At 44.3% G+C, this 72089-nt stretch overlaps 1 protein-coding gene across 1 annotated transcript; it reads left to right on the plus strand.

Annotated features, from left to right (window-relative positions):
- The first annotated feature begins 22611 nt into the window (after positions 1 to 22611).
- On the plus strand, positions 22612 to 23253 carry LOC138368561 (cytochrome c1-like). Its single transcript, XM_069331085.1, has one exon. It carries the CDS (start codon positions 22612 to 22614, stop codon positions 23251 to 23253), a length of 642 nt encoding a protein of 213 aa, XP_069187186.1.
- The last annotated feature ends 48836 nt before the right edge of the window (positions 23254 to 72089 follow it).

Consider the following 72089-nt stretch of genomic DNA (forward strand, 5'->3'; position numbering starts at 1 on the left):
TGTTAGAGACGTTAGGCAGATCATTGATGTATATAAGAAATAGAAGATGTCCCAAGATGCTGCCTTGTGGCACTCCGACGGTTATTGGTAGAATGGGAGAGATTATATTATTGATGGCTACACATTGGTGTCTATCACTAAGATAGGATTGGATAGTGTCCAGTGCATGGCCTCGGGTTCCATAATGATGGAGTTTACATAAGAGGTAATCGTGATTAACAGTATCAAAGGCCTTTCTCAGGTCAATGAAGAGTCCAATCGGAAACTCATTTTTGTCAAGGGCTGAGTAAATTATATCAAGGAGACTAATAATTGCATCGTTGGTACTCGTTTGAGAGCGGAAGCCAAACTGACAGGGGCTAAGAATGTCGAATTTTACGAGATAGGAGTAGAGCTGTTTGTAGATAATTTTTTCAAATATTTTTGATAGTATGGGTAGGTTCGATATTGGTCTATAGTTGTTTATGTCAGCCGGATTACCTCCTTTATGAACTGGCGTTACTCTTGCTTTTTTAAGGATATCAGGGAAGGTGTGACACTCAAGGGATTTGTTGAACAGCAGAGCTATAGGTGGCGCAAGGGCATGGGAGACGCTCTTGTATACAATGGATGGGATTTCACTGATGTTCCAAGTTTTGGTTTTTAGTGAGTGTATGATGGACACAACATCTGTCGGGCTGACTGGTGAAAGGAGAAGAGATTTTGGATAGCTGCCTAAGAGATATGTGTCTGAGTCCGTGGGATTTTACTTGCAAGGTTAGCACCAATCGATGAAAAGAAGCTATTAAATTCATTCGCCATTTCTAAGTCAGATGACGATGTAAGGCCATCCTTAGAGAGTGTTATCTGGTTGTGGGAGTGTTGTTTAGTTCCCAGGATATTAGAGATGGTATTCCATGTACTTTTCATGTTGCCTTTTGCTTCTTTGAATCTAGTATCATAATATGAAAGTTTTGCTTTTCTTATGATACTGGTAAGCACTGATGAGTACCTTTTAACTACTTCCTTTGAAACTAGGCCACTCCTAAATTTCTTTTCATATTCATGTTTTTTGTTGATTGATTTAATTATGCCACTTGTGAGCCACGGGTTATTTTTTTCTTTTATCAGTTACTTGTTTGGTAAGGAGGGGACAGTGAGTGTTGTAGAGGCTTAGAGTTTTGGAGAGAAAGAGGTTAGTTGATGAGTTTATATCCTGTGAATTATTAAATTCAGATTCCCAGTTAATATTGTGAAGTGCATTAGAGAGATTGCCTAAAGCTGATTTACTATGTAGCCTGAATGAAAGTTTCTTGGTTTCTGGTGGTGATGTGTCCAAGTTTGCTATGAGGAAGGTAGGATAGTGGTCAGTTGTTCTGTCATAAATTACCCCAGATGTAAGGGGAGCTGTTATATTAGTCCATTGGTGATCCAGGGTAGTGGCAGATGTCTGAGTGACTCGGGTGGGCTTGGTGATTGTGGGGATTAGCATACAGGAGTGCATGCTGTTACGGAAATAGTCAACTTGAGGGTTGTTTTGAAGACCCAGGTCAATATTGAAATCACCTCCCAGAATGATGTGATTTTTGTTGAGATTGTTATTTATGATAAGATTCCCTACATTGTCTGAGAATAAAGCTATGTTGGTATTAGGAAATCTATGGATGGCACCGATAGTCAGGGAGGATTTAAGTGATTTACTGGAGAACTTGGCAAAGGTATTTTCACAATAGTCATCTCTATCACTAATAACACTATTGCAAATGAAGGTATCTTTGTAATATATTGCTGTACCGCCACCTTTTTTATTAGGCCTGCAGTTATGAATGGCTTTATAACCAACTAAATTGTAGAATTGGGTATAGACATTACTTAGCCAAGTTTCTGTTAAAATGATGAATGATAATTTAGTATCTAGTGCTGTAAGTAGTGCATTTATATCATCAAAATGTTTACCAAGTGACCTAACATTTTGGTTGTAAACTGATAAGCAGGTGCTATTTAGAAGTTTGTTTTTTGCAAGATTTGCTGTGTAATACCTGCAATAGTGATGATCAATGTGCTGATTTGTGTGGATATGGGACAGAAGATTTCGATCAGGATCAATATCAGTAAGCATATAGATAAAATAATGTCACGATACAATTAGATAAGCAATTACAGGAACAGATAAATACTAAATCTGCTGTAAAATAGAAAGTAATTATAGCAAAACACAACAATATAATAATATAACAATACAATAAGAGCTTACAAAGTATTAAGTCTGCTAAAATTAGAGAATAATTATGGCAAAACACAACAAAAAATGCAAGTAAACAAAAGAATTGAAACAATTAGAGGTAGAATAAAGGTCACTAGATAGCCATGGAGGATACACAAGTTTGGTGGAGAGAACAAAAAATCAGTAGAGACTGTCAAGATGAATATATAAAAATTTGACAAATGATAATTGTAAAGTAAAATAATCTTAAAGATAATAAATTTTATTTAGCTTAGTTTTTAACCTATAATTAGTATGAACTTAATTAAGAGAACAAAATGAGATCAATAATTGATTTCAATAAATGACATAAATCAATACAATTAAATTTAAAATTTAAGTGGAATAGTTCCAATTTGAATGGAGTAGGGTAAGATTAGATTTAAGAGTAAAATTTTACAATGAAACTCAGGTAGATGCTTGCATAAGTGCATGGAGACTTGACGGATTATTTAGGAAATTATATGAATGAGAGAACATTAGGTAAATGGTAAGGCAGAGACAGCACCTTGGACAAAGTTAGATTAAGTTAGGTTAGGCTCAGGCACTGAAGGAGTTATTTTAAGTACTGGCATTGGTCGGGTTCAGGTTTTCAGATATACTACAATCTCTAAAGAGGGCCAGTAGTTGTTGGTCACACTTTATTTCATATCTTTTTCCTGCACTTTCCTTCTTCGCAATAATCGTTCCGTTCCTAGTGTAGCACTGCTTGATAAGACCAGGGTTTTGTTTGCGAATTTGACACAGCCTGAAGAGGAGGGATCCACGCTGCTTTGTAAGACACTCATTTACATAGAGGTTGGAACCTCTTGTAGCCAGTGTTGGTACCTCTAGTAGCCAGTGTTGGAACCTCTAGTAGCCAGTGTTGGAACCTCCACAAGCCAGTGTTGGAACCTATATTAGCCAGTGCTGGAACCTCTAGTAGCCAGTGTTGGAACCTTTAGTAGCCAGTGTTTGAACCACAAGTAGCCAGTGTTGGAACCTCTAGTAGCAGTGTTGGAACCTCTAGTAGCCAGCGTTGGAACCTCTAGACGCCAGTGTTGGAACCCCTAGTAGCTAGTGTTGGATCCTCCAGAAGCCAGTGTTGGAACCTCTAGTAGCAGTGTTGGAACCTCTGGTAGCCAGTGTTGGAACCTCTAGTAGCCAGTGTTGGAACCTCCAGAAGCTAGTATTGGAACCTCTAGTAGCCAGTGTTGGAACCTCTAGAAACCAATGTTGGAACCTCCACAAGCCAGTGTTGGAACCTATAGTAGCCAGTGTTGGAACCTCCAGAAGCCAGTGTTGGAACCTCTAGTAGAAGTTTTGGAACCTCTAGTAGCCAGTGTTGGAACCTCTAGTAGCTAGTGTTGGTACCTCTAGTAGCCAGTGTTGGAACCTCTAGTAGCCAGTGTTGGAACCCCTAGTAGGCAGTGTTGGAACCTTTGGTAGCCAGTGTTGGAACCTCCACAAGCCAGTGTTGGAACCTATAGTAGCCAGTGCTGGAACCTCCAGAAGCCTGTGTTGGAACCTCTAGTAGCCAGTGTTGGAACCTCCAGACGCCAGTGTTGGAACCTCTAGTAGAAGTTTTGGATCCTCTAGTAGCCAGTGTTGGTACCTCTAGTAGCAAGCGTTGGAACCTCTAGTAGCAGTGTTGGAACCTCTAGTAGCCAGTGTTGGAACCTCTAGTATCCAGTGTTGGAACGTCTGGTAGCCAGTGTTGGAACCTCTGGTAGCCAGTGTTGGAACCTCTAGTATCCAGTGTTGGAACCTCTAGTTGCAGTGTTGAAACCTCTAGTAGCAGTGTTGGAACCTCTAGTAGCCAGGGTTGGAACCTCTAGTAGTAGTGTTGTAACCTCTAGTAGCCAGTGTTGGAACCTCTAGTAGCAGTGTTGGAACCTCTAGTAGCAGTGTTGGAACCTCTAGTAGCCAGTGTTGGAACCTCTAGTAGCAGTGTTGGAACCTCTAGTAGCAGTGTTGGAACTTCTAGTAGGCAGTGTTGGAACTTCTAGACGCCAGTGTTGGAACCTCTAGTAGACAGTGTTGGAACCTCCAGAAACCAGTGTTGGAACCTCTAGTAGCAGTGTTGGAACCTCTAGTAGCCAGTGCTGGAACCTCTAGTAGCCAGTGTTGGAACCTCTAGTAGCCAGTGTTGGAACCACTAGTAGCCAGTGTTGGAACCTCTAGTAGCAGTGTTGGAACCTCTAGTAGCCAGTGTTGGAACCTCTAAACGCCAGTGTTTTAACCTCTAGTAGCTAGTGTTGGAACCTCCAGAAGCCAGTGTTGGAACCTCTAGTAGCAGTGTTGGAACCTCTGGTAGCCAGTGTTGGAACCTCTAGTAGCCAGTGTTGGAACCTCCAGAAGCTAGTATTGGAACCTCTAGTAGCCAATGTTGGAACCTCTAGAAACCACTGTTGGAACCTCCAGTAGCCAATGTTGGAACCTCCACAAGCCAGTGTTGGAACCTATAGTAGCCAGTGCTGGAACCTTCAGAAGCCTGTGTTGGAACCTCTTGTAGCCAGTGTTGGAACCTCCAGAAGCCTGTGTTGGAACCTCTAGTAGAAGTTTTGGAACCTCTAGTAGCCAGTGTTGGAACCTCTAGTAGCCAGTGTTGGTACCTCTAGTAGCCAGTGTTGGAACCTCTAGTAGCCAGTGTTGGAACCTCTAGTAGCCAGTGTAGGAACCTATGGTAGCCAGTGTTGGAACCTCCACAAGCCAGTGTTGGAACCTATAGTAGCCAGTGCTGGAACCTCCAGAAGCCTGTGTTGGAACCTCTAGTAGCCAGTGTTGGAACCTCCAGACGCCAGTGTTGGAACCTCTTGTAGAAGTTTTGGAACCTCTAGTAGCAAGTGTTGGAACCTCTAGTAGCCAGTGTTGGTACCTCTAGTAGCCAGTGTTGGAACCTCTAGTAGCCAGTGTTGGAACCTTTAGTAGCCAGTGTTGGAACCTCTAGTAGCCAGTGTTGGAACCTCTAGTAGCCAGTTCAGGAACCTCTTTTCGCCTAAATGGGAGCTTCTGAACAGTCCTGGAAGCTTTCGGAAGCTTTTGGAAGCCTCAGTAAGCTTCTGGAAGCTTTTGGAAACTTTGGGAAGCTTTTGGAAGCTTCTGGAAGCTTCAGGAAGCTTCTGGAAGCTTCAGGAAGCTTCTGGAAGCTTCTTGAAGCTCCAGGAACCCTCTGGAATGGAACGTCTGGAAGCTTTTGAAAGCTCCTGGAAGCTCCTGGAAGCTTCTGGAAGCAACTGAAAGCTCCTGGAAGCTTCTGGAAGCTCCTGGAAGCCTCGGCCTAAAACTGGTTCACCATTCTTGCATCCTCTGCAAACTTCACTATTCCAGGATAACGTGGTGGGCGCTTGGAACGCGGATATTCCCGCCTGAATCAAGAGCGGCGTTGAGCGTGGCGGCGCGCGGGCCATATTTCAGGCCCTGACTGCCCGCCCTCACCCCAGGAGACCCGCCCATAAATTGTTAAAGGGGCTTGTTTAGGGAATGTTATTGAGACTCTACGGCGGTGTTCCAGTAGTTGAGGATTACTGGAAGGTTCTGTGGAAGAAACACACATTGGATCCTTCTGGAAGCCCAAGAACTGGAAGGTTCTGTAAGTCCATGAACTGGAAGGTTCTGTTTCAGAAACACACATTAGATGGTACTGGACAGCCATGGACTGGAAGGTACTGGAAGCCCATGAACTGGAAGGTTCTGTTGCAGAAATACACATTAGATGGTTCTGGACAGCTATGAACTGGAAGGTACTGGACAGCCATGAACTGGAAGGTACTGGAAGCCCATGAACTGGAAGGTTTTGTTGCAGAAACACACATTAGATGATTCTGAACAGCCATGAAATGGAAGCCCATGAACTGGAAGGTTCTGGAAGGCCATGAACAGATTATGGAAAGATCTAGAAGGCTATAGACACATACTGGAGTACAGCAAGCACAACTAGATGAATACAACTAGGTGACTACAGAGGAGGGGGGAGGGGGGTTGGGTCCCGCGGCTGAGTGGACAGCGCTCAGGAGTCGGAGTCCTAGGGGACCCGGGTTCGATTCCCAGCCGAGGCGGAAACGGAAACGAAGCGGAGATTGTAGTAACGTGTTGTAGGAGATTGTTGTAACGTGTTGTAGGAGATTGTTGTAACGTGTTGTAGGAGATTGTTGTAACGTGTTGTAGGAGATTGTTGTAACGTGATGTTGGAGATTGTAGTAACGTGTTGTAGGAGATTGTTGTAACGTGATGTAGGAGATTGTTGTAACGTGATGTAGGAGATTGTTATAACGTGATGTAGGAGATTGTTGTAACGTGATGTAGGAGATTGTTGTAACGTGATGTAGGAGATTGTTGTAACGTGATGTAGGAGATTGTTGTAACGTGATGTAGGAGATTGTTATAACGTGATGTAGGAGATTGTTGTAACGTGATGTAGGAGATTGTTGTAACGTGATGTAGGAGATTGTTGTAACGTGATGTAGGAGATTGTTGTAACGTGATGTAGGATATTGTAGTAACGTGTTGTAGGAGATTATTGTAACGTGTTGTAGGAGATTGTAGTAACGTGTTGTAGGAGATTGTAGTAACGTGTTGTAGGACCATTGTAGGATGTAGGATATATTTCCCTTCCCTAAAGGCATGTTTTGCAAATTGATGTTTGTTTACAAACATCAATTGATGTTTGTTTACAAACATCAAGTGACACAGGTCTGTAGTTAAGTGCCTCTTCTCTATCTCCTTTCTTGTAGAGTGGCTCCACATTTGCCTTCTTACAGCAGTTTGGCAACTCCCCCTGTGTGTGTAAGGGACTTGTTAAAGATCAGTGCCAGAGTCTCGCTGAGGGCCTTCGCTGCTGCTGCTAACATCTATGGGGATACGCTGATCGGTCCAAATGACTCGTTAAAGATCAGTGCCAGAAGCTTGCTGAGGGCCTACCCTGCTTCTTCTAATATCTATGGGGTTACGCTGTCCAGTCCAAGTGACTCGTTAAAGGTCAGTGCCAGAGGCTTGCTGAGGGCCTACGCTGCTTCTTCTAATATCTATGGGGATACGATGTCCAGCCCAAGTGACTCGTTAAAGATCAGCGCCAGAGGCTTGCTGAGGGCCTGCGCTGCTTCTTCTAACATCTATGGGGATACGCTCTCTGGTCCTATGGTTTTAGTTTCGTCTAGTGATGCTAGTTGTTAACTCTTCTGTTACCTCAATATTTAATCGACTTCTATTTATGGTGAGTTCTAGCTCCAGGGCTCAGGTTCCGTTGTGGATATTATATACAGCTAGAATTGAGCTCCTCACATATATCGTTTTCGTTTTCTGTGTATTAGCCTTCCCCCTTTTTCGTTCCAACCATTTGGGGGTGGACAAAACAGCGACGGTCTCGCTTCATGCAGGTCGGCGTCCAATCCCCGACCGTCCAAGTATTCAGTAAGTGCCTTACTGCACCTTACTGACCAATCCCCGACCGTCCAAGTGTTCAGTAAGTGCCTTACTGCACCTTGCTGACCAATCCCCGACCGTCCAAGTGTTCAGTAAGTGCCTTACTGCACCTTACTGACCAATCCCCGACCGTCCAAGTGTTCAGTAAGTGCCTTACTGCACCTTACTGACCAATCCCCGACCGGCCAAGTGGTCAGTAAGAGCCTTACTGCACCTTACTGACCAATCCCCGACCGGCGAAGTGGTCAGTAAGAGCCTTACTGCACCTTACTGACCAGTAAGGTGCAGTAGGATAAAGAGCCCAACACGGTATTTATTCACATAAAACCCTAACTCCCTAACCTAAGAAAAGAACATAAAAAGTCATAAAATAAAAGTCGTACAAAAGAAATATACATATTCACCAGCTCAGATTATACAGAAAAGTATTCATTAAAATCGTGAAGCTCACAGCACTCTACCGCCACTAAATATTTTAGTGGAAATTTTCAGTAAAAGGTAAATATAAAATGATTTATTTCGGGTATTCAGTGCATTGATGGTCCGTTATCACTGGTCCGATATCACTGGTCCATCACTAGTCCATCACTGGCCCATCATCACTGGTCCAGCACTGGTCAATCACTGGTCCATCACTGATCCATCACTAGTCAATCACTGGTCCATCACTGGTCCATCACTAGTCAATCACTGATCCATCACTGGACCATCACTATTTAATCATTGGTCCATCAATGGTCCATCACTGGTGGTCGATCACTGGTCTGTTATCACTGGTCCATCACTGGTCCATCACTAGTCATTCACTGGTCCATCACTAGTCTATCATCACTGGTACGGTTTCACTAGTCCATCACTGGTCCATCACTAGTCAATCACTGGTCTATCATTGGTCCATCACTGGTCCATCACTGGTCCATCATTGGTCCGTTATAACACGTGCATCACCGGTCCATCACTGGTACATCATTGGTCATCACTGGTCCAACACTAGTCCGTCATCACTGGTCCGTTATCTATGGTCCATCCCTGGTCCATCACTGATCCATCACTAGTTCATCATTGGTCCGTTATAACTGGTCCATCACTGGCCCATCACTGGTACATCATCACTGGTCCATCACTGATTCGTCATCACTGGTCCATCACTGGCACATCATCACTGGTCAATCAATGGTTCGTTATCACTGGTCCATCACTGGTACATCATCCCTGGTCCATCACTGGTTCGTCATCACTGGTCCAACACTAGTACATCATCACTGGTCCATCACTGGTACATCATCACTGGTCCATCACTGGTCCATCACTGATACATCACTGGTTCATCACTGGTCCGTCACTGGTCCATTACTAGTCCATCACTGGTTCGTCATCACATCACTTGTCCGTCACTGGTTCATCACTGGTCTGTCACTGGTCCATCACTGGTCCATTGCTGGTCCATCACTGGTCCGTCACTGGTCCATCATTGGACCAGCACTGGTCCTTTTCTGCTCCATAACTGGTCCATTGCTGGTCCATCACTGGTCCATCACTGGTCCGTCACTGGTTCATCATTGGTCCATCACTGGTCCCTTACTGGTCTATCACTGGTCCATCATTGTTCCATCACTGGTCCATTGCTGGTCCATCACTGGTCCATTGCTGGTCCATCACTGGTCCATTGCTGGTCCATCACTGATCCGTCACTGGTCCATCATTGGTCCATCACTGGTCCATCATTGTTCCATCACTGGTCCATCACTGGTCCATCATTGGTCCACCACTGGTCCATTGCTGGTCCATCACTGGTCCATCACTGGTCCATCACTGGTCCATCACTGGTCCGTCACTGGTCCGTCACTGGTCCATCACTGGTCCGTCATCACTGGTCCATCACTGGTCCGTCACTGGTCCATCATCAATGATCCGTCACTGGTCCGTCACTAGTCCATCACTGGTCCATCACTAGTCCATCACTGGTCCATCATCACTGGTCCGTCACTGGACCATTACTGGTCCGTCACCACTGGTCCATTGCTGGTCCATCACGGGTCCATCACTGGTCCGTCACTGGTACATCATTGGTCCAGCATTGGTCCATTGCTGGTCCATCACTGGTCCATTGCTGGTCCATCACTGGTCCTTCACTGGTCCTTCACTGGTCCATCATTGGTTCATCACTGGTTCATTTCTGGTTCATCACTGGTCCATCACTGGTCCGTCACTGGTCCAGCATTGGTTCATCACAGGTCCATTGCTGGTCCATCACTGGTCCATCAATGGTCCGTCACTGGTCCATCACTGATCCGTCACTGGTCCATCATTGCTCCATCACTGGTCCATCACTGATCCGTCACTGGTCCATCATTGCTCCATCACTGGTCCTTTGCTGGTCCATCACTGATCCATCACTGGTTCATTGGTGGTGATGGTGCCCAATTACTGGGAAGGTGTCAGGATAAGGATTAGGGATAGGCCGGGGGGGGGGGAAGGAATGGTGCTCAACCACTGGGAAGGGGTCAGGATAAGGATTAGGGAGAGGACGGGGGAAGGAATGGTGCCCAACCACTGGGAAGGGGTCAGGATAAGGATTAGGGAGAGGACGGGGGAAGGAATGGTGCCCGACCACTGGGAAGGGGTCAGGATAAGAACTAGGGATGGGACGGAGGGAAAGGAATGGTGCCCAACCTCTTGTGGACGTTCGGGGATTGAACACCGACCTGCAAGAAGCCAGACTCTCGCTTTTCCGTCTACCCCAAGTGGCTGGGTAGAGAGAGACAGAGACAGAGACAGACAGAGGTCGACAGAATTAAAGATAGATAGAAATTAAAATTCAAAATATGTTTTTTTTCCTGTCACTCAGCTGCCAGCTGGAATTCCAGACCATGACGTGGTGAGACTTGCTTTCCAAGGTCTCCGGGAAGGTCTGGAATGGTATAGTTTACCATTTATATAGTTCTCAGTTCTCCGTTCTCTTTAATTTAGAGGACGGAGGCTTCACTAATAGGGTAGACTGGCGCGAAGGAGAATCAATATATCTAATGTGTCTCAACCTTGGCCCGAGAGACAACGGATATCCTGATTACCAGTGCCTCGTTGGAGGGAAGGGGGGGGGGGGGGGAGGAATTAACCCTCTTAGTAATGGTAGATATGAGGCGTGTGCGTATGTGTACGTCCTCTAATTACTAAACGCAAAGCTTCTATTAGGACACTATCTAACTCTGGCCCCAGACATCACTCGGTACTCCTACTCAAATCTCTGAATATGTTAGATATTAAGTTACTGCACATCCTCTCATGTGTATTTTATATATAAAAACTCTGAACTGTAATGTCAATCCTGACCTTAAAAGCTTCCTAGAAGGTTGTAACAGAACCCATGAGCACCACACCAGAAACAAATATCCATTTGATATTCCAAGAGTACGACTTAATCAAACTAGAAATGCTCTACAAATCAAGGGACTCAGAATGTGGAGTGACCTTCCCAATTATGGAAAAGACTGTACCTCTTCCAACTAGTTTAAGATAAAAACTAAGTACCGCCTAATTAACTCCCTGTAACCTATTTTACCCCTAAAATGTCAACCCATGTCTGCTATTTTAAACAATGCTGTTTGTTGACCAAATTGTATATTTGCAATTTTTTTCCCATGTTCCCCCTTTTTTATTTTTTTATTTTCTCAACACAATTTATACTTTAATCTCAGTTAGTATTAAGTTTCAGTCTTAGTGTTTTTCCTGCCCGAAACGCTTTGCGTAATAGTGGCTTTAGGCATTGTATGTACTAGCTCTATCTATAAATCCATCAATGTTTGTATCACCCCTTGTATGTATGTACTTTACCTGAAAAACTTTTGATTTAATTTGATCTGATTTGATCTGATTTGTGTGTATTCACGTAGATGTTCTTGCGGGGGTTGAGCTCTGCTCTTTAGGTCCGCCTCTCAACTGTCAATCAATCAACTGTAACTAACTTCTAATTCCCCCCCCCTCCCCCCCACACCCAGGAAGCAGCCCATAACAGCTGTCTAACTCCAAGGTACCTATTTACTGCTAGGTAACAGGTGCATCACGGTGAAAGAAACTTTGCCCATTTGTTTTTGCCTGGGCCGGGAATTGAACCCGAGCCACAGAATTACGAGTCCTGTGCACACTCCGCTCAGCTACTACACACCCTATGTGTCTAGTACCAGGAAGCTGCCCGTGACAGCTGACTAACTCCCAGGTACCTATTTACCACTAGGTAACAGGTGCAACAGGGTGAAAGAAACTTTGCCCATTGTTTCTCGCTAGCTCCGGGAATCGAACCTGGGACCACAATCACGCGCCCAGCATGCTGTTCACTCAGCCACCGGCCTCCTTGTGTGTGTACTCACATAATTATGCTTGCGGGGGTTGAGCTTTGGCTCTTTGGTCCCACCTCTCAACTTTCAATCAACTGGTGTACAGATTCCTAAGCCTACTGGGCTCAGCAGGCTCAGGAATCTACATATCATATCATATCTACATTTGAAACTGTGCATGGACTCCACCACATCACTTCCTAGTGCATTCCATTTATTAACTACTCTGACACTGAAAAAATTCTTTCTAACGTCTCCGTGGCTCATCTGGGTACTAAGTTTCCACCTGTGTCCCCTTGTTCGTGTCCCACCCGTGCTGAAGAGTATGCCTTTGTCCACCCTGTTAATTCCCCTGAGAATTTTGTAGGTGGTTATCATGTCTCCCCTTACTCTTCTGTTTTCCAGGGATGTGAGGTTTAGCTCCGTTAGCCTTTCCTCGTAGCTCATTAATCTCAGTTCCGGGACGAGCTTGGTGGCATACCGCTGAATCTTCTCTAACTTTGTCTTGTGTTTAACTAGGTATGGACTCCAGGCTGGAGCTGCATACTCCAGGATTGGTCTTACATAAGTGGTATACGGGGTCCTGAACGATTCCTTACACAAGTTTCAAAGGCAGTTCTTATGTTGGCCAGTCTAACATAAGCTGCTGATGAAATTCTTTTGATGTGGGCCTCTGGGCTCTGGGTTCGGTGTGATATCAACCCCCAGATCTGTCTCTCTATTTGATTCTTGCAGGATTTTACCTCCCAGATGATACCTTGTGTTCAGCCTTCTGCTTCGTTCGCCTAATTTCATTACCTTACACTTTCCTGAGTTGAACTTTAGCAGCCATTTTCTAGACAATTCCACCAGTTTGTCGAGGTCGTCCTGTAGTTTCTGTCTATCTTCATTAATTGGCTGCCAGCCAATTAATGCACAACTATATTCTACCCACTTCAAGACTCCGCTCCAATATAGAAACATCAAGAAATATGGGCCAATAGGCCCTCTGCAATTACTTACATTCTTACCTTCAATACCCATTGTTTCGTGTTCTGGCTTGTGTTGAAAGTTTGTTTTCACCTCATCCAAAACTGTTGTAACATATCACCTCACCCAAATGCAGGTATAAAAATCGAGAATGTTTAAGCTCTATTCAGTTATAAGTTGTGTGTGTGTGTAAACTAAAGTATTTGAAAATGTAATAAGTTTTACGAAACACGCTCAAGTGTCGCGTCAGACTAGAAATAAAAAGGAATTTTGGAGAATTGATTTTTCATTTACCATCAAAAGTGAAAAGAAACATAAGAAAAATCGAGAAAATTCGTGTTAGAATTATTAATCTAACTTTTTCGGTCATATTTAATATATATATATATATATATATATATATATATATATATATATATATATATATATATATATATATATATATATATATATATATATATATATATATATATATATATATATATATATATATATATATATGTCGTACCTAGTAGCCAGAACGCACTTCTCAGCCTACTATGCAAGGCCCAATTTGCCTAATAAGCCGTGTTTTCATGAATTAATTGTTTTTCGACATCCTAACCTACCTAACCTAACCTAACCTAACTTTTTCGGCTACCTAACCTAACCTAACCTATAAAGATATGTTAGGTTAGGTTAGGTAGGGTTGGTTAGGTTCGGTCCTATATCTACGTTAATTTTAACTCCAATAAAAAAATTTGACCTCATACATAATAAAATGGGTAGTTTTATCATTTCATAAGAAAAAAATTAGAGAAAATATATTAATTCAGGAAAACTTGGCTTTTTAGGCAAATCGGGCCTTGCATAGTTGGCTGAGAAGTACGTTCTGGCTATTAGGTACGACATATATATATATATATATATATATATATATATATATATATATATATATATATATATATATATATATATATATATATATATATATATATATATATATATATATATATATATATATAACTGAAAACTCACACCCCAGAGGTGACTCGAACCCATACTCCCAGGAGCCACGCAACTGGTATGTACAAGACGCCTTAATCCACTTGACCATCACGACCGGACATAATGAGGTGATAGCCGAGGCTATTTGAACCACCCCACCGCCGGCACTCGGATAGTAATCTTGGGCATAGCATTTTACCAAATCACCTCATTCTTTGGGGCACACGTGAGGAACACAAATGCGAACAAGCCTGAATGGTCCCCAGGACAATATGCAACTGAAAACTCACACCCCAGAAGTGACTCGAACCCATACTCCCAGGAGCCACGCAACTGGTATGTACAAGACGCCTTAATCCACTTGACCATCACGACCGGACATAATGAGGTGATAGCCGAGGCTATTTGAACCACCCCACCGCCGGCACTCGGATAGTAATCTTGGGCATAGCATTTTACCAAATCACCTCATTCTTTGGGGCACACGTGAGGAACACAAATGCGAACAAGCCTGAATGGTCCCCAGGACAATATGCAACTGAAAACTCACACCCCAGAAGTGACTCGAACCCATACTCCCAGGAGCCACGCAACTGGTATGTACAAGACGCCTTAATCCACTTGACCATCACGACCGGACATAATGAGGTGATAGCCGAGGCTATTTGAAGAATAGAATGAGGTGATTTGGTAAAATGCTATAAAAGAGTAACTCAGGTATTGGTGAACAACGGATATAGCAACGCGGAAATAAACGCTGCTATAAGAAGACACTTGGACCGTTGGTATAATTCAGAACCTAGAACAGAAACCACAACACCCCCAATAAAATTATATTACAAATCAACCATGCACAGTGAACATATAAAAGAGGAAAGAATAATGAAAGAAATAATCCGTAAAGGAGTAAAAAGCACTACTCCTAACCAAAACATAAACCTGATAATATTCTACAAAACCAAGAAGACTTCCGAACTCCTTATCAAAAACAGCCCGAAGCCGACGGAGAACCCTCTACAGCAGTCAAGCGTTGTATACATGTACACTTGCCCCCACGAAGGATGTAACCTTCAATGTAAGTACATAGGTATGACGTCGACCAAGCTGACGAGGCGTTTGACATGCCATCTTCAATCTGGTGCCCCTAGGAATCACATGAGACAAGCCCATGACATTACTCTAACAAGAGAAATGTTGAACAAGAATACTTGCATAATAGACAAAACCCAAGATTCAAGAAGATTACAAATTCTTGAGGCAATTCACATAAGAATAGAGCGACCTACCATGAACACCCAAATCACGGAACTATTTACTCTACCCACCATGAGAGTAAGGACAAGACAAGAACATATCGATGCCAACACAGAAGACAATGTCCAACATAACAGGCCAATTACACTGGATTAATCTTTGTGTTTAGATAGGAGATGCCTCGTATGGGCCAATAAGCCTTCTGCAGCCCGTATGTTTATCCCTTATGTATCCCCCCATGTTTTTCACCTTCATTGTATTATCACCTGACCTAATGCGGGTATAAAATCAACTAGTATTGTAAGATCTGTTCACTTGAGAATGAACCATGGAGGTTCGAAACGTCGTGCAAATTATACAAATAAGTGTAATACACTCTATAGTAAATCACTTCTTTTCTTCACCTTAAAAGTACGAAAATGAGTTTTGGAGAACTCCTATTCCAATTAAGCCCTGATGCTAAGAAAATAGTTAGAGGGATAGAAGCCCTAAACCAGAAAATAATAAATACAGAATATGCGGTCATATTCAATGAAACATGTTTGAAAGAAAACCTGCTGCCAGTATACACCAATATATATATATATATATATATATATATATATATATATATATATATATATATATATATATATATATATATAATACACATGAGAGGATGTGCAGTGACTTAATATCTAACATATTCAGAGATCTGAGTAAGGGTAGTACCGAGTGATGTCTGGGGCCAGAGTTGGATATTGTCCTAATAGCAGCTTTGTGTTGCGTAATTAGAGGACGTAAATGTTTTTGGGTAGTAGAACCCCAAGCACAAATACCATAGTTGAGATAAGGATAGATGAGGGAGTAATAGAGCGTCACCAGGGCAGGGCGAAGAACATAATATCTGATCCTAGAAAGAATGCCAACAGTTTTTGAAACTTTTTTTGATATAATTAGAATGTGTCCCTGGAAATTCAGCTTCTGGTCAACGAGAACGCCAAGGAATTTGCCATCTACTTTGTTACAAATTTGGGTATTGTTAATCCTGAGATTTATTTGATTTGAGCATTTATTGCCAAACAAAATATAGAAAATTTTGTCAATGTTGAGGGTGAGTTTGTTGGCAGTTAGCGAGAGATGGACTTTATTTAGCTCAGTATTCACTGTGACATTTAGAGCTAGGGGATCAGGACTGGAGTAAATGAAGGTTTTGTCGCCAGCAAATGGAATTGGTTTGAGGTGTTGGGAGGCATTTGGAAGGTCATTAATGTAGATGAGAAAGAGGAGAGGGCCAAGTATGCTGCCCTGAGGAACACCAATGTTGATGGGTAGGGTGGGAGAAATTGAATTATTCACAGAAACATACTGGCGCCTGTCAGTAAGGTAAGATTTGAGGTATTGCAGGGAGTAACCTCTGACTCCATAATGATGTAATTTAAGAATAAGATTTTGGTGGTTGACAATGTCAAAAGCCTTACGCAGGTCCACAAATAACCCAACATGGAACTCATTTTTATCAAGAGCTGCATGTTTCAAGTTAATCATACTAATAAGTGCATCGTTAGTGCTTTTTTTGGGGTCTGAAGCCATATTGACAAGAGCTAAGTATATTGAGTTTGACTAGATAAGAGGAAAGCTGCTTGCAAATTAGTTTTTCAAATATTTTCGGCAGGATTGATATAGGTCTATAATTGTTGACGTCAGTGAGATCACCACATTTGTGGACAGAGGTTACTTTCGCTTTTTTAAGAATATCTGGAATGATTTGGAGTTCAAGTGACTTGTTGAAGAGCAATGCAATGGCAGGAGCTAAAGATCTGGAGGCTTTTTTGTAAATTAAAGTTGGTATTTCCTCAAGGGTACTAGACTTTGTTTTAAGGGAAAGGATTATCTCATTAACATCAGTGGAATTTGCAGGCGTTAGGTACAGAGACTGTGGATAGTTACCTGTAAGATAGTCCTGAACATCAGAACTGGAAGATGGAATATCATTTGCAAGGGATGACCCAATGGATGAGAAGAACCTATTGAACTCAAAAGCAGTATCAGAGGCTGTAAGCTGACCATCGGTATTAGACAGGAGAATTGGTTTGTTATTTGTTTGTTATTTAAAATCTTCTTTGATCCCAATATATGTGAAATTCTGCTCCATGTTTTCTTAATGTTGCCCTTTGTTTGGGTAAATTTATCTTCGTAGTATTTAGTTTTGGCGCTTCTAATTATTTTAGATAGCAATGATGAGTAATTCTTTGAAAATTCTTTGGAGACGATTCCTAACCTATACTCCTTCTCAAGGTCAAGTTTTTTTTATTAATGGATTTAAGTATTCCCTTTGTAAGCCAAGGATTGTTTAGCTATTTATTTGTGACTTGTTTCGTTCGCATAGGACAGTGGGTGTTATGAAGGCTGAGAGTTTTTTGAAGAAAAGATTGTACTGCTTGGTTGATGTCCCCTATGTTACCTAATTCTGACTCCCAGTTGACATTAGCAGCAGTAGCTATAAAATTGCCTATAGCAGTTTCATTGTTTTCAGCAGGGTAATGGATCGTAGTGATATCGGTGATTATACCTGAAGTAAGCGGAGGGGTTATGTTGGTTCAGATGTGATCAAGAGCCGTGGCAGTACTATCAGTGATTCTAGTAGGTCTAGTGATTAAGGGTATGAGGAAGCAGGAATTCATACAGTTGAGAAAACTTGCAGCAGTAGGGTTTTCAGGCTCGCAGATGTCAATATTAAAGTTTCCTGCAATAATTAGATGGTTTTTGTTGAGTCTGTTATCTAGTATTAGATTTCTATGGTAAGAGTTGAATTCGGACACATCAGTGTTAGGAATTCTATAGACTGCTCCTAGTCAGGACAGACTCAGCACCCTTGACTCTGTCGGAACATGGTTATCAGCGAAACACTTGAAGTCGGAACATGGGGAGGCATCTCGTTTAAGTTGCTCCTTATGGTTACATAAGTGTTGCATGGCTCGAGTCGGTGACGACGCTCCACTCAGCTGGGATGGTTTGTTATTGTTGTCGAGGGAAGAGTCGGTACCCCCTCCCCCCAGCGACCACTAAGGGGGAGACAGCTGCATTATTCCTATTGCTAGCTTGGCTAGTTGGATTCATCCTTATAGGTGTGCTATCTTTTTTGCGGCCTTGCCGAGCTTAGATTTGTTTTGCATGGTAGCAGGAGAAATGTAGACAGGCAAATGGGGTAGACTTGTTGATGTGGCAGCAGCGAACGTCAGGTTCAGCTTCCTCCAGAGAGCAACACTAATGATTTCGAGATGAGCTAGTAGGTCGGTTTTGTCGTATATTTCGATCACATTTAGGTCACTGGGTACTTAGCTGCCTTCTGGGGATGTTACATCATGTTTGGGTTGTTTTGGGCTCAAGGAGCAGTTGATAAAGTTGGATGGGCAGCAGGGTCGACAGGAGCTGATGAGCGTTCAACTGTGTAATTCTTACCTCGTGGCTTTCTTGCCTCTAGGGTCCTTGGCTCGCCTCTCGCCCGGGTCTGAGAGCTACGTGGTGTGCCGCGTGCTAGCCTCCCCTCCGCCCGCGGGTTGGTGCCGCACTACGCTGGGGGTCTCGTCCCACGTGAACAGGCACTCTGTTCCTGTGTCGTCCCACTGTGGCCCCCTCGCTCCTATGGGTTTGTCCCCAGGGCCCTAGTTCACCTCACGCCGCGGAGGGGCCGCCCGTGGGCGGCGACCGGGCCTGTGGGCACGTTGTGTGCACGTGCAGGGTTCCCCTACGTCAGCGGGTAGGTGCCGCATCGTCGGGTGGTGGGGCCCCCTCCCATGCAGCCAGGCACTTCGAGGTGCTCTTCCTCTGTTTGCCCTCTGTGGGCCCCCTGCAGCCCCTTTGGATATTTGCTGGCGCCTAGCTCGCCCTAATCGGGCGGGTAGCCTGGGGTCGGCGCTGGGCTACAGGGCCAGGCGCTGGTGTCTGTTATAGTGTTATAGTGGCCAGAATACGCCTGGGATATAGACGTATCTGGCAGCTTTCTCAAAACCCAGATGTCGAGTACACAATGTGTCAACTTTGTGAAAGAGAAAACATGCACTCTCTTGAACATTATATTGTAGAATGTCCCATACTGACTGACTTTCGCCCTCCTGGGCTAAGGTATGCTGAACTCTGTAGTTACTATATGAGTACTGGAACACTTGATGATATATTGGACTTGTATCCAAGATTGACCATGTAATATATCTTATTATACAGTGTATATATATGATATAACTATATAACCTGAGCTTGTAAAAGCACCTTCATCACCTTCAGTGATTAAGTGCTTAATTGCACACTAGTTTCTTTATCAGCTATCTCACCCTGTCAGAGTAAATGAGACAAATGTATGTGAATGCATGTGTGTGTATATATGTATGTATATGTGTGTGTGTATGTATATGTATGGGTATATAGTATATATGGAAGCTGATCAGAATTACATTTCACCTTTGTGAATGTACATTAATGACACTATGTAAAAGACACATCTAACACTTTATGTAGGGCATACGTAAATCTGTGTATCTATGTATTTACGTATGTAGGTTAGCTTAGCATTTTAAAACCACCGAATCACCTTCTGTGGTTGAGTGTTCAATAAACCCTTGAACTATATATTTAACACTTCTCTAACCCTGTCCATGGAGGACAGAAGAAAATGTATATATACTGGTTAGCATTGTAAATGTGTGGCCACGTCTGTGGTAGAAAATAATAATAATAAAAAAAAAACTGGTGTCTGTTAGGTTCCTCATGCCTGCGGGCCGCATCATGTGAGTGGTGCGTTCTTTTTTTTAAACCCCAGGCTAGGGCCTCTCTAGTCGTATGCCCAGGCTGGGGACACTTCAGTTTTATGCCCAGGCTAGGGCCACTTCAGTTTATTGAAATAAATAAATAAATAAATGTTTATTCAGGTAAAGTACATACATACCAGAGGTTTTACAAAAATTGATAGATTTATAGATAGAGCTAGTACATACAATGCCTAAAGCCACTATTACGCAAAGCATTTCAGGCAGAGCCCTGGGCATTAAGCCCTAGTCTGGGGCCACTTCAGTTTATTATGCCCTTGGATGGGCCACTTCAATTTCGATGCCCCTTGCCCGGGCCACTTCAGTTTCTGTGCCCCTTGGCGGAACGCTTCAGTTTTTTGCCCCTGGGCTGGGCCACTTCAGTTTCTATGCCCTTTTGCTGGGCTACTTCAGCTTCTATGCCCCCTTGGCCTGACCACTTCAGTTTCTATGCCCCTTGGCCGGGACACTTCGGTTTCTATGCCCCGGGGCTGGGCCACTTTGGTTTCTACGCTCCTTGGCTGGGCCACTTCGGTTTCTACGCTCCTTGGCTGGGCCACTTTGGTTTCTATGCCACCTGGCTGGGCACCCTGTCCCCTCCCCCCCTCGTATGCAGGGCTCCTTCATTTCTAGGCACCTGGGCTGGGCTCGGCGTTGTTCCACGATAGCTCCCAGTTCCCTTAAGAAGACATTAAGATGATTACAAAACGATTCCGGCACGACCTAAAGGACTTTCAGTTTCTATGCCCCTTGGCTGGGCCACTTCGGTTTCTATGCCCCTTGTCTGGGCCACTACTGTTTCTATGCCCCCTTGGCTGGGCCACATCAGTTCTATGAGAAGCCAAGAGGGTTCCGTAGCCCCCCGGGGCCAACGTAATTCAGTTAAGTCTGCCAGGGTGTCCACCCTGGCAGACTTAAGCTAAGCCACCCTTTAGCTTAAGCTTAGCCACCCTTTAGCTAAGTCCTGAATTCCTTGCCCCTTGCCGGGCCCGTCTTCTTGCCCCTGGACGAGCCCTTCCTCTTCAGTCTTTCTGTCCCAGGGTGCTCCTCTTCAGTTTATGTCCCAGCGTGGGCCACTCCAGTATTTATGTCCCAGCATGAGCCACTTTAGCTTACTATATCCCAGGATGCCTCTTCAGCTTATCTGTGCCCAGCGTGAGCCACTTCTGTTTATTATGCCCCGGCTGGGCCATTTCCCCAGGGTGGGCCACTTCAGTTTTATTATGTCCCAGCGTGGGCCACTTCATATTATTTTAGGCCAAGGTGAGCCACTCTTGCTTACCATGCCCAGGGTGAGTCACTTCAACTTCTCTTTCTCCCAGCGTGAGCCACTTCATTTTATTATGCCTCAGAGTGGGCGACTTCAATTATTCTGTCCCAGGGTGGGCCACTTCAGTTTTGTGCCCAGGCTGGGGCCGCTTCAGTTTCCTATGCCCCTGGCTGGGGCCCCTCTTAAGTTATATGCCCTGGCTGGGGCCTCTTCAGCTATATGCTCCTGGTTGGGTTTTGAAACTCTTCTTTAGTGATATGGTCACTGGCTGGTTATTAAAACACTTCTTCAGTATTAGGCTCCTGGCTGGGCCGCTACAGTTATGCCCTGGGTGGGGCCTCTCCAGTTAAACGCTCTGGGTGGACCTCTTCAGTTTTATGCTCCTGACTGGGCCACTTCAGTTCTGCTCCTGGCTGGGCATCTTCTGTTATATGCCCTGACTGGTCCTCTTCAGTGAAGCCCTGGCTGGGGCCTCCTCAGTTATATTGCCCCGACAGGGCCACTTTACTTTATGCTCCTCAGCCGGGACCGGCTTGCTATGCCCTTAGCTGGGCCCGGCTTTCTATGTGCCTTAGCTAGGAACGCCAGTTAAGCCCTTAGCTGAGCCCGACAGTTATCCCCCTTAGCTGGGCCCGACAGTTAACCCCCTTTGCTGGGCCCGACAGTTAGCCCCCTTAGCTGGGCCCGACAGTTAAGCCTCTTAGCTGGGCTCGACAGTTAAGCCCCTTAGCTGGGCCCATCAGTTTTAGCCCCCTTAGCTGGGCACGTCAGCCTGGGAGACGAAAGTTGGACGAGCTCGTCGGGTCCCCTCCCTCGCCAACGCACCGTTCCTGGGGGCACCGCTGTTCGCTCTTGCTCCAGCGGAGGGCTTGTCCTGTTGTTGGCTCAATGTCCTGCACCCTAGTACCATGGAAGGAGTAATTTGTGCTTTATTTTCTTCCTCTAGAGCTTTATTTAAGTCTCTATTATTCCCTCCTTAATTAGCCTTGGTGATATATTTGTTATGGTATTATTTACTATGTTATAAATATTAATACATACTCTATAATTATTTCCAGTCTTATGTTGAGCATATAATGTTTTACAGTTTGGCATTCTACATACTATTTGCAACTTACTTCCAGTGGCTCATCGCCGTTTTTGTCATTGTTTATATTACATTATTTTAATGTTAATTCTTATCATTAAGGTTCCTGTTCAGTTAATTTTATGCTCTAATTCATTATTACGGGATTGCCTTTAACATTTATGGGCTCAGTTTCCTACTGGGTTGGGTTTTCAGCCGCTGAAGTCCAGCTGCTGATGTTCCAGCCAAAGGTGTTCAGCTGATGTGGTTCTCAGCTGCTGATGTTCCAGCTGCAATAGTCCAAGCCGCTGATGTACCGGCTGATGGGGTTGCAGCCGATGATCCAGCGGCTGATGTCCCAGCTGGCGGTGTTACAGCAGAGGATGTTCCAGTTGCTGATGTTCCAGCTGCTGATGTTTCGGCTGATCAAGTTCCAGCCGATGATCCAGGGGGACATATCGCCAGCTGACGTTCCAGCTGAAGTTGTTCCAGCCGCCGATGTTCCGGCTGATGTGGTTCCAGCCGATGATCCAGCAGCTGATGGTCCAGCTGGCGGTGTTCCAGCCGAGGATGTTCCAGCTGCTGATGTTCCGTCTGATGAGGTTACAGCCAATGATCCAGCAGCTGATGTTCCAGCTGGCGGTATTCCAGCTGAAGCTGTTCCAGCCGCCGATGTTCCAGCTGCTGATGTTCCGGCTGATGAGGTTCCAGCTACCAATGTTTCGGCTGATGAGGTTCCAGCCGATGATCCAGCAGCTGATGTCCCAGCTGGCGGGGTTCCAGCTGAGGATGTTCCAGCTGCTGATGATTCGGCTGATGTGGTTCTAGCCGATGATCCAGCAGCAGATGTTCCAGCTGGTGGTATTCCAGTCGAGGATGTTCCAGATGCTGATGTTCCGGCTGATGAGTTTCCAGCTGATGATCCAGCAGCTATTCTGGCGGTGTCCAGCTGAAGATGTTCCAGCTGCAATGTTCCAGCCGCTGATATTCCAGTTGGCGTGTTTCAGCCAAAGGTGTTCCAGCTGATGATGTTCCGGCCGCTGAAGTTCAACTGATGGTGTTCCAGCTGCTGAGGTTACGGCTGATATGAGGCTCCAGCTAATGGTTCAGCTGCTGTTGGTCCAGCTGGCGGTGCTCCAGCCGAAGGCGTCCGGCTGACAGTGTGCCTATTAATATTACTCCTTTACAGATATTCCGGGATCGGTAAATCCCCTCTATATCACTCTATTTTACACTCTTAATTACAGGCCTCTTGATGTCCTATGTGTTATTGCATTGTCTCTCCATTCTTAATATTATTATTTTTTTACAGTTATATTTAGTCTTATTTCTGTGTAAATGGTTTCATAGTTTGACGTCTGCTTACCGTTTCTCACCTTGACCCAGTGGCGTTATTTAGTATATTATATCTGCTGCATCGCGACATCGGCATTGCTGCACTCTATTGCAGTCATTATTGGGGCCATTTACGCTCCGCTGTCTTCTCCATGTATTTACCATTGTCTTATAATTTGTCTTAGTATTAGTAATTGATGTGTCTGGAGCTTCTTTATCTCCTTGACTCTGTCGTTCACTATTTATCTTTGTTCCCGCTGAGGAGGCTTATCTCCTTGTTCCCGGGTTAGCCCATTATTGTTTAAGAGCAGTACCATTACTAGGCTTCTTATTTACTTCCGCACACTCCCTGAGGTGTTATCCTTGTGTGTCCCCTTTCGTTCTGCTCTAGACACTCTCATCCTCAGTGCCAGCGTTCCGCTTGGGCCATCATTCAAGTCTACCCATTAATGACTTTTTCTCCACAGTTGTTGCATCCGGATAACCCCTTCTCTTTCTGCCTAATTTGCTAGCGTACACTTATTGTGTAGATCCCCCTCAACTGTATCAATTGCCTGTCACGTTATCACTGCATGCCCGCCTTTGCCCACCCTAACTGCCTTAATACTTCCAGAACCGACTACAGAACGCGCACGAGGAACACCATTGATGATCGAGGAATACGGGATGGAGCCCGAAAGACGGACTACTGAACTCATGCCCACCGTGAGATGGACCCTGGGAAGATGGCCTACATGCATCTAAGTTGACACCATCCTCCACACCGTGGGGCGGGCCACAACGACAATGACCGACGAGGGGTCGACCCTGGGGAGTCAGCCTCAGTGTAGACAGCTTTCACTTTCCCACACCCGCTCTGGGGCCAGCCTTCCAGGACTGGTCTCAGTGAGGGCGGGCTCCAGCGACGAAGACATACTCGGGGTCGACCAGTCACTCAACATGGTGCACAACTCTCTCAACTTGGGTGTAAAAACCCCGCAGTACGTGCACCTCACAAGGTCACAGTATAGTGGGCTACCTCGCCTCTCTACGCCCCATGGCTCGTCATGATGGCGCCCCGTTGGCCTCAACAAGGATGCTGTTTCAGTTTGCTGCACCTGCCTAGTAGACCCGGATTGGCACCTTTTTCAGTCAGGGGAACCTGATTGTTTTTTTTAACGGCCTCTTCAGGCATACGGGCACAGTTACAGACACAGTAGCGAGTAGTCATATTCTTAGTTACAGCGACCAGCTGCCGCTCGCCCTTCGGCGGTGGGGGTTCCCGCTGCTAGCCCTCACAGGATTGGGGGTGCTCCACCGGAACCCCGAAAATTATAAGCCAAGACATCTTACCATGAATTGTCAATAGTGTAAATGCAAATAATGCAACTTTCCATTACAAATTATAGACGTAACTATTAAATGTAATTGACTTATACACTATCATTTTAACGGCTATTCACTAATATTATTTTTATGGAATATAATATATTGTTATTCACTAATCATTATTAGTCAACTATTTATTTTCCACTTAAATTATCTATTTTATTCGTTATAATTAGCTATTATGCTTCATCATAATTAATGATTATTCTTATAATTAATTTGTATTATTATTATTAAAATAAACAAGTCCACCACTCTTTGTGCGCGTTTTCTTCCAACTGCAGAAAATAGCTACTGCTTTTCCCAAAAGCAGTGGGGTTTCTGAGAGTAGAAAACGTAATTCTATGTGTTGCATCTAACCATCTAAGCTGACCATCGCCCATCGTAGTACTTTGAGTGGAGAGTCCGTATAAACAACTGGGCCTCTACCCTTCAGATCGAACTATTTGCCTCGATCCTTGCACTGAACTGTGTACAAGTCTCCAAACTTGATACAGTAATTATAAGTGACTCCTTATCATCCTTAATTGCTCTCAACTCTTTAGGACATAACTGTAACATGCTCGTGTCCGAAGCTAGACACAAATACAACAAAATTATTAAGGATGGTAACAGCGTCCATTTCATGTGGTCTCCATCTCATGTTGGCCTCCGAATGCTTGATAGAGCTGATAAGTTACCCAAAGAATCTGCCTTTAAAGGAGATGTTGAGTGTAACCTTGGATTGTCAATGAGCAATCTGAGAGCAGCAGTATACTGAGAACTTCAACAAGATCTTGTACATTTGAGGCAAAGGGAAATCGACACCAGTAATTCCATCTATCATCATACTATCATGCAAGAGGAACCACACATCTATGGTTCATCCAATAAAATCAGCAGACTTCTAGATGTCACTACTGCTCGGCTTAGACTCGGATACAAATATCTCTGGGAATTCTCATTATCTGCCGATGTAGATCTGACTAAATGTAAACTGTGTCAACAAAATTATTCGCACACCCTCCGTCACTATGTGATGGAGTGCGAAAAGATACGTGAATTCAGAGACAATTCTATAACCAATGTACCAATGATGTGTCAATATTTCATTCAAAATGATCTGCTACCAGAAATTTTAGCCAAATATCCCCAGTTTGTTAACTGAAGGTAGTAACTAAGAGTGATTGTAACCTATTCACCGCTGCCCACTGGATGGGGGGCGGTGTGCAGGACAAACATATCAATTGTGACACTAGCTCTCCAGATATGTCAGTTGCTTAATTTAGAAACTGTACTTGTGGTCGATCTCGAACCCATTGTTGATGTGACGACTTATACTGAATTTTGTAACTAGCTCATCAAGATTGTAACTTGCTTAGCTAAATGAATTGTGGGGTTCAGTCCCTGAGCCCATTATGTGCCTCTGTAACCCTTTCCACTACCGCCCACAATATGGGTATGGGGTGCATAATAAATGAACTAAACTAAAACTAACCATCTAAGCTGCGCTCACACCGAGCAGGGGTACTTAAATAAGACCCGCGGACCCAGCTACCTCTGTTTCGCCGCCCTCCGCAGCCGCTGCACATACAAAACGCTCACCCTCCTCCAGGAATCCTCTACATCCTATGTTTTCTTTCAAGGGATGACACTCAGGCAGGCTCACTCGACACTTTTTGTTCTATCTGGCTACGCATTCGTGTGATCTTTAGGGGTGCTCGTCCGGAACACCCAAAGTGATAAGCCTAGACATATTACCATGAATTGTCATTAGGGTAAATGCGAATAATGCAACTTTAAAATTACTAATTAGAGATGTAACTATTAATTTAATTAAATGTAATTGACTTATACACTATCATTATAACGGCTATATTCAGTAATATTATTTCAGGATAATAATTTATTATTATTCACTAATCATTATTAGTCAATCAATTATTATCCACTTAAATGATCTATTTTATTCGTTATAATTATCTATTATGCTTCATCATAATTAATGATTATTCATATAATTAATTTTTATTATTATTATTAAAATAAAAAAGTCCCCCACTCCTTGTGCACGTTTTCTTCCACCCGCAGAGAAGAAAAAAATTGAAATCGTGCAGCTCAAAAACCAGCAGCATTCATCTCAGAACAATGCTTTTTTTATGCAGATTCATAATAAACATAAGAGTTTTATGTCGCAAGAAAGAAATATTATTATTAAAATAAAAAATTCCCGCTTTGTGCCCGTTTTCTTCCACCCGCAGAAAAGAAAGAAACTGAAATTGTGCAGCTCAAAAACCCGGAGCATTCATCTCAGAACAATGCTTATTTTACGCAGATTCGTAATAAACATGAGAGTTTTATATGTCGCTAGAAAGAAATATTATTATTAAAATACAAAAGTCCCCCACTCTTTGTGTGCGTTTTCTTCCAATTGCAGAAAAGAAAGAAATTGAAATCGTGGAGCTCAAAAATCCGAAGAATGCATCTCAGAACAATGCTTATATTACGCAGATTCATAATAAACGTAAGAGTTTTATATATTGCAAGCAAGATAGATATATAAGTTTCCTTTTAAATACCTTACCATGGAAATATTTAAATTTAAATAGAAGATACGTGTATTTTTATAATAGCTGAGCTCCGACCCCTTGTAACAAGAGAGCAGTACATAGTGGTACAACATGAACATCATAACAGCATGAACAAACCACGTGGAGGATGAACAAACCACAGGCGCCAGTCAGGCGGCGGCAGACAATGTAAAAGTTACACCTCAATACCAGTTAACCAGGAGGACAGGTGAGCGGTTACCAAGTCACGAAGAGGTCAGAGTTGATGCCGTTATGATAATCTTCAGGGATTAACCCCTAAGCATCAAAATGCAAAACCCTCATGTTCAAGCTAGGGAGCAGGAGATGAGGGAAAGAGACCGTAGAATGGGCGCAGCCCCAGGAGGACGGTGTGTGTGGACTCAGGGAGGGAACATCATCTCCAGGAAAACTGTTGAACACCATACGAGTAAGTACGGCTCTCTTGTACTAAAGCACCTCATTCAGTACTCATGGCCTCTAGTAGGAAATATAGTTAAGGAGTGTCTTATTTAATTATTTCAAATAAAGTCATATATTGTTAAGTGTTATTAACTGTGTATTAATGGTTCCTTGTCTTAGTGATATTGGGCCTACTGTCCCCTTTGCCCTAGTGACCTAGTGTCCGTAATTATCCAGTACTCCTTCCCCCGTCCGTCCCGTGTTGAGGTGTTAGTATTGAGTGTGTCCCGCCTTATTCTTGTGTACTCTATAGTTCCCAAGTGGTCAGGATTATTCGAGTGTCAGGCCAGGATCCTTGTACCGTTCAATTGACCCTTACACCTGTCCTGGTAGGTTATTCCATCTGCAAGACCTACGAATCTCACTCCAGTCCCCGAGAGAGTGGAGGGAATGGTTATTCCTGATGCTCAATCACAGGAGGATGATGACATCCTATCATCCTTACTTAGTAGCCAATTTAGGCCTGGTCACCCTATGATCACCAGATCTCGCGCACACGTGAGCGCACAGTAACTGACTTAAGCTGTCATCTGAGTTATAGGTAGAGGCAAAGAATTGTAATGTATGTGCCTAGTTAAGAGTGACGTACCTTTATCTTCCCTGGAGGAGTTATCTCTCTTAAAACCTCCAGGGCAGATCCAGGTCTCCACCAGACATGAGTTATGAATGGTTCTTTTCCAGGTGTGCTCACATTGCCACACTGTCGGCCTTATCCCATCTCTACAACTGAGGCCAGAGTAGCATGTCACCGCTATTGTCTGGCGGGAAACAGGTTTAGTTCCCGAGGGACAGGAGGGGTCACGCTACATCACCCCCCTCCATCCCTCATCCCCACCCTTGTTAGTGGTACCTGCCATGGTGGGGGCGGCTACAAGTCAAGGTCACAGCCAACACTGTTACGGCCCTGTTGGGTCACAACCGGGTTCTTCTCTGATGTTATTAGAGTTTGGGTATCAGGCCCCAAGCTAGTAGTGGCTTTCAAGGGGTGCGTTCCGTAAAGCAAGTTAAATTAAAGGGGAAGGGATACAAATGCACTGCTTTTGTAAATATATTGCTACCACCACCATAAATATATCACAGTCACACGCGGGGTTGCTATAACTACACTTATTATATACAAATTAGTCTTCCTCTGAAGACACAGGATGCTCCACGGTGCTCACGATGAGTAGCCCTGGTTCTCTTCCTTGTGGCCCACGATGAATCCTCTGATTCTGTCGGCGAATCTACCCTGGCCACAGGCCAGCCAAATCACAGTCCCACTGGGTGCATCGTCGTGGAGGCCTTCAACCACAAATCCAGCCTGTAGCTGGCAGGTTCCAATCAGCTCCGCTGTGTAGGCCACTCCACGACCGATACTAGGGTTGCGAGCCCTAGGCAGGAGCCTCGTGTGATTCCGCAGATCACTGTCCCCTCTCCGCACCACAGTGGCTAGTCTCTTCCACCAGCCAGCCCCCAGATAAGACGATTCCTGGTACTGCCACGTCACAGGCAGGCTAACACACTCAACAGTGTTCGTCCGGGGGTGACTCACAGCTTCCTCAGAGAAAACTCGTGGAGAGACTATGGCTGCCTTGGGTAGACTGCCCCATCGTCCAATACAGCAGTCCCAGGTCGACTCTGTAATCAGACATGTTATTAGTACTAAGGACACTCTAGGGCACCTCACTTACAGGCTTAGACACAAACGTCCACCTATCCACTCCATAGATGGCATTGCTGTCTAAGCGCCACCTCACCAGCGGTCAGCAGCGGCTATGTTACGAGCTGATTAAGACGGGAATCCAGCCCCTGTGGCCGGTATATCCCGTCCTCCCTAGATGGCGTCGTCCATTTGGAGGGGGTTTCGGGAGCTGACTCACAGATGGCGTTGTCGTCACAGCTCCGTGCTACGACGCTGGGCTTGGGTCCGTAACAAACACCTTATCACTTAATGAGGTTATGATACTGCCAACACTAGCTGTCATCTGGAGGACTGATTCAACATATCAGACGAGACATTGATGAGGTCACCTGCCTTGCTACGAAGAACACCGGTGACCGGAAGTGAACAGCCAAGAACGACGGAGTGGATTGGGCAACGGTTGCGGGATTATAAAAGGTCTTGCCCGCTCCTGAGGTTTCTGATGCTCCGATCAACAAGATGTGAAATTTGGTGACTACGTAAGAACAGCACGTTCCCTCTAGAGTGTGCTTGATACGCCAATGTGGATGCACGATTTGCATCTTGGGCCTACAATCATGTGCATGATGGGATAACGAAGAAAGTCGTAAAGGCCAAGTACGACGTAGCAGAAGAAACACCTGTAAGTGGATGGAACCCAAGAGCTGGAGCCGGGAAGCAGGTAGGCCAAGAGCTGTGATCAGAACCAACTCTTGCATTAAAGTCTCCTAGGAGGAAGACTGGCTCTTGTTGAGGTACGTCTGTGAGAGTTAGGCCGAGGTCATCATAGAACTCGTCTTTCACTTCGGTAGAGGTGGTCTGTATTGGTATACACCTAGTTGTATTCACCTAGTTGTGCTTGCGGGGGGGGGTTGAGCGGGCTGTTTCGGCCCGCCTCTCAACTTTCAAATAATCAACTTACTATCTTACTATTAATTAGTTATTACCTAACTAACTAATTTTTTCACACACACACACACACACACACACACACACACACACACACACACACACACACACACACACACACACACACACACACACACACACACACACACACACACACACACACACACACACACACCCACCAACCCCCAGTCCCCCGCATCGCCCATACACACACTCATCCCCTCCCCACTCTCTCCCCCTCTCTCCCTCTCACACTCCCTCTCTCCCACTCTCTATCTCTCCCGCTCTCTCTCTCTCCCACTATCTCTCTCTCTCTCTCTCTCTCTCTCTCTCTCTCTCTCTCTCTCTCTCTCTCTCTCTCTCTCTCTCTCTCTCTCTCTCTCTCTCTCTCTCTCTCTCTCTCTCTCTCTGTCTCTCTCTCTCCCACTCTTTCCTTCCCCCTCCCTCTCTGCCCACACACACACACACACACACACACACACACACACACACACACACACCTCCCCCCTCTCTCCCTCACCCGCTCTCTCCCTCACCTGCTCTCTCCCTCTCCATCTCTCTCCCTCTTCTCTCTCTTCCTCTCTCCCTCCTGCCTCTCTCTCCATCTCCTTCCCCCCTCCCCTTCTACTTTCTTCTCACTTCAGTGGAAGGGTCGGATCTCCCCCACCCACCCATTTATCTCTCCCTTTATCACTCCCTTTCTCTCTCTCTCTTTCTCTCTCTCCCTCCCCCATCCCACTCTGCCCTCCTGATAAATCCTATCACGGCACAACTATAGGAACAGGTTCAAGCATGGCAGCCAGAGGTACCAGGGGAACAGGGAAGAGCCAAGGTGACGAAATGAAGGAAATGTTCACCCAGTTTCTGGAGGACATCAAGAGTGAGATGCAAGAAATGATGCAGGAAATGAAGAACGAAATAAGCAACCTGAAAAGAGAGCTGACAGCAGCAAAGGAGGAGATTAGAGCCCTCAAAGATAATGGTATCGAGGCTGAGAATCAGAAAACCATCCAGGGAGAAGGTGGTAATAGTTTTTTGGATGAGAATGCCACAATAAAAGCAACATTTGCGGAAATACTAAAAAAAAATAACTCTGAAGTAATGACTGCAGTGATGGAGGTGGCCATGAAAGCAGCCACCTCACAGGAGGCGGCACGCTCCACTAGCCAACTGCTGGAAAGGAACAGACCAGTGGTTGCTGTGGGTATTAAAGAGCAGGAAGGCTCTAATAGGACAGAGTGGAATGACAAGGACAAAGCAGCAGTGAATGAAGTATTAAAGGCACTAGACATGGAAGGGGCTGAGTATAGCATTGAGAAGGTTTTCAGGCTAGGTTGGTACAACAAAGACCGAGACCGAATGATAAAGATAGTGTTTCCAAAAGAGAGCACAAAGGAGAAGATCCTATCAAGGAAGAGCTCCCTGAAAAACGCGGGAAAATTAAAAAAATGTATTCCTCCAGAGAGACATGACAAGGGAGGAGAGAGCCGTGGCGGCAGAAGCAAGGAAGAGGCGCAGGGCGAGAGGGGAAAACCAGGAAGTCACAGCTTCCAACACAACACCCCCAGAGGCGAGGGGGGAACCCACAACCAGCTACCCAGTAACACCAGAAGGGAGGACAACCCCGCCTCCCTCCTCTGCATAGAAAACCCCCCTACCCCAAACCCTCCCTGCCCCCACTCAAATGTTCAGCCAAATCTCCCTCCCCCCACACCCAATCCCCACCCTTCTACCCCTTCCCTCCTCCCGAGTCCTCCCTCCCCCCCTTTCCTTCCCGTCGTCCCTCCGCTTTCACCCCATACCCTCCCTGTCCCTCCCCCTTCACTGGATCCAATGCCCCTCATCCCAGTATCCTCTGAGAACCTGTTATCCACCTCACAGGTCCTTACACCCATGGAACAGCCTCCCCCACCAGCAGAACACTCACCAAGGAGGCGATTTGAGAAGGGACAGAAGAAAATGAGCCTCAAAGCGATGAACACTAACATCGATGGAATTACAAATAAAGCAAATGAGCTTGGAGAACGGGTACTAGAGGAAAAGCCAGATATAATAGCCCTCACAGAAACAAAGATCACGAAAACGATAAGAAACGCAGTGTTCCCACAGGACTATTATGTTATGAGGAAAGAGAGGGAAGGAAGAGGTGGGGGTGGTGTAGCTCTGCTGGTAAGAAAAGGCTGGGATTTTGAGGAGATGAATATTCAGGGCTGTGAAGGTTTCAGTGAATACATAGAAGGTACTGTAACAAATGGAGGGAAAAAAATTATAGTCGTAGTCATATATAATCCACCACCAAATGACAAAAGACCTATACAGGAATATGATAGAAACAACATGGCCACCATTAACATAACAGAGAGACCAGCTTCTGTTGCTAGCAGGAATGGATCTGAACTACTAATCATGGGAGACTTCAACCAAGGGAAGATAGATTGGGACAATAGAGACCCGCATGGAGGACCAGAAACATGAAGAGCTAAGCTGCTGGACGTGGCAACAAGACACATTCTAATCCAGCACATCAAGGAACCAACAAAAATGAGAGGAGAAAATGAACCAGCATGCTCGATCTGATATTTACCCTAAAGGAGTAGGAAATAGGGGAAGTTAAGATGGAAGCACCCTTGGGAATGAGTGACCACAGTGTATTGAACTTTGAGTACCTGGTAGAGCTAAGAATTATCTCCCCCCAAAAAAGAACTAGGTAACATAAGGCTGGCATATCGAAAGGGGGCACTATGAGGAAATGAGAAGTTTCCTAAGGGAAATACCTTGGGACACAGACCTCAGAGCTAAGTCTGTACGACATATGATGGAATATGTCACCCAAAAGTGTCAGGAGGCAGTAAACAGGTTCATCCCGGTTCAAAGGGAAAAATCCGAGAAGTAAAAGAAGAATCCATGGTATAATAGGGCATGTATGGAAGCAAAGGGACTGATTAAAAGGGCGTGGATTAATTTCCGGAATAACAGAACACCAGAAAGCAGAGAGAGATACCAGAGAATCAAGAATGAGTATGTTAAGGTGAGAAGAGAAGCAGAGAAAAATTATGAAAACGATATAGCAAAGAAAGCCAAGATCTAATCAAAGCTACTCCACATTCACATCAGGAGGAAAAGAACAGGTAATGAAACTTAGAACAAGCAATAACAGGTATACAGAGAATGACAAAGAGGTGTGTGAAGAACTCAACAAGAGGTTCCAGGAGGTCTTCACAATAGAAAAAGGTGAAGACATGGTGCTAGGGGAAAGGAAAGTAAACCAGGCGGCCTTGGAAGGGTTCGAAATTGTGAGAGAGGAAGTCAAGAGACTCACGCTAGATATGGATGTTAGAAAGGCTGTTGGTCCAGACGGGATCTTACACTGGGTACTGAAAGAGTGTGCATAGGCACTTTGCTTGCCACTCTCCATAGTGCCATAGTGTATAGTAGGTCACTGGAGACGGGAGAACTACCAGAAATATGGAAGACGGCGCATGTGGTCCCAATATACAATAAGGACGACAGGCATGAGGCCCTGAACTACAGGCCAGTGTCCTTGACTTGTATACCAAGCAAGGTGATGGAGAAGATCGTGAGAAAAAACCTGGTAACACATCTAGAGAGAAGGGACTTCGTGACAAATCGCCAACATGGGTTCAGGGAGGGTAAATCTTGCCTTACAGGGTTGATAGAATTTTACGATCAGGTGACAAAGATTAAGCAAGAAAGAGAGGGCTGGGCGGACTGCATTTTCTTGGATTGTCGGAAAGCCTTTGACACAGTACCACATAAGAGGCTGGTACATAAGCTGGAGAGACAGGCAGGTGTAGCTGGTAAGGTGCTCCAGTGGATAAGGGAGTATCTAATTAATAGGAAGCAGAGAGTTATGGTGACGGGTGAGACCTCCGATTGGCGTGAAGTCACCAGTGGAGTCCCACAGGGCTCTGTACTCGGTCCTATCTTGTTTCTGATATATGTAAATGATCTCCCGGAGGGTATCGATTCATTTCTCTCAATGTTTGCGGACGATACTAAAATTATGAGAAGGATTAAAACAAAAGAGGACTGTTTGAGGCTTCAAGAAGACCTAGACAAGCTGAAGGAATGGTCGAACAAATTATTTGTTAGAGTTTAACCCAACCAAATGTAATGTAATGAAGATAGATGTAGGGAGCAGGAGGCCAGATACAAGGTATCATCTGGGAGAGGAAATTCTTCAGGAGTCAGAGAAGGAAAAAGACTTGGGGGTTGATATCACGCCAGACCTGTCTCCTGCAGCACATATCAAGTGGATAACATCAGCGGCATATGCCAGGCTGGCCAATATACGAACGGCATTCAGAAACTTGTGTAAAGAATCATTCAGAACTTTGTATACCACATATGTCAGGCCAATCCTGGAGTATGCAGCCCCAGCATGGAGTCCATATCTAGTCAAGGATAAGAATAAACTGGAAAAGGTTCAAAGGTTTGCCACCAGACTAGTACCCGAGCTGGGAGGTATGAGCTACGAGGAGAGACTACGGGAATTAAACCTCACTTCGCTGGAAGACAGAAGAGTTAGGGGGGACATGATCAACACATTCAAGATTCTGAAGGGAATTGATAGGGTAGATAAAGACAGTCTATTTAACACAAGGGGAACACGCACAAGGGGACACAGGTGGAAGCTGAGTGCCCAAATGAGCCACAGAGATATTAGAAAGAACTTTTTTAGTGTCAGAGTGGTTGACAAATGGAATGCATTAGTGGGTGATGTGGTGGAGGCTGGCTCCATACACAGTTTCAAGTGTAGATATGATAGAGCCCGATAGGCTCAGGAATATGTACACCTGTTGATTGACGGCTGAGAGGCGGGACCAAAGAGCCAGAGTTCAACCCCCACAAACACAACTAGGTGAGAACTAGGTGAGTACACACACACACACACACACACACACACACACAGGGGGCCTCGTAGCCTGGTGGATAGCGCGCAGGACTCGTAATTCTGTGGCGCGGGTTCGATTCCCACACGAGGCAGAAACAAATGGGCAAAGTTTCTTTCACCCTAAGTGCCCCGGTTATCTAGCAGTAAATAGGTACCTGGGAGTTAGTCAGCGGTCACGGGCTGCTTCCTGGGGTGTGTGTGTGGTGTGGGGAAAAAAAAAAAAAAAAAAAAAAGTAGTTAGTAAACAGTTGATTGACAGTTGAGAGGCGGGCCGAAAGAGCAAAGCTCAACCCCCACAAAAACACAACTAGTAAACACACACACACACACACGCTAGCTTCTGTGGCTAGCAGGAACGGATCCAGGCTACTAATCATGGGAGACTTCAACCATGGAAAGATAGATTGGGGGAACAGAGACCCACATGGAGAGCTAAGCTGCTGGATGTGGCAACAAGAAACTTTCTAAGTCAACACGTCAAGGGACCGACAAGAACGAGAGGAGGGGATGAACCAGCCTTGCTTGATCTGATATTTACCCTAAAGAGTCGGATATAAGGGAAGTTAAGTTGGGAGCCCCCTTGGGAATGAGTGATCATAGTGTATTGAGCTTTGAGTACCTGGTTGAGCTAGGAATTATCACCCCAAAAAAAGAACTGGGAAACAAAGCGCTGGCGTATCGAAAGGGAAACTATGAGGAGATGAATAAATTCCTATGGTATATACATTGGGACACAGAACTCGGAACCAAGTCCGTACAAGACATGATGGACTATGTCACCCAAAAATGTCAGGAGGCTGTAAGCAGGTTTGTCCCAGCCCAACAGGAAAAAACAGAGAAGCAAAGGAAGAATCCGTGGTTTAATAGGGAATGTATGAAAGCAAAGGAGCTGAACAAAAGGGCATGGAGGAACTTCCGTAATAACAGAACACCAGAAAGTAGAGAGAGATACCAGAGAACCAGGAACGAGTATGTTAGTGTGAGAAGAGCAGCTGAGAAAGGGTATGAAAATGATATAGCTAATAAAGCCAAGACCGAACCAAAGCTACTACACAGTCACATCAGGAGAAAGACAACAGTGAAGGAACTGGTGATGAAACTTATGGTGGGCGAGGACAGGTACACAGAGAATGACAAAGAGGTGTGTGAAGAACTCAACAAAAGGTTCCAGGAGGTCTTTACAATAGAACAGGGAGAAGTCACGGCGCTAGGAGAAGTGGCAGCAAACCAGGTGACCTTGGAAAGGTTCGAAATTACAAGAGATGAGGTCAAGAAGCACCTATTGGAGCTGGATGTGAGAAAAGCTGTTTGGCCGGATGGAATCTCACCATGGGTATTGAAAGAGTGTGCAGGAGCACTTTACTTGCCACTCTCCATTGTGTATAGTAGGTCACTGGAAACGGGAGACCTACCAGAAGTATGGAAGACTGCTAATGTAGTACCAATATTTAAAAAGGGTGACAGACAAGAGGCACTGAACTACAGGCCAGTGTCCTTAACTTGTATACCATGCAAGGTGATGGAGAAGATTGTGAGGAAAAAACCTAGTAACACATCTGGAGAGAAGAGACTTCGTGACAACCCATCAACATGGGTTCAGGGAGGGTAAATCTTGCCTTGCAGGCTTGATAGAATTCTATGATCAGGTGACAAAGATTAAGCAAGAAAGAGAAGGATGGGCAGACTGCATTTTTTTGGACTGTCGGAAAGCCTTTGACACAGTACCCCATAAAAGGTTGATGCATAAGCTGGAAAAACAGGCAGGAGTAACTGGTAGGGCGTTCCAGTGGATAAGGGAGTACCTAAGCAATTGGAAGCAGAGAGTTATAGTGAGGGGTGAGACCTCAGAATGGCGTGAAGTCACCAGTGGAGTCCCACAAGGCTCTGTGCTTGGACCTATCCTGTTTCTGATATACGTAAATGATCTCCCAGAGAGTATAGACTCATTCCTCTCAATGTTTCCTGACGACGCCAAAATTATGAGAAGGATTAGGACAGAGGAGGACAGCTTGAGGCTTCAAGAAGACCTGGACAAGCTGCAGGAATGGTCGAACAAATGGATGTTAGAGTTTAACCCAAGCAAATGTAATGTAATGAAGATAAGAGTAGGAAGCAGGAGACCAGATACAAGGTATCACTTGGGAGATGAAATACTTCAAGAGTCGGAGAGAGAGAAAGACCTGGGGGTTGATATCACGCCAGATCTGTCCCCTGAAGCTCATATCAAGAGGATAACATCAGCAGCATATGCCAGGTTGGCTAACATTAGAACGGCCTTTAGAAACTTGTGTAAGGAATCTTTCAGAACATTATATACCACATATGTCAGACCAATCCTGGAGTATGCGGCTCCAGCATGGAGTCCATATCTAGTCAAGCATAAGACTAAACTGGAAAAGGTTCAAAGGTTTGCCACCAGACTAGTACCCGAGCTGAGAGGTATGAGCTACGAGGAGAGACTACGGGAATTAAACCTCACTTCGCTGGAAAACAGAAGAGTTAGGGGGGACATGATCACCACATTCAAGATTCTCAAGGGAATCGACAGGGTTGATAAAGACAGGCTATATAACACAAGGGGCACACGCACTAGGGGACACAGGTGGAAACTGAGTGCCCAAATGAGCCACAGAGATATTAGAAAGAACTTTTTTAGTGTCAAAGTGGTTGGCAAATGGAATGCATTAGGAAGCAATGTGGTGGAGGCTGGCTCCATACACAGTTTCAAGTGTAGATATGATAGAGCCCAATAGGCTCAGGAACCTGTACACCTGTTGATTGACGGTTGAGAGGCGGGACCAAAGAGCCAGAGCTCAACCCCCGCTAGCACAACTAGGTGAGTACACACACACACACACACAAACACACACACACACACACACACACACACACACACACACACACACACACACACACACACACACACACACACACACACACACACACACACACACACACACACACACACACACACACTGGGAAATGGTCAGGGAAATGGCTACTGGAGTTTAACACCAGTAAATGTAATGTTATGGAAATGGGATCAGGTGACAGGAGACCAAAGGGACAGTACACAATGAAGGATCAATGAAGGAACAGCCTACCTGTAACGATTCGAGAAAGAGACCTGGGAGTCGATGTGACACCTAATCTAACTCCTGAGGCACATATAAATAGGATAACGACAGCAGCGTACTCTACACTGGCGAAAATTAGAACTTCATTCAGAATCCTAAATAAGGAGGCCTTCTAGGGCGCTTTACACTGCCTACGTGAGACCCGTCTTAGAGTATGCCGCGCCATCATGGAGCCCCCACCTGAAGAAACACATAAAGAAACTGGAGAAGGTTCAGAGGTTTGCGACGAGGCTTGTCCCAGAGATACGAGGGATGGGATATGAAGAGCGTCTGAAGGAACTGAACCTTACGACACTAGAGAAAAGAAGGGAGAGAGGAGATATGATAGGGACATATAAAATACTCAGGGGAATTGACAAAGTGGAAATAGATGAAATGTTCACACGTAATAATAACAGAACGAGGGGACATGGGTGGAAACTGGAAACTCAGATGAGTCACAGAGATGTTAGGAAGTTTTCTTTTAGCGTGAGAGTAGTGGAAAAATGGAATGCACTTGGGGAACAGGTTGTGGAAGCAAATACTATTCATACTTTTAAAACTAGGTATGATATTGAAATGGGACAGGAGTCATTGCTGTAAACAACCGATAGCTGGAAAGGCGGGATCCAGGAGTCAATGCTCGATCCTGCAAGCACAAATAGGTGAGTACACACACACACACACACACAGAGGAAGCAGCCCGTAGCAGCTGTCTAACTCCCAGGTACCTATTTACTGCTAGGAAACAGGTGTATCAGGGTGAAGGAAATACTGCCCATTTCTTTTCCGGTGGTGCCGAAGGATCGAACCCCGGTCCCTAGGTCCACTACTCTAAAGCGCTGTCCACTCAGCCACTTCCCAACCACATGTGTAGGCGTAGGAGCGTAGGCGTTGGTGAGGCTGACCATACCTGCTGCTGTATGAAGCTGAAGTTTGATGATCCTTGCAGACCTCTCTGTGGGCGTTACTATGGATCCTTATAACCTGTTCCTGACGGCGAAGCCAACGCCATGCTCCCTTACCTTTTCTGGTGATTTGCCCTGTCAGAAGAAGGTAAAGTCCTTCTCCCGTATGCTGCCGGTCACGGGCAGACTTGTCTCCTGCTGAGCGATTACGTTTATCTGGTTTACGTTTATTATTATTACGTTCATTGTTGATCACAACTGTCTTGCGGGCGTCGTTCACTTCCAGTAGATCTTCCGAGAGACCCGTTGTCATGGTCCTTACATTCTCCGTGTCCAGTTTGAGAGCTGGGTGGTTCTGTGTTTGTTTTATTTTGCCTGATGCATGGTTGACTAAACGCTTGATGGATTGTGGTCTAAGTCCCACGCACCCAGTGGAGCAGGCGGACCATTGCGGGACAGCACCTTATTGGCTGGGGCTGCTCAGCTTGAGGCGGTCGGTAGCTGTCCGATGAAATCGGATGATTTTTCCAACTGACACTGGCGCCTCATTTTACGCCAATTGAGTGGTAGGTTTATCACCGGTAACTGTTGCTTCCCGTGTTGCTTCACGCCAAGGCGACGCTGGAGTGTCCTCTCTAGGGCCTGTTACAGGACTAGATTCACGAAGAAGTTACACAAGTACTTACGAATGTGTACATCTTTCCTCGTACTTTGATGGCTTTGACTACATTTATTAAACAGTTTAAAAGCAGGAAAACTTCCTAATCAATTGTTATCATTGTTATAAACAGCCTCCTGATGCTTCGGAGCTCATTAACTGTTTAATAATTGTAAACAAAGCTGCCAAAGATTGAGAAAAGATGTACAGGTTCGTAAGTGCTTGCGTAACTGCTTCGTGAATCAGGTTCCAGGCTGTTGCGCATGCAGTAGATCCACCCTCTATCTCCACGCCACCGATGTAGTCCAAGGGAAGTGCAGGCGCCGATATGGTTGGCACCAGTGTCGTCGTAGGAGTTGTCGGAATGTAAACAGCTGCAAACCACCATTGGGACTCCGACTCCGGATTTTTCCTCGGGGTTTACTCCCGAAGCCATTCCCATGAGTACGTTTAGCCGCAAAAGAGCAGTGGTTTGAAATCGGGGTTTTCCTTTCCCTAGATGAGCTGCATTTTACAAGGCTGACGAGTCCCATCTGCCCGAAGCAACTGGTTTTAAGGCGCCAGAGGCCCGTTTATCACACTAGTATACTAGTATAAAACTACATCCTATTTGTATAATACACTAGTATTATAAACTAGTATATATATATATATATTATATATAATACATCATATTAGTAGCCATACACTAGTATATAGAATGGTATGTTTTACTAATATAACATACCATTCTCGTATAGCACAATATACTTGAATACTACACAACTGTAGTATAATACACAATATTAGTATACTACACTATAATAGTATAATACACTATACTAATAAAATACATCATACTATTATAATACATCATTCTGGTATTATATGTAATATATCATGCAAGCAAAATATACCATACTAGTGTAATAAACAATACTGATATATTACATCATGCTAGTTTAAAACACTATATTAGTATAATGCATAGATAGTATAAACCATCACTAGTATAATACACCATTAGCTATATTACATCACTAGTATATTACACATTGCAAGCTAAATATAATGAAAGCTCATATTACCATTAGAAACACAATATGTTACCTCTATAATTCTGCAACGAACACAATATGTTTCCTTTATAATACTATAACAAACACAATTTATTGCCTCTATAATACTGTAACGAACACAATATGTTGTTTCTATAATACTGAAACAAACACAGTATCTTGCCTTTATAATAGTGAAACAAAATCAATATGTTGCCTCTTTAATATTGTTACAAACACAATATGTTACCTCTATAATACGGCAACAAACACAGTATGTTGCCTCTATAATAGTGTAACAAACACAAAATGTTGCCTCTATAATACTGTTACAAACACTGTATGTTACCTCTTTAATAAGGTAACAAACACAGTATGTTGCCTCTATAATAGTGTTACAAACACAATATGTTGCCTCTATAAAACTGAAAAACAATATTTTGCCTCGATAACAATGTAACAAACGCAGTATAATGCCTCTATAATACTGTAACAAACACAATATATTACCTCATTAATACTGTAACAAAGACAATATGTAGTCTCTATAATTACGTAACAAACACAATATGTTGCCTCTAAAATACTGGAACAAACACAATATGCTGCCTTCTAATACTGTAACAAACAAAATATGTTGCATCTATAATACAATAACAAACACAATATGTTGTCTATAATACTGTAACAAACACAATATGTTGCCTCTGTAACACTGTCACAAACACAGTTGTTACCGCTTTATTAATGTAAGAAACACAAAATGTTGCCTCTATAATAATGTAACAAACACAAAATAATTCTCTACAATTCTGTAACAAACACAATATCTTGCCTATATAGTACTCTAAGAGCAATGTTTCTTGAAAAAAACCAAGGCAAACAAATAGGTTATCTATGTTATACAGTAACAAACACAATAGGTTGTCTCTATAATACTGAGCCAAACATAATGTGTTGCTTCTATAATAATATAACAAACACAATATGTTGCCTCTATAACACTAACAAACACTATGTGCTGCCTCTTTAATAATGTAACAAAGACAATATATTGCCACAATAATTCTGTAACAAACACAATATGCTGCCTTTACAACACTGTAACAAACACAATATGTTGTCTCTATATTACTGTATCAAACACAATGTATTGCTTCTATAATACATTAGCAAACACAATATGTTGCCTCTATAATACTGTAACAAATACAATATGTTGCCTCTATATTATTGTAACAAACACAACATGTTTCCTCTATAATATTGAAAGAAACTCAATATTTCTCACCTATAATAATATTGGAAACTCAATATGATTCCTCTGTAATACTGTAACAAAAACAATATATTGTCTATATTCTGTATCAAACACAATATGGTGCCACAATTATACTGTAACAAACTCAATATGTTGCCTCTATAAATCTGTAACAAACATGAAGGGACAAAGACGTATAGGTCCGTCCTGGACCATTCTCAAATCGATTGTCAATCGACTTGAGACTGGTCCCGGACGGACCGAAACGTTGTCGTCCTTTCAGCTTCTAGTTTGTGGTCTGGTCAACATACTTTAGCCATGTTATTGTGACTCATCGCCTACAATATGTTGCCTCTATAATAATGTTACAAACACAATATGTTACCTCTATACAACTGAAAAAAACAATATTTTGCCTCGATAACAATGTAACAAACACAGTATAATGCCTCTATAATACTGCAACAAACACAGTATGTTGCCTCATTAATACTGTAAAAAACACAATATGATGCCTCTTTAATGCTGTAACAAAGACAATATAACGCCTCTATACTTCTGTAACAAACACAATGTGTGGCCTTTATAATACTGTAACAAACACAATAGGTTGTTTCTATAATACTTTAACAAACTCAATATTTTGTCTATATAATACTGTCACAAACACAAAATGTTACCTCTATTATACTTAACAAACACAATGTGTTACGTCTATAATAGTGTAACAAACACAATATGTTTCCTCTATAATAGTGCAACAAACACAATATATTGCCTCTAAATTACTGTAACAAACACAATGTGTTTTCTCTCTTATACTGTAACAAACACAATAAGCTGCTTCTGTAATAACGTAACAAACACAAGGTTTCCTCTTTATTACTGTAACAAACACAATATGTTATGCAGACGATGAGTCACAAAATCATGGCTTGAAGATATGAGAACTAAACCACACACACCAGAATATGAAGAGATGACGACGTTTCGGTCCGTCCTGGACCAATTTCAAGTCGATTGTGATGGGAGAGAGGGAGGCACGGGCATTAAGTAAGGCAAGAGAGAGTAGAGGAGCAGGAAGGAGGAAATTCCTAGAGGAAGGTAAGAACAAGAAGAATTGTATGGATTGGATGGGTTTAATGATGAGGTGTGAGATGGGTATAATTGGGATAAGAATGGGAACTTAAGAATAAGAGGAGAGAAAAAGATAGAGGAAAAATGGGGGAGAAAGGCTTATTTCAGGTCACGTTTGATAGAAAGGTTCGAGCATTTAAGTATGTACTGTGAAAGGTAAGAGTCAACAGCAACAAGGCTAGGACTACGGGCAATGTTGGGTAGGTTGTGTATCAGAGCCGAGTCAACAAGACGGCGTCAGTGTAGAGCAGAGGCAGGAAAGATTATTTTAGAGGAAGGTTAATCAATAGGTTGAATAGAATCCCTAACCTGACAGAAGAGAGCTTTGTTTGTGTCTGCAGACGTACCTCTTATTTTGTGTTCCAAAACTCCCCCATCGTACACCCCATATTACATCCATACTTTTCTTCTTATTTTTACCTTCCCCTCCCTTTCCAGCCCGAAGCCGTCGTGAGTGGACTTGGTGGGCGGCTGCCGTATTATGATTCTCAATGGGACAATTTGTCCTTGAAGCCTAATGCTCTTGCTGCTATCTTCACAAATTTTGCTGGTTGCTTTTTCATCTTATGTTTAATTTTCCTCCCCACCTCTTCTCCTTTCAGATTGTTTTTACACCGTGTGTTCGGGGAGGCACACTCACTCTCCCGTACAACTGAGGTACAGACGTGGTTGAGCTTGGGGACGCTTTTATAGTCAAACTTTGCCTACGTGCTTAGCCTGATCTCGATGGACTGACGGTTCTTAAGGTGGCGAGTGCAGGGTTTATAACCAAGTTGCGCCCTTGGGGGGTCCCCGTCTTGTCGGGTGTCCTATCCTCTAATTGTGGCCCCCATGGTGGGTATGGGGTTTATTCGTGGAAGAAATTTAACCTGTTTATTTTTATGCCATTCTCTGATCCTCACTTAACTTCCAAGACTCGTGGTGTGGGCGACCAGGCCCCCGAGTTGGACTTTGATGGAAGGCCGGGCTCTACATTCCCTGCTACAATGGGCCCAGATCACGCTGCTTCTCTGACTCTCCCGACTAATTCTCTCTGCTCCCCTCCCACCTCTGTGGCAGGGTTGAACCCCAAGTCCCCAGTGATTATATGTCGTCACCTGGGGTGGCTTGTATCGCACTGTAACAACTGCTCCTTCCCCCCCCTCTCTTACTGAGGGTGTTCAGCGCCATCACCTTCGCATGATTTCTTCCAGTTCTAATACATTCCATGTTTTATTTTGTCCCACTACATGGACAAAGTATTTTGATCACAGTCATGTTGATTCTACACATCATCATGATTTATTCATCAATAAACATCTAGTTAATTCGGTGGATATCCCTTGTCACTATTAACCCCACCCATACTTATATACATGGCATTGCAGCCCCCCTTCTCAGGAAGCGGCCAACCGCTTGGCTTTGTTGTCCTACATTCGGAAAACCCTTCGGATCTCCAAAAATGTCCGGTTAAATGCCAGCATTGGCACAGTTATTTTCCTGCATCATGTTACGACTGGTGATAGGGAACTGAAAGCCTGCCAGAAGAATATTAAACATATTCTTGAGGCCCATGGCCATTCTTTCCTCCAGATTGATACATTCACTCGACCCCCTCGTGGTTGTCGTCGTCAGCCTCTTCATAATGTGAAGATCACTTTTCACAGTAAGTCCCTCCCATCTTCTGTAATTCTTGCCGGTGCCAGTTGCTCCGTTTATGAGTACACTCCCTCTCCTCACCTTTGCAGCAAGTGCTGGAAACGCGAGGAGAGGAGATGGAATTGCCTCCACCCCTCCCCCCTTCATCAGCTCTTTTGGGTTCTGAGCCAGAGGGTCATCCTCCTGGGTCCCTGTCTCGTGTCTCCTTCCCAGTCTTCCCTGTCTCCTTTGCCCTCTTTCCATTCACGGCCCACCCCTGTCTTTTGGCCCTCCACACCGCCTGTCCGTCCAGCCCGTTATCCATTCTTCTCCCAGCAATCTGAATGTTAATCGCTCCCGTTCTCCTTCTCCCGTTGACACTGTCGAGGCAGACACCCAATACATTGCCTGTCTCTGTACGTCAGAAACATAAGCCTGGTTCCTCTCTTTCCTCCTCGATGGGTAAGAGGGCATCGTTCTATTCCTTACCTTCCGACCCTATCCCTGCCTCATATTTCACCCTACATCCCTCCCAATTCAGTGGCGAAGTCACCTGTCCCAGATATTGAGGTTCCCTTGGTCCTTGATTCTCTCTCGGGTGCTGCCCTTCATGAATGGCAATCCCCCTAATTCTGTTCCCCCCTCCCTCTGATGGCCTTGACCACCTCTCTCCGATGCCTACCTCCCATTCCGGACTGTCAGTCCGCCTCTCGTCCCTCCTACTGCTCCCTTGACTCCATCGACCTTGGTAGAGTTACCTCTGTCCTGTAACTCTGATTTCACTGAACCTAATTCTGAATTTACTTAGTATACTGGGTTCTTTTTTTACTTTGTTTCTCCCTTGTTCTCTGCTTCTTTTCTCTCTATTTTTGACAATATCGATTTTTACTGGAATATTCGTGGATTTCATGCCATCTTCCACGAACGCAGTTTTCTTCTAATAACACAGTTTTCACAGCTTTGTGTTTGTCTCCAGGAGCAGATGCTTGGTGCTCGTCCTGGTCACTTCCGTGGTTATTCCGTTCTCTCCTCCCCCCCACCCCTCCAGCTGTTGCTGAGGCCCATAACTCTACTGCTCTCTTGAACCATCATAATATTCACTTCGTCTCCCTACTTTTTCAGTCTTCCAGTCAATGTTCTGCGGCCTGTGTCTTTGTGAGTAAATGCTATATAGGGTGTTAAATTTATCTCCCCTCAAATGTCCCAGTTTCTCTTCCTGATTTTAAGCACCTGTTGGACTCCTTACCAGAGCCTGTGCTCCTGTTGGGTGATTTAAATTCGGCATACCTTCTTGGGAGATGTTTTGACAAACACTCGGGGCCACCTTCTTAAACCAGTTGTCCTCTCTTCTTCTTTGTCCCTTCTGAATAACGGTGAACCCACTCATGTTGACTCTTGCACTCGCACCCTCTCCTGTCGTGATCTTTCACTCTGATCATCTTCTCTTTATTTAGATTTCACCCGGCGAGTTCTTGACGACCTCCATAACAGTGACCATTTCCCCATCCTTGTCACCTTCTCTTTTCACTCTTCCCTCTCCTTTCCTAGGTATTAGTTTGCCAACTCTAACTGGAACCTCTTCACCCAACATGCTACTCACTCTTCGACCTCTCCACTGTGCCTCTTCCTCGAGCCCTCCTCCTTTTTCATGACACCCCATTAGACGCTACCCTCCGCTCTGTACCGAGCTCTACTTCCCGGGGCATGCGGAACTGAGTTCCCTGGTAGAATGCAAACTGTGAACGGGCTGTCTGCTATAAGCGTGCAGCCTGGAAGAAACGCCGACGTCGGCAGACTGCTGCTTTTTGTGTTTGTCTCAGAAGACAAGTGCCGTGACCCGTAGGGCCTTCCGTACGGCTAAACGTGATAGTTGGAAATCTTATGTCTCCACCATTATGACCACTACTCCTCTGCTGCAAATCTGGAACAAAATCCATAAGATTGCGGGTAAGTTTGTTCCAGATGTCTCGACAGTCCTTCACCTCCGTGTTACTATTGTGGCGGGTCCAGAGACGGTCACGGACGTACTTTGTTCACAGTTTTCGACTATTAGCTCCGGCTCTCATCTTCCTCCTTCTTTACTTATTCGTAAGCCCCTTCTTAAATTTTGTCCCTTAGATTTTCTCAGGCCTATTTAGCTTCCCTATAACGATCCTTTCTCTCTCTCAGAACTCCGGTCTGCCCTGGCTCTCTGCGGTTCTACGGTAGCAGGCTCAGATGATATTCAATATGAGATGTTTCGCCATCTCCCTCTATGCACGTTTCAGTATTTACTGAATATGTATAACCGTATCTGGGATTCGTCGTCAATCTCTGAAAACTGGCTTGAGGAGGTTGTTCTTTCTGTTCGAAAACTACGTTCTCTAGGGTCATCCCCCTAAGGACTTCCGTCCCATTGCTCTTACGAGTTGCGTCTGCAAACTCTTTGAACGTATGTTCAATGTCCATCTAATGAGGTTCTTGGAACACTATCACCACCTCTCCCCTTCTCAATTTAGCTTTCGCAAATGTCGCAACAAGACCTATGTACCACCAGGAGATACCATATTCTGTCCCAGCTCCTTTCCTTTGGCCTTCGCGGAAATCTTCCTCTCTAGTCGTTCATTTAGAGTACCTTGATATCACTCTCTCTTTGCCTCTTTTCGGCAGTACGAAGGTGTACCCCAAGGTAGTATTCTGAGCACTACTCTTTTCCTGGTTGCCTTCAATGGACTTCTTTCCTCCCGTCCCCTCTGACATTTTCTCAGCTCTCTGTGGACAATCTTACTCTTTGCTGTCGCGGTGATGATTCGCCTTTCCTCCAATGGCGGCTTCAACTTGCGAATGATGCCGTGTCATCCTTGGCCACCAATCATGACTTCAAGTTCTCTTCAACTAAAACTTGTGCCTATGACTTTAACTCGGAAGCATGTCGTTCTTTGTCCCTTATTGTCGCTTTATGGTAATCTCCTTTTGTAGTTTGTACTAAGATTTTGGGGTTAATCTTTGACACTCGTTTGTCTTGGTCACCCCAAATCTCCTACTGCCTAGTTGAATGCTCTAAGGCCCTTAACTTACTTAACATTTGGTCCCATACTTCTTTGGGAGCTGATAGGCGCACACACTCCTCTCTTTATGTTCCTCTCTCGTGCTGTCTAAACTCGATTATGGCTGACCTGCTTACTTGTCTGCTCCTCCTTCTACTCTTTGTAGTCTTGATGCTCTGCACCATACTGGGTTACGCCTCAGCTCTGGTGCCTTTCGTTCGACTCCTACCCTAAGCCTGTATATTGAAAACTGCCGTCGTGTCTCTTCAGCATCGCCGTGATCGCTACTGTCTTCGTAACTTTGCGCGGGTCCTACAACACCCTTACTCTCGCTTATGCCGTCCATTGACCTTTACCCCTCCTTTGGTCTCTGTTTGCTTTCACCACCTAACTTTGTCTGTACGGTTCTCTCGCTTACAACGTTCTCTTTCGATTCATGTTACTAATATTTCTCCTCGTGTCATTCCATCCAAGCCCTCATGGAGAGTCTCCCCTTTCTAAGTTTTGTAGAGCGCTGACCCACGTGATTACAGTTTTTACCCATCCCACAGTTCTGAAGCGCCTTTTCCTTGCACACTTTTCTTCACTCTCCCACTCCGTTTCCCTCCTCACAGACGGGTCTAAGTCTGCAGATGGTGTAGGCTACTCTAGTTTTTCTCACTTAATTGAGTGCCGCCCTGCTCCTATTGTCCAGACTGCATTGTCCCTCTTACAGTCGTGCATATCCTTGTAGGATTTTCCTGACCACACCTATGTGTCGCCTGCCTCCAAAGACTAACATCTTTACTGCAGAAGTTTATTCTATTGTGTATGCTCTTTGTCAACTGCTATCTCGATGTCACAATTCCTTTGTTGTTGAAGTTGACTCTCGCAGTTCCCTCATGGCTCTGATGTCCTTTAATCCTTGGTTGTTTCTTATTTCCAGCTGGTTTAAGACACTGGAGTTTTGCTGGGTTCCCAGTCATATTGTTGTGTCCTTAAATGAGCGCTGCTACTATAGAGGCTATCCACAAGTTCCATATCCCGTAAAGGTATTCCTAATTCCAACTTCAACCTGATTATTCATTCCTGTATTCTTGCTTGTTGGCTGGATCGCTGGTCTTCTTCTATTGGTAACAAATTGCGTGCTCTTAAAGGTAGTGCGTCCCCATGGCCTTCCTGTACCCACAGTAACCAGCTATGGGAAACAGCTCTGGCTAGGGTTACGCATTGGCCATACACCTTTAACTCACGGGCACTTAATGGAGCGCTGCCCTGCTTCTTATAGTCCAAACTGCATTGTCCCTCTTACAGTCATGCATATCCTTGTTGAATGTTCTGACATCCAGGATGTACGTGTGTGTCTTGCTTCCCGCCTGTTCCTCGCGGTCACTCGTTCCCCGATAGAATATTTGGTGAATCAGATATCTTTGATATCGTTCGCCTTGTGCGCTTATGAATTTAACACCTTTTGAATATCCCGCACATTTGATGGTGCTACATAGCCTTCCCGGCATGGTGCCTTCTTTCGATAATTACTTATGCACTTGTTTTTATCTTCCTCTAGGAATTTCCTCCTTCTAGTTCCTCTACTCTCTCTTGCCTTACTTATTGCCCGTGCCTCCCTCGCTCCCATCACAGTCGACTTGATAATTGTCCGGGACGGACCGAAACAACATCACCTCTTCATCTTCTGGTGTGTGGTTTAGTTCTTATAATATGTTGTCTCTATAATGCTGTGACAAACTCAAGGTATATCTGATAGTGTAACAAACATAATATGTTGCCACTATAATACTGTAACAAACACAAGTTGTATGTATATAGTGTAACAAACACAAGTTGTATCTACATAGTGTAACAAACACAAGTTGTATGTATATAGTGTAACAAACACAAGTTGTATGTATATAGTGTATCAAACACAAGTTGTATCTACAGAGTGTAACAAACACAAGTTGTATCTATTTAGTGTAACAAACACAATATGTTGCCTACATAGTATCATGTGTCAATATCAATGTATCAATGCCAACATTAGAGTATGGTGTTGCAGGGCGTTCGGTTGGCGGTGGCCAACAAGGTGCAAATGGGCTGGCCAGCGCCATGGTGGGGGTCGAAGCCTCTGGACCTTCACATACTCTGGACCACCTTCGACCTCCCTCACAACATGGTTTGTTCTTAAGATATACTTAATATAACTTCTGTATATATGTTTGCTCAGATATATATAATGTGTGAACATTGAGTCCTAAATATTTACATATATAGAACATAAAGCTCTCATTGTTCATAAAAAAATTGTGGAGATAAATTAGTTTCAATGTACGCACGATAACTGCATATTCTTATGTGTATAGTCGTGGCTGTATGGCGTAGCGGGGATCTTCAGTGTTCATCAACAAGCAGCAGTCGTACAGTTGTTTGTCATTGGGGAGAGTTCCAGGGACATGGAGGCCCTGCCAGAGGCCACTGTCAAGAGCCACATGCTTCAACTGCTGAGGAGAGTCGTCAAGAAATCCATTCCCGAGCCAACCTTCTTCCGGAGGTGAGCTAAACCCAGCCAGCACCTTATACTTGAGTCAACAACAGTTCACCACTATCCAGTCAGCACCCTATACTTGAGCCAACAACCCTTCTCCACTATTCTGCCAGCAACTTATACTTGAGTTAAAAACACTAACGGTCCAAACACACACACTTCATGGTACAACAACACTAATGTCCAGTTGATAGACAGCTGAGAGGAGGGTTCAAAGAGCCAGAGCGCAACCCCCGCAAGCACAACTAGGTGAGTACAGACACATCACGTTACAACAACACTAATGAACCATACACACACACACACCGAGGAACAACAATACTTACTGACCACAAACACACACACACACACACACACACACACACACACACACACACACACACACACACACACACACACACACACACACACACACACACACACACACACACACACACACACACACACACACACACTCACACAGGGTTTCAGTGACTACATAGCAGGTACCATAACAACTGGAGGATAAACAATTATAGTCGTAGTCATATGTAACCCCCCACCAAATGACAGAAGACCTAGACAGGAATATGATAGAAACAACATGGCCACCATTAACATAACAGAGAGACCAGCTTCTGTTGCTAGCAGGAATGGATCTGAACTACTAATCAAGAGAGACTTCAACCAAGGGAAGATAGATTGGGACAATAGAGACCCGCATGGAGAACCAGAAACATAGAGAGCTAAGCTGCTGGACGTGGCAACAAGACACATTATAATCCAGCACATCAAGGAACCAACAAGAATGAGAGAAGATGAACCAGCTATGCTCGATCTGATATTTACCCTAAAGGAGTGGGAAATAGGGGAAGTTAAGATGGAAGCACCCTTGGGAATAAGTGACCACAGTGTACTGAACTTTGAGTACCTGGTAGAGCTAAGAATTATCTCCCCCCAAAAAAGAACTAGGAAACATTAGGCTGGCATATCGAAAGGGGGCACTATGAGGAAATGAGAAGTTTCCTAAGGAAAATACCTTGGGACACAGACCTCAGAGCTAAGTCTGTACGAGATATGATGGAATATGTCACCCAAAAGTGTCAGGAGGCAGTAAACAGGTTCATCCCGGTTCAAAGGGAAAAATCCGAGAAGTAAAAGAAGAATGCATTGTATAATAGGGCATGTATGGAAGCAAAGGGACTGAACAAAAGGGCGTGGATTAACTTCCGGAATAACAGAACACCAGAAAGCAGAGAGAGATACCTGAGAATCAGGAATGAGTATGTTAAGGTGAGAAGAGAAACAGAGAAAAATTATGAAAATGATATAGCAAACAAAGCCAAGATCGAACCAAGGCACTCACATCAGGAGGAAAACAAAAGTGACAGAACAGGTAATGAAACTTAGAACAAGCAATGACAGGTATACAGAGAATGACAAAGAGGTGTGTGAAGAACTCAACAAGAGGTTCCAGGAGGTCTTCACAATAGAAAAAGGTGAAGACACGGTGATAGGAGAAAGGAAAGTAAACCAGGCGGTCTTGGAAGGGTTCGAAATTGCGAGAGAGGAAGTCAAGAGACTCACGCTAGATACGGATGTTAGAAAGGCTGTTGGTCCAGACGGGATCTTATACTGGGTACTGAAAGAGTGTGCATAGGCACTTTGCTTGCCACTCTCCATAGTGCCATAGTGTATAGTAGGTCACTGGAGACGGGAGAACTACCAGAAATATGGAAGACGGTGCATGTGGTCCCAATATACAATAAGGACGACAGGCATGAGGCACTGAACTACAGGCCAGTGTCCTTGACTTGTATACCATGCAAGGTGATGGAGAAGATCGTGAGAAAAAACCTAGTAACACATCTGGAGAGAAGGGACTTTGGGACAAATCGCCAACATGGGTTCAGGGAGGGTAAATCTTGACTGACTGGCTTAATAGAATTCTATGACCAGGTGACAAAGTCTAAGCAAGAAAGAGAAGTCTGGGCGGACTGCATTTTCTTGGATTGTCAGAAAGCCTTTGACACAGCTCCGTCCATCTGATGTGGTTCCTGGAACACCATCACCTCCTCTCCTTCTCAATTTGGTTTCCGCAAGTGCTGCCGCACGACAGATGTCCTGGTGAACTTGGAGGTCTATATTTGTACTGCTTTTGCTGCGAGGACCTCCGTTGTTGCCGTCCTCTTTGACCTGGAAAAGGCATACGACACCACTTGACGATATCATATTCTATCCCAGCTTCATTCATTTGGTCTTCGTGGTCATCTCCCTCTCTTTCTCCGCAGCGTCCTATCTCGTCGTTCCTTTTGGGTTAGGCTTGGTACCACTTTTTCTGCCTCTTTTCAGCAATATGAAGGTGTGCCCCAGGGTAGTGTTCTGAGCACTACTCTTTTTCTGGTTGCCCTCAATGGTCTTCTTTCCTCTCTTCCTTCAGGCATCTTCTCCGCTCTCTATGTCGATGATCTTACCTTTTGCTGTCAGGGTGATGATTCACCTCTCCTTCAACGCCGGCTTCAACTTGCGATTGATGCCGTGTCGTCTTGGGCCACCGATCATGGCTTCAAGTTCTCTACTTCTATAACTTGTGTCTGTCTTCTACTCGGAAACGGGTCGTTCTTCGTCCCTCTTTGTCACTTTATGGTCATCCCCTTGAGTACAAAGATTCCGTGAAGCTTTTGGGGTTATTCCTTGACACTCGTTTGTCCTGGTCTCCCCATAACTCTTACCTCCGTGTTGAGTGCTCTAAGGCCCTTACCTTATTTCGGGTATTGTCCCATACTTCTTGGGGGGCAGATAGGCGCATTCTCCTTGCTTTACATTCCTCTCTCGTCCTGTCTAAGCTCGATTATGGTTGCCCTACTTACTCGTCTGCTTCTCCTTCTACTCTTCGCCGTCTTGATGCTTTGCACCATACTGGGTTGCGCCTCAGTTCTGGTGCCTTTCGTTCGACTCCCGTCCTTAGCTTGTATGTTGACACTGGCTTCCTGTCTCTACAGGACCGCCGTTATCACTACTGTCTTCGCTATCTTGCGCGGTCCTTACAACATCCTTCCTCTCGCTTCTGTCGTGCTTTAACTTTTACCCCTCCTGCGATTCCTGCTCATCTTCACCACCTCCCTCTTTCTGTCCGGCTTACACGATTCTCTTTCCGTTCGTGTTTCTAATTTTTCTCCTTGTGTTGTTCCTTCTTTGCCCCCGTGGAGAGTCCCCCTTCCGCAGTTTTGTACATTCTTGACCCGCATCACTAAAGCTTTTACCCCTCCTACGATTTTAAAACGCCTTTTCCTTGAGCACTTTTCTTCTCACTCCCGCTCCGTTTCTGTCTTCACCGATGGGTCTAAGTCTGTGGACGGTGTTGGTTACTCTGTTGTTTTTCCTGATCGCACTTATATGTGTCGCTTACCTCCGGAGACTAGCATCTTTACAGCGGAGCTTTATGCTATTCTCTATGCTCTTCGTCTCCGACTCTCGTAGTGCCCTCATGGCTCTCGGGTCCTTTAATCTGGTTCATCCAGTAGTTGTCGAGATCCAGCATTGACTGTTTCTTGTTCACAGTAAATTTAAGTCGGTTGAGTTTTGTTGGGTTCCCAGCCATATTGATTTGTCTTTAAATGAGCGTGCGGATGCTGCCGCGAAGGAAGCTGCCCGCTCTTGGCCCATCTCTCGTAAAGGTATTCCATATTACGACTTTTACCCGGTTATCCATTCCTCCGTCCTTGCCCGTTGGCAGGCTTCTTGGTCGTCTGTTACTGGTAAAAAACTACGTACTCTTAAATGTTGTGTTTCCTTGTGGCCGTCCTCCTACCACTGTAACCGGCGATGGGAAACAGCTCTGGCGAGGTTGTGTATTGGCCATACTCGCATAACCCATGGTCACTTGATGGAGCGCGGCCTTGCTCCTTATTGTCCTAATTGCCTTGTCCCTCTTACAGTCGTGCATGTCCTTCTTGAATGTCCTGACTTCCAGGACGAGAGTGTCTTGCTTTCCGACAGCCCCTCGAGGTCACCTGTCCCTCAATAGAATTCTTGGTGACTCGGATACTTTTGATATCGTTCGCCTTATGCGTTTTTCTTCTCGTATTGGCATCCTTGGTGATATTTAACGCCCTCTGATTATTCCGCACATTTGGCAGTGCTACATAGCCTTCCCAGTTTGGTGCCTTCTTTTGAGAATTACTTACTCTGACACAGCACCGCATAAGAGGCTGGTACATTAGCTGGAGAGACAAGCAGGTGTAGCTGGTAAGGTGCTCCAGTTGTTAAGAGAGTACCTAAGCAATAGGAAGCAGAGAATTACGGTGAGCGGTGAGACCTCAGATTGGCGTGAAGTCACCAATGGAGTAACACAGGGCTCTGTACTCGGTCCTATCTTGTTTCTGATATATGTAAATGACCTACCGGAGGGTAAAGATTCATTTATTGCAATGTTTGCTGACGATGCCAAAATTCTGAGAAGGATTAAGACAGAGGAGGACTACTTGAGGCTTCAAGAAGACCTAGACCAGCTGAAGGAATGGTCGAATAAATGGTTCTTAGAGTTTAACCCAAGCAAATGCAATGTAATGAAGATAGGTGTAGGGAGCAGGAGGCCAGATAATAGGTGTCATCTGGGAGATGAAATTCTTCAAGAGTCAGAGAGAGAAAAAGACCTGGGGGTAGACATCACGCCAGACCTGTCTCCTGCAGCCCATATCAAGAGGATAACATCAGCGGCATATACAAGGCTGGCCAACATAAGAACGGAAACTTGTGTAAGGAATCATTCAGAACTTTGTATACCACATATGTCAGGCCAATCCTGGAGTATGCAGCCCCAGCATGGAGTCCATATCTTGTCAAGGATAAGACTAAACTGGAAAAGGTTCAAAGATTTGCCACCAGACTAGTACCAGAGCAGAGAGGTATGAGCTACGAGGAGAGACTACGGGAACTAAACCATACTGCGCTGGAAGACAGAAGAGTAAGGGGGGACATGATCACCACATTCAAGATTCTCAAGAGAATTGATAGGGTAGATTAAGATAGACTATTTAACACAAAGAGCACACATACCAGGGGATACAGGTGGAAACTGAGTGCCGAAATGAACCACAAAGATATAAGAAAAAACTTCTTTAGTGTCAAAGTGGTTGACTAATGGAATGCATTAGGCAGTGATGTGGTGGAGGCTGACTCCATACACAGTTTCAAGTGTCGATATGATAGAACCAAATAGGCTCAGGAACCTGTATACTTGTTGATTGACGGTTGAGAGGCTGGACCAAAGAGCCAGAGCTCAACCCCCAAAAGCACAATTAGGTGAGTAAAATTAGGTGAGTACACACCGACGGTAAAAGAACACGGTCGATACACACATCACGGTACAACAACACTTATGGTCTACAAACGCACGCACACACGCACACACACACACACACGCACACACACACACACACACACACACACACACACACACACACACACACACACACACACACACACACACACACACACACACACACACACACACACACACACACACACACACACACACACACACACGCACACACAGCCTGTGTGTGCATGTGTGTTGTTCCACAGCTCCATTCCCACAAGAGATGAGGCCAAGAAGCACCTATTGGAGCTGGATGTGAGAAATGTTGTTGGGCCGGATGGAATCTCGCCATGGGTATTGAATGAGTGTGCAGGAGCACTTAGCTTGCCACTCTCCATAGTGTATAGTAGGTCACTGGAAACGGGAGACCTACCAGAAGTATGGAAGAATGCTAATGTAGTACCAATATTCACAAAGGGTGACAGACAAGAGGCCCTGAACTACAGGCCAGTGTCCTTAACTTGTATACCATGCAAGGTGATGGAGAAGATTGTGAGAAAAAACCTAGTAACACATCTGGAGAGAAGAGACTTCGTGACAACCCATCAACATGGGTTCAGGGAGGGTAAATCTTGCCTTACAGGCTTGATAGAATTCTATGATCAGGTGACAAAGATTAAGCAAGAAAGAGAAGGATGGGCGGACTGCATTTTTTTGGACTGTCGGAAAGCCTTTGACACAGTACCCCATAAAAGGTTGATGCATAAGCTGGAGAAACTGGCAGAAGTAACTGGTAGGGCGCTCCAGTGGATAAGGGAGTACCTAAGCAATAGGAAGCAGAGAGTTATAGTGAGGGGTGAGACCTCAGAATGGCGTGAAGTCACCAGTGGAGTCCCACAGGGCTCTGTGCTTGGACCTATCCTGTTTCTGATATACGTAAATGATCTCCCAGAGGGTATAGACTCATTCCTCTCAATGTTTGCTGACGACGCCAAAAATATGAGAAGGATTAAGACAGAGGAGGACAGCTTGAGGTTTCAAGGAGACCTGGACAAGCTGCAGGAATGGTCGAACAACTGGATGTTAGAGTTTAACCCAAGCAAATGTAATGTAATGAAGATAGGGGTTGGAAGCAGGAGACCAAATACAAGGTATCACTTAGGAGATGAAATACTTCAAGAGTCAGAGAGATAGAAAGACCTGGATCACTTGATGTTCCCAATTTTCTCATGGGAACATCAGACCATTTGGGAAGGCATCAGACGAGCTAGTGGGGAATGGAGGGGATGATGAGGGGATGGAAGTGAGAGATGGTGGGGAGGATGAGTTGAGAAGGGAAGGGGTAATGGTGGGGAAGGATAAGGGGACGGGGGAGTTTGGGATCGTGGGGTCTAGGGAATGGGGGAATGGAGAATGGTGGGGAGGATAAAAGGACAGGTGAGTGGGGCATGGTGGGAAGGAAGAGGGGATTGTGGAGTGTGGAATGGTGGGGAGGATGAGGGAAAGGTGGAGTGGGAAATGGTTGGGAGGCCGAGGAGACGGGTGAAGAGAAAATGGTGGGGAGGACAGGGGGACAGGGAAGGTTGCTGTGGCTAAGCAACGCACATGCGTGACTGAGCCACAGCAACGCGTGGCTGGGTACTGCTAGTATATAAATAACAATTGAAATGTTCTTTTGTTCAAAATCGTTAATCTCCGAAAGTTCTGCACCGATTGCTTTGAAATTTTCACACAACGTTCCATTCGCCTCCGAGCGGGTTTTTATATACATACAATATAGATGTCACGTCTGTGACGTGGAAAAACATGTATTTTTTATTGCGTTTTTCAAATGTTTTCCATGTAAGGGTATCTCCGGAATCTCTTTACCGATTGCTTTGAAATTTTGACACAATGTTGCATTCAAATAGACGAGTATTTTTATATACCTACTATATACATGCTTCACCTGTGACAGGAAAAATCATGATTTTTTTAAAACAGCACGATCTGTAGGACGTAAGAGCAACACATGCTGTAATCTCCAAAAGTTCTTCTACGATTGCTTTGAAATTTTGACACAATGTTCCATTCGAATACGTGCAGGTTTTTATATAACTACTATTTAGATGCTCAGGGCAGGGTGTGGTGTCCTAATAAGAGAATATACTGAGTTTGGGACTGTGGACAAGATAATTGAACTCCGACTTAGTAATTATATCTCATCCACACAAGCTGAATTGCAGGCCATTCTGGCGTGTTTGGAGGAAGTACGTCATGACGACAAAAATGTTTTTGTATTTGTCAATAGCCGAGGAGCACTGGAGTCCTTAAGCAGTCGAAACCCAGTCTTCATGTCCATAGTTGAGGATTGTAAGAAAAGGATAACTGAGATACAGCTGAAAAGTTAAAGTGTGAAATTCATGTGGATTCCATCTCATTTTGGAATAGTGCTCAACGAAGTGGCGGATGACTTGGCCAAACGTGCCACATCAAAACCACAAGTTGACATTGAATGTGAATTCACAATGAGACAAATAAGAAGCAAAATCAGAAATATTCAGGCACAGGCAGACGTGGAGAGGAGAAGTATAATGTATGAGAGAAGTCAAACCATGCAACACTACATGTATGTGAGTCAAAACACCCATTTCACTTATGGTAAAAGGAGATATGCTTGGAGTGACTCTGTGTACATGCGGCTCAGGCTTGGGTACAAATATTACTGTGAATATGGGATAGATGTTCATGATAATGACACGAAGTGTAAACTATGTGGTTTGTTAAGGTCTCACACCCTTGCCCATTATGTTCTTGATTGTCCGTTGATTAATGTATATAGAAACACTGAGATAAGGAATGTTCCTGAACAAATAGCCTGGATGTGTCACAACGGAAAGGTTGATGACATTCTTGAGAGATATAAGAATTTTGCACCAAGACTGTAATTTTTTGTTGAATGTCTCTTGCAAATTGTCTATACAGTATACCTAGGTCATAAAAGTATTTGTGTACGTCTGGTACCATACTACTTGTGTAAAGGTGGAAATGTAGATGTTTATCTCTCAGAATGTTTGGTAATATGTTTATTGTTTGTGATGTGTTTATATGTATGAATTAACACGATGTACTGAACGGGGTGAGAATAGCTTGAGCTACCTCATCCCTTTGTGTGTATTTTACCTCAATAAACTTATTTCAATTTAAATTTAAATTTCAATTTAGATGCAACATCTGTGACAGGTAAAAACATGTTTTTTTGGAAAAACAGCGTCATCCGTTGCACGTAAGAGCAACACACGCTATTCAAAATACGTTACGATTTCATTTCAATGTTTCCGATTGCATTAATAAATTGATTTTTTTTATATTTTGATTTATTTTAATTGTTATTTAATTATTTTGTGTGACATTGCGTTGGAATTGAGCTGCGTTGTTTACCATAGTGTTCATTTCGTGAGTGTAGCTTATTTTTTATTTTTCATTTCGTTTTTTTAACTGTTCTATTTATTTTTCAGTGCAGTTGGTGGTGTAATTGATTGTGTCTATTGATCCACGTTTGAATTGAAAAATTTCGTAAGTATTATATGGTTTTGTTTTGAAAAAAAGAAAATGGACAACACGTTTATTTCACAGCTGCAAATGTGCAACAGCCATGAATCCACCGGCTACAACGTTATATGCTTTCTTCACGTTATGTCAAAATGACGCGTTTGCAAAAAAACTGTTATATTCGGAAGTGCCTACGTATTACACATGGAATGCCAGTAGCAAATCATTTCAACGACGCAAACAAGAAGAGCGAGTCGACGGACAACCAGGCATATTGAGATAAACAACGATAGGCAGACTGTACACTGTGCATCCCAATCAAGATGAATGCTTCTTTCTTTGCATGCTGTTGGTAAATGTGCTCGGTCCAACGTCTTTCCAGTAATTGAGATTTGTCAACGGCGTAACACATGCCACTTTCCGTAGTGCATGTCAAGCTCTGAATTTATTGGAGAACGACCGACACTGGGATGTATGTATTAATGACATGTCCAACACGTCACATCCAAATCAAATTCGTGCATTGTTTGCAGTCATTATTGACTGCGTGCTCTCCTTCACCTCCAACAGAGTTATGGGAGAAATATAAATCGCACATAGCTGAAGATATTATCCCTCGAATACGAAGGAAAATTCAAATATGAATATGGATTTCATAGCAGAAATCTTCAACGAAGCTTGATAATGATTGAAGAATTGTGCTTAGAAATCGCGAACAAAGTTCTCAATCAATTGAAAATGCCATCACCGAATCGATCTGCTGCTGCTTCGTTCGATGTAGAATTGTGTCGTGAGCAAAGTTACAACACAGGTGGTCTGTTGTCGTATGTGCACTCAAATATTCCTAATCTAACGCTTGATCGAAAAGGAATTTACAGTCCAATAATTCAAACTGTCAATAACGGGCTTGGAGAAATCTTCTTAGATGTGCCAGGAAGAACTGATAAAACCTTCCTAATTTGATTGATTCCGGCAGAATTCCGATCCCAAAATGGCATAGCCTTAGCTCTTGCAATGTCCGGAATGGCTGCGACATTGTTACCAGGTGGAAGAACTGCAACTTCGGCTTTGAAATTGCCATTGAACATGCAATTCATTGAAACTCCCACGTTCAACATTTCCATATCATCTGGCACACGGACTTTACAATATTATTCAGTCTGACATTCAAAGCGAGGCAGTCACATAAAAGTCCGTCGACACTGTTGAGGAAGAAGATGAAGTGGGTAATTATCCAACAGAATTTTTTAATTCATTCGATCTGCCAGGGATACCATCACACATACGGCAATTGAAAATTTGCGTGCCAATTATCATGTTCCGAAATATCATTAGCCAAAATTTTGCAAGGCCACATGGTTTGCAGTAAAAAAAAATAATCAACGACGTCGTAGAAGCAACAATCTTGACAGGACCTTTCAAAGGTGAAGATGTCCTGATTCGTCCCATTCCTATGATTCCAACAGATATGCCATTTCAACTTAAGAGATTATAATTTCAATTTGATTGACGTTTGGAATCACTATCAACAAAGTTATGGGCCAATCCTTAGAATTGTGCAGTTTATATCTAGACACGGATTGCTTCTCACATGGACAATTATATGTTGCGTGTTCTAGAGTCGGCCAACCAGACAAAGCATTGTAAAATTAAACATAATAGAAAACTGTGCTTTATCTTTTCTTTCTTTCTTTCTCACTTATCCAGACTGAGCCACAGCAACGCGTGGAGGGTACTGCTAGTGTATATATATATATATATATATATATATATATATATATATATATATATATATATATATATATATATATATATATATATATATATATATATATATATATATATATATATATATATATATATATATATATATATATATATATATAACTGAAAACTCACACCCCAGAAGTGACTCGAACCCATACTCCCACAACTGGTATGTACAGGGACGCCTTAATCCGCTTGACCATCACGACCGGACAAAAGGAAGTGATAGCCGAGGCTATATGAACCACTTCCCCACCGGCACTCGGATGGTAATCTTGGGCATAGCAATGCTATGCCCAAGATTACCATCCGAGTGCCGGCGGGGAAGTGGTTCATATAGCCTCGGCTATCACTTCCTTTTGTCCGGTCGTGATGGTCAAGCGGATTAAGGCGTCCCTGTACATACCAGTTGTGGGAGTATGGGTTCGAGTCACTTCTGGGGTGTGAGTTTTCAGTTGTATATAGTCCTGGGGACCATTCAGGCTTGTTTGCATATATATATATATATATATGTCGTACCTAGTAGCCAGAACGCACTTCTCAGCCTACTATTCAAGGCCCGATTTGCCTAATAAGCCAAGTTTTCCTGAATTAATATATTTTTTCTAATTTTTTTCTTATGAAATGATAAAGTTACCCATTTCATTATGTATGAGGTAAATTTTTTTTTATTGGAGTTAAAATTAACGTAGATATATGACCGAACCTAACCAACCCTACCTAACCTAGCCTAACCTATCTTTATAGGTTAGGTTAGGTTTGGTAGCAGAAAAAGTTAGGTTAGGTTAGGTTAGGTAGGTTAGGTAGTCGAAAAAACATTAATTCATGAAAACTTGGCTTATTAGGCAAATCGGGCCTTGCATAGTAGGCATAAAAGTGCGTTCTGGCTACTAGGTACGACATATATATATATATACATATATATATATATATATATATATATATATATATATATATATACATATATATATATATATATATATATATATATATATATATATATATATATATATATATATATATATATATATATATATATGTCGTACCTAGTAGCCAGAACGCACTTCTCAGCCTACTATTCAAGGCCCGATTTGCCTAATAAGCCAAGTTTTCCTGAATTAATATATTTTTTCTAATTTTTTTCTTATGAAATGATAAAGTTACCCATTTCATTATGTATGAGGTAAATTTTTTTTTATTGGAGTTAAAATTAACGTAGATATATGACTGAACCTAACCAACCCTACCTAACCTAACCTAACCTATCTTTATAGGTTAGGTTTGGTTAGGTAGCCGAAAAAGTTAGGTTAGGTTAGGTTAGGTAGGTTAGGTAGTCGAAAAACAATTAATTCATGAAAACTTGGCTTATTAGGCAAATCGGGCCTTGCATAGTAGGCCGAGAAGTGCGTTCTCGCTTCTAGGTACGATATATATATATATATATATAAATAAAAATGAAAATGTTCGTTTGTTCAAAATGGATGATCTCCGAAAGTACTTCACCGATTGCTTGCACCGATTGAAGTTTTCACACAATTTTCCATTCGCATTTGAGCAGGTTTTTATATACATACTATATAGATGTCACGTCTGTGACGGTAAAAAAAAAAGCTTTTTCTGAAAACCTGTCTTTATCATGCTTTTTTCATGTGAAGGGAAATCGTTGAAACCTCTTTACCAATTGCTTTAAAATTTTGACACAACGTTGCATTCGAATAAGTGTGTCTTTTTATATATCTACTTTTAACATGACTCACCTGTGACAGGAAAAAACATTTTTTTTTTAAATAGTGCCACCTGTTGGACGTAAGGGCAACATACGCTGTAATCTCCGAAGGCTCTTCACCAATTGCTTTGAAATTTTGACACAACGTTGATTTAAATAGGCTCATCTTTTTATATACCTACTATATAGATGCCACCCCCATTGACAGGTATAAACATGCCTTTTTGAAAAACAGTGCCATCTGTTTGACATAATGGCAACATGCACGCTATACTAAATATATCATGAATTCCATTTCAATGTTTCCGATTGCATTGATAAATTTTATTTTCATAGACTTCGATTTTTTTTATTTTTTAGTAAAATATTTTGTGTGAATTGTGTTGGAATTGTAGCTGTGTCGTAAGTATAAGTATAGATGCTACACCTGTGGCAGATAAAACTATGCTTTTCTTGAAAAACAGAGCCATCTGTTGCATGTAAGAGCAACACACTTGCTATACAAGATATGTTACAGTTCCATATCAATGTTTCTGATTGCATTGATAAAATGAATTTTCATTTTGTCAAAATGAAAATTCATTTTGTATCATTTTGATACAAAATGTATCAAAAATGATACATTTTGATTTATTTTCTTTTTGATTTAATTATTTTGTGTGAATTGCATTGGAATTGAGCTGTGTTGTTTACGAGACCGTTCATTTCGTGAGAATATTTTAATTTTATATTTTTTCATATTTTCTTTAATTTTTAACAATTTTTCTTATATTTCAGTGATGGGAACATCAGATCACTTGATGTTCTCAATTTTCTGATGGGAACATCAGACCATTTGGGAAGGCATCGGACGAGGGAGTGGGGAATGGTGGGGATGACGAGGCGGCAGAAGTGAGAGGTGGTGCGAAGGACGAGGGGACAAGGGAGGGGGTAACGGTAGGGAAGGACGAGGGGATGGGGGAGTTTGGAATGGTGGGGGACGAGAAGATGGGGGAATGGAGAATGATGGGGAGGAGAAAGGGACTGGGGCATGGTGGGGAGGACAAAGGGACAGGGGAATGGGGCATGGTGGGAAGAATGAATGGATAGTGGAATGAGGAATGGTGGGGAGGATGAGGGGGACGGTGGAGTAAGGAAAGGTTGAGAGGCCGAGGAGATGGGGTGAGAGGTGGAATGGTGGGGAGAACTGGGGGAATAGGTATATATATATATATATATATATATATATATATATATATATATATATATAGAAGCATCAAGAAATATGGACCAATAGGCTTTCTACAAACACTTCTATTCAATACCCATTGTTTCGTGTTCTGTCTTGTGTTGATGAAATTAATACCCTATTAATGCCACCTCTTGTTCTGTCTTGTGTTGATGAAATTAATACCCTATTAATGCCACCTCTTGTTCTGTCTTGTGTTGATGAAATTAATACCCTATTAATGCCACCTCACCCCATCCACCTCACTCATATATATATATATATATATATATATATATATATATATATATATATATATATATATATATATATATAACATTAATTAAAATCACATTAGTAAAAAAAAAAGAAAAAAAGTTGATTGCTTGGCTGTTGCCTCCTGTGGTCAAGTAAAAAGGGAAAAACACGCAAAACAAATCGTATAAACAATGAAACTTTAATTGACTTTAAACATATATACACAAAGATAATCCCTTGGCTATGTACAGTGTGAATTAAACATAAATACAGAGACAAAACACAATATAAAATAAAATAATGGTTACATTACTCTACAATGAACAAGAAAAAAAAATGAGTTAAAGGTGGTGAGAATATTGGCTGACTGAAAACCTCCACTAATACACAGAGCGTATGCTAGATAGAAGTATCAGCCTTGAGAGCACAGAATATTCTAAAGCAACTGCTCGTGCACGCTTAGCCATAGGCTATGCAGAAGGCGCTGAAGCCGAGTGGAGTCACTGATTCACCAATGGGAAGTGTGCTGGCTGGAAGTTTTTTTTTTTTTTTTTTTTTTTTTTTATTTTTAAAACAGAGCAAGTACAGCGTATAGTAACCATATAAACAGGAAAGCACAGAATAACGAAGAACATAGAATAACAACAACACAGATAACAAGTAACACAGACCAACACAAAAGTGTAAACAAAGAATAACATAAAACACATAAGAACACACACACACAAAAACAAAAGCAGCACTACCCAGACGGGGCGTGCCAAAAGCGTCAGTAATTACAAAAGCGCTCAAGGAGCACAATAAAACCAAGGGTAAATTATAAACAAGAATACACATACAAGAAACACATACAAAAATAACACAAACGCAAAACACACGCACCATGCGCCACACCACACAACAGCCGACAACACACCATAACAAACATGTCAATAAACACAATAACAAACATGTCAATAGAACACTGTAAATACAACACAGTAAGGAAATGCAGGAAAATAACAATGGAATACAACAAAGCAAACACAGCACAGTACATAAAATAAAGGAAACAGAACACATTAGCATTACATAGTAAAATAACATAGTAAAAAAGAAAGGAATCGGTATAGTACAAACCGACATTGGAACATATAACACGGTAAAATGACACAGATAACAGAAAAAAGTGTAAAAAAAAACATAAACACACAAACAAACAACACATGCCACCCATACGGGGTGTGCCAACAGGAACCATAATGAAAAGCACATAACACATGGCAACAAGACAAAATGACAAACACAAGCATACAAAAACACACAACAATGGAACACACACGAAACAAACACAGCCACCCAGCACACAACCCCGACCCCCACAGACAGAGGACGGCCAGCCACCAAGCAGAAAGAAAAAACACCCACACACCGGACACATCAGGAGAGAGACAGACATGCCACACAACACCACAACACACCCATACCCACCCACACACAAACAAAATCCTGCCACACAAGGTAACCAAGCAAACCCCAGTACACACAAACCCCAAAGACAAACAAACACAGACCCCCCGAACCCCCACCCACCAGAGGGAACCGAACCAAAGGAACACGCACACACACACACACACAACCACACCCACAGGAACCCACCACCTACACCAACGCAGCACCCCGGACATACTCGACCGTGAACCAAGCATCAAAAACCCTAGGAAAGGAGCGACGCAACCACCACATAGTATAAGACAGACGGCCTTTCAAAAAGCCCAAAATCCTCCCCACCCCATACCCCTCCATCCTACCAACCCATAAACAAAAAATATAGTCCGCTAACAACACCCCGAGCGTGTTACGCACCCGCCTGGAGCCCCGAGGAAACGAAAAAAAACAAAAACCGCAATAGGTCGACCTGCACCCCTGGACCACAAAAGGCTGCAATGACATCCCGCAACCACCCAACCAAACCCTGAACCCGCGCACAAAAATAAAAGACGTGCAACTGAGTCTCACGTCTCCCACAATGAACACAACCATCAGAGGCGACCAAACCCAACATAAAGAGCCTTGCATTCGTAGCCAAAGACTCATGCAAATATCGAAAAACCAACTCACGCGTCCGTGGCGCAATACACGGCCCACTCAACGCCTCCCACACATTCCCCCAGTCGAAACAAGGGTACAAACTTTCAACCCTGGGAGGCACCCGAGAGGCAAGCGCCCCATACACCTCCCGACAACCAAAAGAGACAAACCCATGAAAGCGACAAAGCGCCCGAAGGATCAAAACCGCCCACGAATACACTGGAGGCGTATACATGGCCACCGCCTGGCAACGATCCAGATCAAGCAAAAAACTAAACCTCATAGAGCAGTAAAACAACCCCAAGGAGTTTAACCCACCCCCTAACACCAAACTCCTCCGCACCGACCCCCAAAACAAAGCCAACGCCTTCACATAGACATCAGGAATACCAATTCCACCTTCTGACACCTTAAGACATAACGTAGATCGACGAACCGGATGATACCGGCCACACCACACATAACGATACACCAAACCCTCCAGAGCGCGAGCCTTCCGCCGATCCAACGGAAAACACTGCGCAACAAACCAGACCCGCGACAAAACCTTACAAGACACGACAATCGCCCGCTGGTAAATAGTCAGGGCCCGTTGCGACAACATCCCCACAGCTACGCCCACCCCCCGCGAAACTGCCTCCCAATTAAACTCCAAAGACTGCACATACGACCTAAACCACGTAATCCCCAGAACCCGAATGGACTGAACCACCGGAAACCACGAACCAGACCACACCAAACGAGAGGCCCAACCCCCCAACCCCAGAAGACAAGACTTTCCACGATTGACCAAAGCCCCTGTAGCCGATTCAAATTGAAAAACCAAATCCTGAACAGCAGGCACAGAACCCTCAGAGGCAACAAACAAGACTGTGTCGTCCGCATAACCACAAATCTTGAGGGACAAGCCATTCGGCAAACACGGCGAGACAACTGAACGACAAGCACGCACTGCGCGAACAAAGGGCTCCTGAAACAGAATATATAGAAGCATCGACAGAGGACACCCCTGTCGAACCGAACGCCGAAGAGCGAAGGGAGCACTAAGGAACCCATTGACACACACCCTACTACTACAACCAGCATACAACATCCGTATCCAGCCCACAAACTGGGGCGGGAAACCAAACCTCTCCAGGACCCGCAAAACAAACCCAATCGGCACGCGATCAAAAGCCTTGGACCAATCCAGGCTGATCATGGCCGCGGGAACACTAGACTCCTCCACATAGAGGAGCAAATCCCGAAAAAGGGAATTACATTGCACCAACGACCTACCCGGAACGCCACAAAACTGACCCCAAGAGATCACCGACCCCACAACCGAGCGCAAACGTCCAGCCAACAACTTAGAAATAATCTTGTAATCCACATTTAGCAATGTAATAGGCCGCCAATTTGCAAAAAAACGTAAATCCCCCGGCTTCGGAAGAAGCCGCACAAGACCATCATTTTGCGAAACAGACAGAGACAAACTCCGAAGACAAAACCGAACCACCTCCAAAAAATCGGCACCAAGTACATCCCAAAACTCAACATAGAACTCCATCGGAAACCCATCCGACCCTGGAACCTTACCACGACGAAAGGACCGCACAACCCCCCAGAGCTCCGAAGGGCTTACCTCCCGCACAAGACCCACACAATCCAAACCCGACAACCCCGGTGCACAGTGTTGGAGGAAGGACTCCATCAACCCCTCATCCCCCGCAACCACCCCATACAAAGACTCTAATTCACCACGCACATAATGCAAAATCGCCCCCGTGTCCGACACAACCGAACCGTCCGGCCGATGAAGACCTGCCAACAAAACAGAGGCACGCCCCACCCGTTCCCTCCGCAGTAAAAACTGCGAGAGCTTCTCACCACACAACCGTTCCTCCACCCCAGCCCGCACACGTACCCCCTCAGCCATCTCCTCCCTCAGCCCACAAATGAGATCCTTACACACCGAGATCTCCCGAAACCTATCTAAGCCTTGATTCAGCAACCCATACAGGCGAAATAACCGTGCCTGCAAGACCCTCAACAAACCAAACCTTCCCGACGCCTCCCGCTTCGCCACCACCCGAAAAAACGACCGACATTCCACCTTAGCCCACTCCCACCACTCCAGGACCGAGGGAAAAGTCCCCTTCCGAGCGGCCAAAACAGCCCACCGGGCTCGGAACTGGGCACACACAACAGGGCATTTCAGCAACCCACAATTCAGTTTCCACCAGCCACGGCCAACCCGCACCTGGCTGCGAATCCCCACCTGCAACACCACCATGCAATGGTCCGAGAACCCCACGGGAACCGTCTGCAACGAAAAAACCGAACCACCCCCAGTAGGCACGTAAAAACGATCGAGGCGAGAGCAAGCCCCACGCGAGAGAAAAGTATACTCCAAAGGACCCCCTTGCAACACTGCCGCATCCCGAAACCCGCAACTCTTCAAGGTAGCAGTCAAAGCCGGCGAGATATTCGCTGGACGAAGACTATTGCTATCCCGCGGCGATGTAATACAATTAAAATCCCCCCCCAAAATCATCCCCCTCGTATCGTGCCGCAAAAAATGCAGCACATCACGGGAAAAGAAAACCTCCCGGTTCTGCCTCTGCGCCGCCCCAGATGGCGCGTACACATTCAAGAGAGAGACCTCAGACCCCAAAAAGGAGACCCGAACTAACAGCACCCGACCACTTTCGTCCATCTCCGTGTGAAGCACGGAAATCGGGGCCCGCTTAGAAAGCAGGATCAACGTACCTCCACGCAAGCCACGCGAAGGGTTTAACACCACCGTAAACCCCTCAGCCAACACATGTAACAACCCCACGTCCTGCACATTGTGCTCCTGCACAAAAGCCACATCCACCCTCCACTCACGCAGCATCGACACCAGGCCCAATTGCACAGCCATAGAACGCAACCCATTCACATTCAGCGAAGCACACGTTAATGTAGGATCCATCGGGAAAAGAGATAAACCCTATCTAACCACAAAACCGTCATACCGGTCCGGCCGACACCCCGCGTACGGAAGCAGTAGCAGCCGCCACCGGGTTCCCAGGCGACGGAGACGCACTCCCCACAGGGGGGGGGAGGCCAGAGTCCTTCCGGAGCTTCACCACAAGGCCGCGATCAGCACTGCCACAGTCCCCCGGATCCACTACCGCCCACTCCGGGCCCCGTACCCCAGGGGACCCACATACGAGATCACCAGGAGGGTCCACAACACACCCTCCACCACCCGGCACCGACGGGTCTACTACAGACACCGTCACACCCTCACCATCACCGACACTCGCATCAGGCTCTAACCTCCGCACCGAAGGCCCTCGGTCCCCGGAGCGACCACTCCTGTTCGTCTTCCGGCGCTTCGTCAGAGAGCCAGGTTGACCCTGGACAGCAGTGGTGGAAGGACGACGAGAGGGGCGACCCCCTTCCAAGAACTCATCTGCTTCCAAGGGTTCCACACCAAGTGCACCAGAATCTGGCGCGACATCCTCCACCGGTGACAAAACAGGGCCACGCCCCACCGAAGCGCCAACATCGACGGCTATGGCAACTGGAGGCGGATGCACCTCCACATGCGTGACCACCGCACTACCACCCACACCAGGGGGGTCCACAGACATCGGACCCGACACGTCAGCACCAGTGGGGCACACCGCACCCACAACGCCATCACCGGTAGGTGCAGGAGGAGGGTTCAACCCGGCAGGAGCATCCCCCAGGTCCACAAGGCCATGTAGAGGTGGAAAATCCTCCTCTCGGAAGACATTGACCAACCGGACGGTGCCATTACGGCAACCAGCAGCCAGGTGTCCAGCCATACCGCACCGAAAACATGTGCGCTCTTGTCCCGCATAAAAGCACTGCACCTTGAACCCCAGCAGCACCATCGACGACGGGATCGCCTTCCTCAGCTTCATGGTAACCGTGCGGATACCCATCAGGACGCCACGAAGACGGCCAGACTTCAGCACATTTGCCCGACAGGCGAGAACACTCCCATATCCTCCTAAGAACCGGCGGAGCAGGCTCTCTGGGAACTCAAACGGCAGCCCCCGCACCACCACAAAAGTCACTGGAACACACAAATCCGTTACAGTAACCGTACCCGCCGCGCCAGGCAAGGGTACAGTACGCCCATCATACTTGTCGACCACATCCCGGTACACCACAGCGTCAGTCAGCTTAACCAAGGCCCGATGTTCCCCAGCCAGCTGCACACCACACACATCTGCAGGGTTGACACCCAGCACATCCAGGAGAGCAACCTCCAACAACGAGTAGTTCACCTGACCAGAGAAGGCCAGCTCAACCGTATCCACACGCCTTATAGGCGGCATGGGCAACGCCATCCCGCCGGCCCACCAGGCCAGAGGCCCACAAAAAACGCCACCAGCTGTGTGCACGCCAAACGTCCAGGCAAGACTGAGGAGCGAATGTAAACAGAACCGCTCCGCACGGCTGCCAAACAGCCAATACTGGCTGGAAGTGGTAGTTTGGTGATCGACAAGAGTGGTGCGCCGACAGCGAGGGGGTTTGGAGAGCGTGTGTAGGGTACATATACCCCCTGTAGAAACGTATTCTGTTATATATATACTACTCTTGAATGTAGTATCTTGATGTTATAAACGTACTGAAGTAACATGATGTAGGAAAGAGCAGGCCAAATCTCTCTTGAAAAGAGATTACTGTCACAATATATATATAAATATATATATATATATATATATATATATATATATATATATATATATATATATATATATATATATATATTAGTATATTTTGGTAGCAGTCTTTCCTGTAGACATATATTATTAAATATGACCGAAAAAGTAAGATTAATAATTCTAACACGAATTTTCTCAATCTTTCGTACATTTTGCTTCACTGTTGGAGGTAAATAAAAAATCAATTCTCCAAAATTCATTTTTATTTCTAGTCTGACGCGACACGAGCGCGTTTCGTAAAACTTATTACATTTTCAAAGACATTAGTTCACAAATACACAACTGAATAGAACTTACGCATCTCCGATTTTATATCTACATTTGAGTGAGGTGGAAGGGGTGATGTGGCATTAACACAAGACAGAACAAGATGTGGTATTAATAGGGTATTAATTTCATCAACACAAGACAGAACAAGAGTATTAATAGGGTATTAATTTCATCAACACAAGACAGAACACGAAACAATGGATATTGAATAGAAGTGTTTGTAGAAAGCCTATTGGTCCATATTTCTTGATGCTTCTATATTGGAGCGGAGTCTTGAAGTGGGTAGAATATAGTTGTGCAATAATTGGCTGTTGATTGCTGGTGTTGACTTCTTGATGTGTAGTGCCTCGCAAACGTCAAGCCGCCTGCTATCGCTGTATCTATCGATGATTTCTGTGTTGTTTACTAGGATTTCTCTGGCGATGGTTTGG

This window comes from Procambarus clarkii, chromosome 25 (genome assembly GCF_040958095.1).
Source record: "Procambarus clarkii isolate CNS0578487 chromosome 25, FALCON_Pclarkii_2.0, whole genome shotgun sequence".
In the NCBI taxonomy this organism is placed as follows: Eukaryota; Metazoa; Arthropoda; class Malacostraca; order Decapoda; family Cambaridae; genus Procambarus; species Procambarus clarkii.

Excerpts from the sequence above, each read along its gene's own strand:
- LOC138368561 (XM_069331085.1), top strand. The coding sequence starts at position 22,612 with ATGTACCGGCTGATGGGGTTGCAGCCGATGATCCAGCGGCTGATGTCC.